We start from the raw sequence: 72,089 nt of genomic DNA on the forward strand, positions 1-72,089 counted from the left end.
AAGCGCCGGTACACAAAAAACAATCATGAAAAAATGTATATACTTACTAGGTGCTACCAAACCCAAGAAAACACCAATAATCTGATAAAGTGATGCCATTAGAAGAATCCGCTGTATCTATAGGCTGATGCAAAGGAGGATCTGATCTAGTGTTTGCTCGAGAACGCCTTATTTATATTGTTAAGCTCGTTGGGTAAAAAGGTGTGACCCAGGAAATTGATAAAAATATTATGTCATGCTAACAGGCAAAGTTTATTTTATAGTCCTCAATAAAGGCCTGTAATAGAGCGCAGTTTATGAAAGTCAGTTACTTACCTCATATTTCTGAGTTGTGGAAAAAAGTTGTAATAAGCAAGGTTTTCAGCCTTCAAGGTCGATCTTTCCAGACTCTCAGATCAGCCTTTTTTTTTCATTTTTACTACCGTGGGGGAACTGGAAAAAAATGTACAGATCTTGGTGAAACTCTGGTAAAAATACATTTATCACTACCCGATCAGTAAGTTGTCGGGTAGTGATAAGTTTGAGTCAATGGATGTTCTCTGAACACCTAAAAAAAATCCCCACACATGAATATAGCACCCAAAGCCAATTCAAGTCTATTGGAGCAAAATTTGGGGATTTTTTTCTGGCCTCCTGTTTAAGACCAATTTGCAGGCTTTTTGTAAAAAAAACGATTGAAATTATACATCCTTTCGAATCATACAGGTGCTCACCTGTATTTGTATAGCTGTCCACAGTGATCATCCTCCTTTTCCGACACACCCAGGCCCCCTCCACCCCAGAAATAGAAGTATCAAGTGTAGGCGTGGCCACTGAGAATCTCCCACCACCATCTTGAAATGAACGATATATCTCAGCAATAATACTACACAAATGGCCCCTGACATCTTATAATAGTCTAATGGGGTGGCCATATTGGACTGGATGCCGCCCCCCTGGAAAAGTTTTCTGGGTGGAGTGGCCATATTGGGATGTAGCAGGAAAAGGTAGAAATACTACAACGCTTAGTTCACCACACCTTTTTTTTCTCATCATCCAAAACCAAACAGTCATATAAATGAAAGAATCTCACTGGCAATCCTAAATTACCCTATGTAGGCATAAGCCAAACAAGAAAAGTGACATTTACACCACTAGGGGGCAGATAGTTGATATACAATATGTGAATATCTTGGAGGACATTAAAGCGGAGGTTCACCCGTACAATATACTTTTTCCCCTTAGCTTCATGCTCGTTTTGTCTAGGGGAATCGGCTAGTTGTTTTAAAATATGAGCTGTACTTACGGTTTACGAGATGCATCCTCTCCGTCGCTTCCGGGTATGGGCTGCGGGACTGGGCGTTCCTATTTTGATTGACAGTCTTCCGAGAGGCTTCCGACGGTCGCATCCATCGCGTCACGATTTTCCGAAAGAAGCCGAACGTCGGTGCGCAGGCGCAGTATAGAGCCGCACCGACGTTCGGCTTCTTTCGGCTACTAGTAACGCGATGGATGCGACCGTTGGAAGCCTCTCGGAAGACTGTCAATCAAGAAGGAACGCCCGCTCCCGAAGACCCATACCCGGAAGCCGACGGAGAAGATGCATCTCGAAAACGGTAAGTACAGCTCATATTTTAAAACAACTAGCCGATTCCCCTAGACAAAACGAGCATGAAGCTAAGGGGATTGTTTAAAAAAATTGATTAATGGGTGAACTCTCGCTTTAAACAGACAATGTAGGAATGCAAAAGTCCCATAGAAAATGTAACATGAGGGCCCGTGGGGCCCAGAAGCTCTTACAAAGTATGAGCCAGGAAATAATGGACATATGTTGGATTGCTTTAACATGGGTCTGTAATCCACAATATATTCAAGAATGTCTGTAAGAACTATTTACAGGTTGTTGATTCTGAACTCTTTAATTGAAAGAGTGACTTGGCATGGTCAAGCCTTTTCTTCAGTGCGCATGCGCCAATGACGTTGGCGCAAGTGTATATAGCAAATATCTCCCAACCCGTGCAGGGATCCTAGGGATAACTATCCCCAACAGCAATCCAGACCACCATCCCAACAATATGATTATGGGAGCTCAACTCCCAGGGACTATTATCAGCATGATAACAGAAGAAGTCCCATACCTACGCATAACAAATATGAGCCACTGGGTAACTACAGAGAGGAGAATGATTCACGTTCTTTTTTAGAGTATCGTCGGAGCGAGAGAACTCCTCCACGGTACGATCAAATGATACATACGCGAAGCCCCAACGAAAGAGAGGATGTAGAGGCGGACACAAGGTCCAAAAGAAGAAAGGTCCAGTAGGGGAGGGTATTTATAACATTAGTGGGATTGAACTAACACGCACGGAACTTTTAACTTTGGATAAAGGGCTCAAGTTTGCGCCAAAACGCAACTTAAGCAAATTTGATGTCTATGTGGATATACAAAAGTATACCAGGAAGCTAAATATTAAAAAATATATGATGAACCAACCCATTAAAGAAGCACAGGATCAAAATCTTTTGGGGAGAGTTCAACATAGCCAACTGAGGAATAAATCATTATTTAACCCTCAGGTTCACAATAATGAACACGTTGAAGTCTTTAATAAATTGGTACTTAGAGACCTGGAGAAATTGAAAATAAAAAAAGTTCCTGATCCCAAAAGTATACATAAAGGAATAAAGGAATTAGAGGAAAACAAACAGGTTATAATTAGACCTGCGGACAAAGGAGGAGCTATAGTGGTACTTTCTAAAGAATATTATTATGAAGAATTGGAAAATCAACTGCAAGATTCGAGTACTTATATTAAACTTAGAGGAAACCCTACGAATGAATACAAGGAAGAACTAATTGATCTGGTAACAAGAGGAAGGGATAAAGGAGTACTTTATAAAAGAGAATGTAAGTACTTAGTCCCTGATAATTGTAGGGTGCCTATTATATATACAATTCCGAAGATTCATAAGGACCCGCTCAGACCTCCAGGTAGACCCATTATTAACGGAATTCAGTCCATAAATGCAAGACTAGGACAATATGTAGATAAGTTCATTCAACCGTTGGTCCCACAAACAAGGGCTTACCTAAGGGACACGAAACACCTGATCCAGATTTTGGACACTGTAAAAGTTGAAACATCGGAGAACTATCTACTAGCAACTGCTGATGTGTCCTCGCTCTTTACTGTTATCAATCACATAGAAGCAATCCAGGCATCAAAATGGGCTCTAAACAAATTTGGGTCACTTGTGTCTAAACAAAATAGATTTGTGTTGAGATGTTTGGCATTTGGCCTACAACATAACTATTTTTGGCACAGACAGAAGTATTACCGACAACTTAATGGCATTGGCATGGGTGCGAAGTACGCACCTAGTGTTGCCAATGTCTTTATGGCCGAGTGGGAGGAAATTGCTATTTATGAGAACCCGCCAGACCAATTGGTTCTGTATAAAAGATTCATTGATGATTGTATTCTTATATGGAAGGGAGATGCTGAATCCTTAGTCCAATTCTTTGAGAAATTGAATCTTAACCAGAAAAATATTGTACTCACTTATACTATCAATGATAAAAAGATACAATTTCTGGATTTAGAAATTACACTTGAAGCTCAAAAGATCACTACCAAAACCTTTTTCAAACCGGTAGAGCGGAATAGCTATATACCGGTGGATAGCTGCCACCATGATCCATGGCTCATTAACATACCGAAAGGTCAGTTAGTGAGAATCCGCAGGAACTGTACCGATCCACAGACATATTTAGAGCAAGCCAATTGGATTGGCGAGAAATTTACTAAAAAAGGATATGATAGTAGCTTTATACAGATGCAAATTGTCAGGGCACTAACTCTTACCTGCCTTCCAGAACGGTGCAATCGCGGCTGTTTGTGCCACGCGCGCGTGCGTGGTGTTGGCGCGCGCGTGCGTGGTGTTGGCGCGCGCGGTCGCGTGCAGGTGCGCGCGCACGGGCGCGCAAGATCTGTAGTTCCGTCCAGCCAATCAGAGCCCTGAGCGGGCTATTTAAACCTCTCCCTTTCCTGTGGCTAGTTGCTGGTTTGTCACAGCGCTTGTTTGGAGTGTTTCCTGGATCCTGGAAAAACCTTATCTGATCTTGTTCCTGTTTACCTGACCTTGGCTATACTCTACCGGATTGCTGCCTTCTCCTACCTTGACCTCGGCTTGCCTATTGGACTATTCTGATCTCACCTGCCCTTGAACTTTTGGCTTGAACTTTGGACTACCCTGTTTTTCTGAACTTCCTTGACCACAGCCTGTTTTCTGGATTTCCCTGTTTCCTACCAATCCTGCTTCCCGGACCTCCTGGAATTCCCTGCCATATCTTCAGCCATTCCCAAGTGGACTACTGCCTGGTTGTTCCTGTTTCACGCACCGAACCTTCACCTTCCCATCGGTACCGGTGCCTCCTGGTGCGTCTGCTCCCCTGTCCCCATTTCAGGGGGCGGACCGCGCCGGGTCGCAAAGGGAGCCACCCTCAGCATCTTGGCCTTGGTAAGTGTACTTTTGTTACTACCTGATAGTACCTGATAGTACAAACCAGCCAGATGTCCGAGGCCGACAGGGTGCGCTCGCCTTTTGAGACGCTATGCCAACAAGTCTCAGCCCTCACCGAAGCGGTACAGAAACTTCAAGAAGGCTATCTGCATATAGACGGTCGCTTACAACAGATGAATGTCACCCCCGGATCCTCGACTGCCTCCGCAGCATTAGCTACAGGCCCTACTTCTTCTCAACCCTCTTCTGCTTCTCCAGTGCTGGTAACTCATCCTGAACCACGTGTGCCTACCCGGGAGCGATTCGCTAGCGACCGAAAGAAGTTTCGGGCATTTAAGAACGCTTGCTCCCTATATCTGACTCTTCAACCCAGGACTTTTTGTTCAGAAGCTGTAAAGGTTGGTTTCGTGATCTCCCTCCTTGCAGATGAACCACAAGCTTTGGCCCATAGTTTGTTGGAACAAGGGAGCCCGATATTAGACACCATGGACTCTTTCTTTGAACATTTATCTAAGTTATACGATGATCCTCTCCGTTCAGCTACCGCAGAACTTACTCTTCATCAACTAACCCAGGGGAGGAGACCCGTAGAGGACTACGTTGCCGACTTCCGTAAATGGTCTGCTGATACAGGGTGGAATGAAACTGCCCTAAAATACCAGTTTCGCCAAGGATTGTCGGAATCCCTCAAGGACGAGCTAGCCAGAGGTGACCCGCCTGCCACTCTGGAAGCCTTAATCCAATCGGCCACCCAGCTTGATCGACGCCTTCGAGAACGCCGGCAGGAACGCTTCCAGACATCCCGTCCTAATTGGGTTCCGCCTAGATTCTCACCGGCTCCTCCACCTGCTCCAGTTCCACCTGTTGCTTCGTCTTCAGATCCAGAACCAATGCAGCTCGGTCTACTCCGGGCACCTCTCACCCCTGAAGAGAGACAACGTAGACGGCAGTCCAACCTCTGCCTGTATTGTGGCGCTGCAGGACATTTTCTTCGCACCTGTCCCATAAGACCCAGTAAGTCAAGACTACCGTCTTTTTTCAATTGCCATATTTCCAACTTACCACAGACTTACGTTGTACTTTTTCTTTCTCTACAGCTCCCGCAGGGGGCGGTCCGGCTGCCAGCCATCGTTGACTCCGGGGCTTGCAGCTGCTTCCTTGATTCTGCCCTAGCCCAGAAGCTGCATGTCCCATACCGGCCAAAAAACTTTCAGTTACAGATCCATCTGGCAGACGGCTCTCTACCCCGCTCTGGATTAGTTACCATGGAAACTCTGCCCATCCACGCCATCTCCGACACCGGCCATCGAGAGTATCTGTGCCTGGATCTCATTCCTTCCCCTTTATTCCCTATTATTTTGGGCTTACCCTGGCTACAAGTGCATCAACCTTCTATAGACTGGCTCAAAAAAGACATCACATTCCCTTCTGCTTTCTGTTCTCAGCATTGTCTTCCTCCCGTTAAAGCCTCCTGCTCCACCTTGATATCTGCACCATCGGATCTTCAACACGTTCCTGCTGCATACTCGGACTTTAAGGATGTGTTCGATAAGCAACAGGCTGACCGCCTTCCCCCACATCGGCCATACGATTGCCCCGTTGATTTACTTCCCGGTTCTAAAATCCCTTTTGGTCGAATCTTCCCACTCTCAGAGACTGAATTGGTGGCTCTAAAAGCCTATATCGATGAAAATTAAAGAAATTCATCCGCCCTTCATCTTCCCCAGCCGGGGCTGGAATCTTTTTTGTTGAGAAAAAAGATGGTTCCCTCAGGCCCTGTATCGATTACAGGGAGCTAAATAAAATCACCGTCAAAAATAGGTATCCTTTGCCCCTCATTCCGGAACTTTTTCAACGCTTCCGATCAGCCCGGATTTTCTCTAAGCTCGATCTCCGTGGGGCCTACAACCTTATCCGGATCAGGCATGGGGACGAATGGAAGACCGCTTTTAGATCAAGGTTCGGGCACTTTGAATACCTAGTAATGCCATTCGGCCTCTGCAACGCCCCTGCCACTTTCCAACATCTGGTAAATGACATTTTTCGTCAATATCTGGATGACTTTCTAGTCGTCTACTTGGACGACATCCTCATTTTTTCGGTATCACTCGAACTACATCGCACCCACGTTAAGAAGGTCCTGACTATCCTCAGAGAACACAAGCTTTATCTTAAAGCGGAAAAATGCGAATTTGAGAAGACTACAATTCAGTTTTTGGGGTTCATCATTTCAACCGACGGTATATCCATGGATCCGCAAAAGGTCAAAGCAGTTCAGGATTGGCCAGCGCCAGTTGACAAAAAAGGGGTACAGCGTTTTATTGGCTTTGCCAACTTTTACCGAAGATTCATTGTTGGTTTTTCATCCATTGTGGCCCCTATCACTCGTCTAACTCACCAAGGTCTTCGCTTTCATTGGTCCCGGGAAGCTCAAGAAGCATTCAAAAAGTTAAAAATCTTGTTTTCTTCAGCCCCTATCCTTAGGCATCCAGATCCAAGCTTGCCCTTTATCCTGGAAGTCGACGCTTCGGAGACAGCCATCGGTGCTATCCTGTCACAAAGGCAAGGACCCAAATCCTTACTGCACCCCATAGCTTACGCTTCACGAAAACTAAATCTCTCGGAAAGAAATTATGATGTTGGGGACCGGGAACTATTGGCCATTAAGTTCGCTCTAGAAGAGTGGAGGTACCTCTTGGAGGGTGCTCTTCACCCCATCTTGATCTTCACAGACCATAAAAATTTGGAATACCTGCGTTCTGCCAAACGTCTGAGACCTAGGCAAGCCCGTTGGGCCTTGTTCTTTGCCCGCTTCAACTTTCACATAACCTTCAGACCAGGATCTAAGAATGGAAAAGCTGACGCCCTATCCAGAATGTTCACTGAAACCCCTGATCAGTCAGAACCCAGTACCATCTTGACGTCCCAAAATTTCTTTCTGATTTCTCAGTTGGATCTACTTTCCTCTTTAAAGACGGCTTCCACTCAAATTACCAACATACCCTCACTCTCTCTTGAAAGACGGGACGGTTTACTATGGTCTCGAGGCAAAATTTTTGTACCTGAACAAACGAGACAACTAGTACTGAGCATATTCCATGACCATAAACTAGCAGGCCATTTTGGAGCTCGGAAAACCGCGGAACTAGTTAGCCGCTCCTTCTGGTGGCCAAAGTGGAGGTCGGACTGTAAAGACTATGTAACTTCGTGCTCTCGGTGTCAGCGTTACAAAGGCCCAAACGCCAAATCCTGGGGTTTACTCAGACCTCTTCCTGTTCCTGAACGCCCCTGGGCGGACATCTCTATGGATTTTATTGTAGACTTAACACCTTCTGGAGGCTTTACTACAATCCTAGTAGTGGTCGACCGGCTGTCCAAATTTGCACATTTTGTGCCCATGATTGGCACACCCTCTGCAGCAGAAACCGCTAAAGTTTTCTTCAAAGAGATCGTGAAGCTCCACGGAACACCCAAAAGCATTGTTTCGGATAGAGGTGTGCAATTTACATCTAAATTTTGGAAGGAACTTTGTAAATCTCTGGAGATTAAAATCTGCCTTTCATCAGCTTACCACCCGCAGTCCAATGGTCAGACAGAGAGGACCAACCAAACGTTGGAACAGTATCTCCGTTGCTTCTGCTCCTCGTCGCAAGATGACTGGTCGTCTTTGCTACCATCCGCAGAATTTGCGTATAACAATTCTCTACATTCATCCACTAACCAAACTCCATTTTGGGCTAACTATGGTTACCATCCAACTTTTCTTCCAAATTCAATTCCCGAGATTCCTGTACCTGCTGTCCAAGAACATATAGTTGCTTTACAACAAAATTTTCAAAGACTTCAAAAAAACATGCAACAGGCCCAGGAAAATTACAAAAGATCCTACGATAAGGGAAAGAAGGAGTGTCCAGTTTTTAAAGTCGGGGAGAAGGTATGGCTATCAGCCACGAACCTTAGGTTACCCATTCCTTCTCGGAAATTAGGTCCCAGATTCATAGGCCCATTCGAAATTAAAAGAGTGATCAATCCTGTGGCTTTTGAACTAACATTACCAGGGTCATACAAGATCCACCCCGTATTCCACGCATCTCTGCTCAAACCCGTTATTCCAGACTCTTTTCCAGGAAGGGAGGAACTTCCACCTCCTCCAGTGGAGATTGAAGGTGAAAAAGAATTTGAGGTCGAATCTATTTTAGGTTGCCGGAAGAGAGGGAGACAACTCCAGTACCTTGTCAAGTGGAAGGGTTACCCGCCTGAAGACACCTCATGGGAACCTTCCAGAAATTTACATGCTCCTCGCCTGATCCGAATTTTTCACCGGGACCATCCAGAACTGATGGACAGTTTAGGCGTCCGGAGTCCGCCCCTAGGGAGGGGGCACTGTCAGGGCACTAACTCTTACCTGCCTTCCAGAACGGTGCAATCGCGGCTGTTTGCGCCGCGCGCGCGTGCGTGGTGTTGGCGCGCGCGTGCGTGGTGTTGGCGCGCGCGGGCGCGTGCAGGTGCGCGCGCACGGGCGCGCAAGATCTGTAGTTCCGTCCAGCCAATCAGAGCCCTGAGCGGGCTATTTAAACCTCTCCCTTTCCTGTGGCTAGTTGCTGGTTTGTCACAGCGCTTGTTTGGAGTGTTTCCTGGATCCTGGAAAAACCTTACCTGATCTTGTTCCTGTTTACCTGACCTTGGCTATACTCTACCGGATTGCTGCCTTCTCCTACCTTGACCTCGGCTTGCCTATTGGACTATTCTGATCTCACCTGCCCTTGACCTTTTGGCTTGAACTTTGGACTACCCTGTTTATCTGAACTTCCTTGACCACAGCCTGTTTTCTGGATTTCCCTGTTTCCTACCAATCCTGCTTCCCGGACCTCCTGGAATTCCCTGCCATATCTTCAGCCATTCCCAAGTGGACTACTGCCTGGTTGTTCCTGTTTCACGCACCGAACCTTCACCTTCCCATCGGTACCGGTGCCTCCTGGTGCGTCTGCTCCCCTGTCCCCATTTCAGGGGGCGGACCGCGCCGGGTCGCAAAGGGAGCCACCCTCAGCATCTTGGCCTTGGTAAGTGTACTTTTGTTACTACCTGATAGTACCTGATACAAATCCTGTGAAGCAGGAGTTTGTCTGTGATCACATCGTATTTCCTATCACTACACTGAATTGGGTGTTGTTCTTAATTGAACCACTGGTGCACATTCCAAGCACATTTGGACACTTATTGTGGATTTGTTCATTTATTGTTTTTTCTGTGTTATTTATACTCAGATCTTAAATCACTTATAAGCACGGTTGGCATTATTTAAGTTAGTAATCAGCGCAATTATTATAATTTTTACTTTTACTCTGTTTGACCCACAACACTATTTTTGCTGCGTTTACTATTTGGTGATTTGTTAATGGTATAATTTTGATTATTTAATTTAGCGCGGTAGTACCACTTTCTCAATGGGTGTAGTTAATTTTCTATTAGCTATTAAATATGTATGGTTAATCCTATAGTTAAAGACAATCTCTTGCTTTTCCCTTTATAGAATACTTGGCATTTGCAAAAATATATGTAAATTATGCCCATGGTCTGTCAATCAACATATTGCTCAGGCTTCCAAAGTTTGCCATTGAGGAGAGAAATACTATCCCCTTCCATTATCCATGGGCAATATATTCAACTGTGGCATGCAAAAGTGCCTTAGTAAAAAGATCCTTCCTCTGAGACCCATATATACCGTGTTTCCCCGAAAATAAGACCTAGCATTATTTTCCAGGAGGGCTGCAATATAAGCCCTACCCCGAAAATAAGCCCTAGTTTAAAATGCTTGTAAAATCCTATAATCCACGCTATTACAGTATTATATAATGTACAATATGTGTGTTTCTGTAATATAAATGCCGGGAAGAGATCTCTGGCGGGTCACAGAAGCGCAGAGCGGCGCTATAACAAAGGTATTTGGCACAATTATATTACAGAAACACACACATTATACATTATATAATACTGTAATAGAGTAGATTATAGGATTTTACAAGCATTTTAAACTAGGGATTCTTGTCAGGCAGGGGGCAGAGGGGGAGAGAAGGGGGAGCACATTACATGGTAAGACCTACCCCGCAAATAAGCCCTACTGTGTCTTTTATTGCCAAAATTAATATAAGACCCGGGCTTATTTTCAGGGAAACACAGTATAATGTTTCTGTGTCACCCTATTCTTCACTGACCTTAGTGTTTTGAAAACTAGCTCCTTTTTATCCTTAACATGTTTTCTTATAGTTCAATCACAAGTAATTATAAGCCAGTATTTGTTAAGCATATTTCTAAATTTTTGGTGTTGTCTCAAATACCTCACAAAAACTGTTTTTAATTTTTTTTTTTTAGGGGGATATTTTATATTAAGGCCTCACATGGGCATTGTTTTGTCCTCTAGTAGGACTCTTTAGTGTTTTGTTACTACCGTGTTTCCCCGAAAATAAGCACAGTAGGGCTTATTTTCAGGGTAGGTCTTACCATGTAATGTGATGTCTTCTCTATATTCTCTCCCCCTGCCTGTCAGGAATCCCCCAGTGTGAACTGAGTTCAAATGCTTGTAAAATCCTATATTCGACTGTATTACAGTATTATATAATGTACAATGTGTGTGTTTCTGTAATATAATTGTGCCAAATACCTTAGTTATAGCGCCGCTCTGTGCTTCTGTGACCCCGCCGAAGCTCTGTTCCCTGCAATTATATTACAGAAACACACACATTGCACATTATATAATACTGTAATAGAGTGGGTTATAGAATTTTACAAGCATTTTATACTAGGGCTTATTTTCGGGGTAGGGCTTATATTGCAGACCTCCTAGAAGATAACGCTAGGTCTTATTTTTGGGGTAGGTCTTATTTTTGGGAAAACACGGTATAACCTCTTTCTCGTAAGTGTAGTATGGCAGAGCGTTGCCCTGCCAGGGTCTAGAAAGAGGTCAAGATCACCCAGGATTCTCAGCCAGGTCGGTTTGAGGGGCTCCAGGGAGCTTGTGTCATGGAGAGAAAACTGGGTTTTCAGTTTCCTAAATGCCAAGTTAGTATATTTTGCAGGCCAATTAAATAGGTAAAGACAGTGCATTCCTATTCTCTAGGTACAGGTTTAGCGTATGATGGGGTACAAAGCATTCCCATTGCCACCCCCTTTACCTGGAGGTAATGGGTTTCATCAAACAAAAAGATATTCTGGGTCAAAATATGTTCCAAGAGTTGTAGTACAAAATAACTGTACCCCCCACCCCCACCCACATAGAGCAGTCTCACTCTCTAGGGAAGGATTCTACCACCTCTAGTCCACCTCTAGTCCCTTTTGCAAGGGATTCAACTTTCTAAAGAATTGATATCAATGGCTGCCAGCAATGTGCCTAGTGGGACATGTATGTAATTTAGTATCTTAAGTAGATCTGTCATGTGACTAACATTTTCTACTTGGACCCCTATACTATATACGACATCACCAGGTGACTCTTCCCCTTAGCCATTTAAGAGCTGTCAGATGCCGGAGCAGGCAGTTGGCGGGAGCCTTCGTCGGGCCGCAGGTTTTCTTTTTTGGATCTGGCGGTGCAGCGGTCTGGCAGGTGCCACGATTGATCTACTTTGGGGGACATTTTTTGGTGAATGAGTAGGGGTACAATGTACCCCTACTCATTCACATAGGGGGAGTTGAGATCTAGGGGACCCCTTGTCAAAGTGGGTTTTTAGATTCCGATAAGCTCCCTGCCTGCAGACCGTGACAACCGCAGCCCAGGGTTGTGGAGAAGAGGGCAGGGCCTCCCCAAAGCACACCCCCATGTTGAGGGCATGTGGCCTGGTGTGTTTCAGAAGGGGGGGAACTTGCTAGTCCCCTCCCTTTCGTGACCTGTCGAGCTGCATGCTAGGATAAGGGTCAGGTATGGCTTTTGGGGGGACCCACAATGTTTTTTATTACATTTGGGCATGCCGTGTTTTTTTTCATTTGTAATTGCTGCCATGTTTTCTTTACATTTAGTTGTCAGCTGGCAACCCGCTGACAGCTGATGAGTCATCTTTTGTTAAAGTGGAGGTTCACCCAAAAATCTTTTTTTTTAACATTAGATTGAGACTCGTTTTGTCAAGGGGAATCGGTGTTTTTTTTACAATCGAAGCCGTACTTACCGTTTTAGAGAGCGATCTTCTCCGCCGCTTCCGGGTATGGTCTTCGGGACTGGGCGTTCCTATTTGATTGACAGTCTTCCGACAGGCTTCCGACGGTCGCATACATTGAGTCACGATCTTCCGAAAGTAGCCGAACCTCGGTGCGCAGGCGCCGTATAGAGCCGCACCGACGTTCGGCTTCTTTCGGCATCGTGACGCAATGTATGCGACCGTCGGAAGCCTGTCGAAAGCCTGTCACTCAAATAGGAACGCCCAGTCCCAAAGACCATACCCGGAAGCGGCGGAGAAGATGTATCTCTAAAACGGTAAGTACTGCTTCGATTTAAAAAAAAAACACCCGATTCCCCTTCACAAAACGAGCCTCAATCTAATGTTAAAAAAAAATTTCGGGTGAACTCCCGCTTTAAGGATGTGTGGGCCAGCTTCCCCACCTGCTCCTTAGGATCCCGCTCGATACAATAAATTACCGCATGAAAATATAGTAAATACCGCATTATCAAAACTTTACTGCAGTAGTTATTTATTGCACAATTCTTAGTGAATTGAACATTTGCACAGTTGTTTCTGCATGCATTATTTTACAAAAAAAAATTCAGCGTTATTTTACAAAAAAAAAATCAGGGTTATATAACTGTGAGACCCCTTTCACACTGGGGCGTTTTCAGGCACTTTGGCATTAAGAAAAGCGCCAGAAAGAAGCCTCATCTGCAATCCCAATGTGAAAGCCCCGAGTGCTTTCAGAGCCCTTTCACACTGCCAGCACCCGAAAAACGCTGGTAACGCTCCGCTAATGCCGTGTACACAATTGGACATTCCGATGGAAAAAGTCAGACAGACTTTTTCCGTCGGATATTCCGATCATTTGTTGCCCCATCTGAGTTTTTTCATCGGAAATTCCGATGAATTCCATTGGCGTTTAGATATAGAACATGTTCTATTTTTCTCAGATGGAATTCCGTCGGGAATTCCAATGTGATTTGGCCGGGCAAAAGCCTGATCGTGTGTACGTGGCATAAGACCCCTTTCAGGCACTTGTTAACCACCTAAGCCCCAGACCATTATGCAGGTAAAGGACCTGGCCCCTTTTTGTGATTCGGCTCTGCGTCGCTTTAAATGACAATTGCGCGGTCCCAAACAAAATTGCCGTAATTTTTTTTTTCACAAATAGAGCTTTCTTTTGGTGGTATTTGTTTTTATTTTTTGCGTTATAAACAAAAGAAGAGCAACAATTTTGAAAAAAAAAAACAATATTTTTTACTTTTTGGTATAATAAATATCTCCAAAAAAGATATAAAAAATGTTTCCCTCAATTTAGGCCGATACGTATTCTTCTACATATTTTTGGTTAAAAAAAAAATAGTTTATTGATGGGTTTGCACAGAATTTATAGCGTCTACCAAATAGGGAAAAGTTTTATTGCTATATTGCTAATTTTTATTATTTTATTTTTTTTAGTAATGGTGGCGATCAACGATTTTTATTGTGACTGCGACATTATGGCGGACACATCGGACACTTTAGACACTATTTTGGGACCATTGTCATTTTTACAGCGAACAGTGCTATAAAAATGCACTGATTACTGTAAAAATTACACTGGCAGTGAAGGGGTTAACCAGGAGGGGGCGCTGTAGGGGTTAAATGTGCCCTAAGGGAGTGATTTTTACTGTGGGGGGGCGTGGCTTTGCGTGTGACGTCACTGATCGTCGTTCCCTATGACGGGGAACAGACGATCAGTAACAGGCTCACTAGTAAGCACGGGGAGAGGTTTATTTACACCTACCTCTCCCTGTTCTTCCTCTATGTGTCCCGATCGTGGGACACCGGCGGCGATCGGGTCCGCTGTTCCCCCGGGGACGGTCACGGAGAAAAGGACCGGGTCGCGAGCGACCCACAGCTGGGATCTTAAAGGGGACGTACATGTATGCCCTTGTGCCCAGCAGTGCCATTTTGTCAACGAATATCGTCGTGCGCCGGTCCTCAGGCGGTTAAAAAAGTTGGTGTTAAAAAAAAAGCCTTAATGGAAAGGGGCGCTTTAGGAGTGGTGTATTAAACACTCCTAAAGCGCTGCAAAGAAGCTGCTTGCAGGACTTTTTTTGACGCCCTGCCAGCGCAGCACCTCAGTATGAAAGCACTCGGGCTTCCACATTGGGATTGCAGATGAGGCTTCTTTCAGGCGCTTTACAGACGCTTTTTTTTAACGCTAAGACCCCTTTCACACTGGGGCGTTTTTCAGGTGCTTTAGTGTGAAAGCACTCAGTGATTTGGGGTTGCAGATGCAGCTTCTTTCAGTCGCTTATTTCAACGCTAAAGCGCCCTGTGTGAAATGGGTCTTAGTGAATTGACTCTATAGTTTTATAATTCTGATTACGCAGAACTAAAAAATGTCCTCCTCATTTGGTTTTATTACTATCTGATTACTGTTTTATAACTGTTTTAAGGGTGTGTACTGTGTATGACCCGGGTAGGGCTGAGGGATAACACAATACACCTCATAAATAATACAATGACACACATTATTTTCATTGAAGTCATATGGCCACAGCTTTTATTAAATAACAAGATAATGGCCCAGATTCTCATACATTAGCGTTGCTCCTGGGCAGCGTAATGTATGAGCTCTACGTTTCACCGCCGCAGGTCTACAGGTTTAAATCCTGATTCTCAGAACACTTACCTGTAAACTTGCGGCGGTGTAGCGTTAGATTGCTCGGCGCAAGCCCGCCCAATTCAAATGGGGCGGGCACCATTTAAATTAGGCGCGCTCCCGCGCCGAGCGTACTGCGCATGCTCCGTCGGGTAAATTACCCGACGTGCATTGCGCTAAATGACGTCGCCCCGACGTCATTTGCCTAGATGTATACGTAAATGGCGTCCAGCGCCATTCACGGACGTCTTACGCAAACGACGTAATTTGTATTCAATTCGACGCGGGAACGACGGCCATAGTTAACATTGGTTGCGCCTGCTAATTAGCAGGGGCAACCTTACGCGTCGGGTACGCTACGCAAACGACGTTAATTCGCTGCGTCGACCTCGCGTATGTTCAGGAATCGCCGTACTTACCTCATTTGCATAGACGACGGGGAAAAGCGACGATGCGACACCTAGCGGCGGGAAAAAAAATTACTTTTAAGATCTGACAGCGTAACAGCCTTACACTTGTCAGATCTAATGGGTACCTATGCGCAACTGATTCTGAGAATCAGTCGCATAGATACCCGGGGCCAGATGAGGTGTTACGACGGCGCTAATGGTGTTGCGCCGTCGTAACGCCTTTGAGAATCTGGCCCAATAACTATAACATGATTTAGGCACCAGCTCTTGAAAATCATACAAGAATTCTGATACAACCTTTAAAGCCAGATCCTTGACAGTGCCACACAATAATTTTATTTTGTTGCAAACCCATACCGGCCACCAGCCATCTACAACCAGCTCGATAGGTACCGCAGGGCCGCCATCAGGGGGGTACAAGCAGTACACCTGTAAGGGGCCCGGAGGTCCCCAGGGCCCCGGATGGCAACCCCCCTTTTTTTATTTTATTTTTTATAAAAACATTTTTTTTATTTTCTTATATATTTTATTTTTGTTTTTTATTTTTGTTTTTATTAAAGGGCCCAGAGGTCCCAGGGCCCTGGATGGCAACCCCCCTTTTTTTTATTTTTTATATAAAAACATTTTTTTTATTTTCTTATATATTTTATTTTTATTTTTGTTTTTAATAATGGACCTAGAGGGCCCCAGGGGCCCGGAGGTCCCCAGGGCCCCGAATGGCAATCCCCTTTTTTTCAAATATTTTTTTTTTAAAAACATTATATTTTTTCTTCTTTTTTTTTATTAAACACTTTCATACCGGGCCTATTTTGGCACTTCTCTCCTACATGCAAAAATCATCATTTTTTGGCTAGAAGATTACTCAGAACCCCCAAACACTATATATGTTTTTTTAGCAGACACCATAGGGAATAAAATGCCGGTCATTGCAACTTTTTATCTCGCACGGTATTTGCGCAATCATTTTTTAAACGCCTTTTTTTGGGGAAAAAACGGTTTCATGAATTAAAAAATGACAAAACAGTAAAGTTAGCCCAGTTTTTTGTATAATGTGAAAGATGAAGTTATGCCGAGTAAATAGATACCTAACATGTCACACTTTAAAAGTGAGCACACTCATGGAATGGCGCCAAACTTCAGTACTTAAAAATCTCCATAGGTGTCGCTTATTTTTTTTTTACAAGTTACAAATTTAGAGTTACATAGGAGGTCTAGTGCTGGAATTGTTGCTGGAGCTCTAACGCACATGGCGATACCTCACATGTGTGGTTTGAACGGCGTTTACATATGTGGGCGGGACTTACGTGTGTGTTCGCTTCTGAGCGCGAGCTACCGGGGATAGGGGCGTTTAATTTTTTTTTTATTATTTTTTACTCAATTTATTTTATTTTTATTTATTTTATTTTTTGTGATCACTTTTTTTCCTATTACAAGGAATGTAAACATCCCTTGTAATAGGAATGGTTCGTGACAGGTCCTCTTTATGGAGAGATGCGGGGTCAATAAGACCCCACATCTCTCCTACAGGCTGGAAACCATGAGATTGTGAAAAAAAAATTCACAGATCTAATGCTTTCAGCCGCGATTTCGGCTTTGTTTACATTCCGGTACCCGGGCGTGACGTCATAACATCGCGTCCGGGCCTCCGACGATCATAGAGATGACTGGTGACCATCTGGACACCAGTCTACTCTATGCTTTCCATCCGATGCCGGCGGATCGTTTCTCCGGGTCTCCGATGGCAAGGGAGAGCCCAGAGAAGCACCGGATGGCGGCGGGAGGGGGGGATGTCCCCTCCTGCCACCTATAAGAACGATCAAGCGGTGAAACCGCCGCTATGATAGTTCTTATGGTGCACAGAATCGCCGACAGAAGAGATGGATATCTGAATGATGCCTGTAGCTGCAGGCATCTTTCAGATCACCGAACTGAAAGTCCAGGACGTCATATGACGTCCTTGGGCGGGAAGTGGTTAAGGGCCCAGAGGTCCCCAGGGCACGGATGGCTACCCCCATTTTTTTTATATATATATATATATATATATATTTATTTTTTATTTTATTTTTATTTTTTTGTAAGTGGCCCAGAAGTCCCCAGGGCAACCCCACCTTTTTTTTCTTGTTCGTCAGCACCCAAAGCCCCTGACCTCAATCCCATAATTCCTGATGGCGGTCCCGGGTACATGCCAGTAATTTTTACACCATTATTCACCTAGAATAAACCTTAGTACTTCCTTCATGAACACCATATATATTTGTGACCATTAAGGTTAAACCACTTGTCTAAACATTATCAACGATTTACTTTTTTGACACCAAGGACCCGCCAAAGCATTCAGAAATTGACCGCTCAATTCTGAATGCCCCACCACAACTGCAGAGCTTGCTCCAGGCTCTCTCAAAACCCCTCAATTGAAGACCTTGGGCCCTACTTCATTTAAATGAACACACAGTCATGAAGATTGGCTGAAGCGATTTGCTAGAGATGGTGAAGAACTGCAATATTGCCCATTAGGTGGATACTGGTGAATTAAGTTTGATTCTGGACTTATTCAAAATAGCTCAATCAATAATTGGTTGCCACTTCAACCCGGGAACTATTTCCGACCAGACTACCATGATGTTGGAAAACAGACATACAAAAAAAAAAAAAATGAATGGGCTCCAATTAATCTGTGCATGGGAACATAACCACCATCATGTACTTCAACCTCCTCTTTAACCACTTCAGCCCTGGACCATTTTGCTGGTCAAAGACCAGGCCACTTTTTTGCGATTCGGCACTGCGTCACTTTAACTGACAATTGCGCGGTCGTGCGACGTGGCTCCCAAACAAAATTTACGTCCTTTTTTCCCCACAAATAGAGCTTTCTTTTGGTGGTATTTGATCCCCTCCGCGGTTTTAATTTTTTGCGCTATAATCAAAAATAGAGCGACAATTTTGAAAAAAATTCAATATTTTTTACTTTAGAAATAGAAAAGACACGACTGGAAAGGAAAAGTGCTGCTCACCCCTAATAATGGAAAAATGAAGGATTCCCCAATGGGGTTTTTTATATTTTTTACTTTTTGCTATAATTGATATCCCCCCAAAAAAATATACATTTTATTTTTTTTCTTCAGTATAGGCTGATACGTATTCTTCTACATATTGTTTGTAAAAACATCGCAATAAGCGTCTATTGATTGGTGTGCGCTAAAGTTATAGCATCTACAAAATAGGGGACTGTTTTATGGTATTTTTATTATTATTTTTTTACTAAAATAATGCGACATTATGGCAAACACATCGGACACATCGGACACTTCTGGATTCAGCAGTGGTATCGTTGTACACATTTTTATACCAGTATCATACTTAGCTACATGTTTTTACGACTGCTTTTGCTACCGTTTGGTATTACTCGCACCATTTTTACAGTTTATGCTACATCTATTTTATCTCCGGTGCAATATTTATTTTGTTACCTATTTGAAGACTATGGGCCAGATTCTAAGCAGAGTTACGACGGTGTATCTCAGGAAACACCGTCGTATCTCTGTTTTTGGCCCCGGGTATCTATGCGAGTGATTCCTAGAATCATTTTGGCATAGATACGACCAAGATCCGACAGGTGTAAGTCACTTACACTGTCGGATCTTAAATGTAATTCGCCGCCGGCCGCTAGGTGACGTTTACGTTCAGGTCTCATTTGACTATGCAAATGAGCCTGATACGCCTATTCCCCAACAAATTTGCGTCGCGTAGTCGTCGCTTACGTCGTTTCCGTAGGCGTAAGGTTACCCCTGCTATATGAGGGGTAACCTTACGCCAGTCCGCCGCATGCCATGTTAAGTATGGCGTCGGGTCCGCGTCGTCTTTTCCCGTCGGGTACGTCGTTTTCCTAAGTCGTTCTTGAATATGACTTTACGTCAATGACGCACATGTCGGCGTCATTGACATTTTCCGTCGTGAGCTGGAGCATGCGCACTGGGCTATTTTTCAGCCCGGCGCATGCGCAGTTCAATCGACGCGGGGGCGCGCTTAATTTAAATACAAGCCGCCCCCTTTGAATTACGCGGGGATACGCCAGGCCATTTACACTACGCCTCTGCAAACTACGGAGCAAGTGCTTGAGGAATACGGCACTTGCTCCAGTAAGTTGCGGCGGCGTAGTGTAAATGGCTTACGCTACACCGCCGCAGAAAGTACGAGAATCTGGCCCTATAAAAGTTTTAATGCTATTCCCAATGAGCGTTGCCTGTGTGTGTTTTTTGTATTCTGTATCATTTTGCATAAGTTTTTTTTTTGTAGTATATAATATTGTAGAGGATGTGGTATAAGTAAAACCATCAGACAGTGGAGGCAGATGTTTCCTTTGTTACCCAACAAGAAAGTTCAATAATGTTTACAATGTTTACAATGCTTTGCACAGTCATAATTGTATCTCCATAAATAGGACACATCATAGAATAAAAAAAAAAAAATAAAAAAAAAAAAACATGCTTGTTTATCTTACACAAATTGTTTTAAAGCTAATGCCAAACTAAAAAAAAAAAAACTATTTGTTTTCAACTTGTTACTTTTTTGTTTATAGAGCATTTAGAGAATAAAATCAATTTTAGAAAAAAAAATAAAAAACATTGGGGCAGATCCACAAAAGAATTACGCCGGCGTATCTATTGATACGCCACGTAATTTTAAATCTCCTGCGTCGTATCTTTGTTTTGTATCTACAAAACAAAGATACAACTGCATCTGGGATCGATCCGACAGGAGTACGTCTTAGTACGCCGTCGGATCCAGTGGCGTCACTAGGGTTGGTGTCACCCGGTGCGGTAAAACATGGTGTCACCCCCCTCTGTCTAGGCTGCCCAGCACCAAGCAGGCAGCGCATGGGCACGGGGAGCACTCCAAACCAGCCCCTGTAAATGATAGTATAGGGCAGTATAGTGGCAGGTTAGGGTAGTATAGAGTGGTATAGTGGCAGGTTGGTGTAGTGGGGTGGTATAGGACAGGTTAAGGTGGTATAGGGCATGTTGGGGTGATATAGGGTAGTTTGGGGTGGTATAGGGCAAGTTAGGGTGGTACAGGGCAGGTTGGGGTGGTATAGTGCAAGTTAGGGTGGCATTGGGCAGGTTGGGGTGGTATAGGGCAAGGTTATGGTGGGATTGGGCAGATTGGGGTGGTACAGGGCAAGTTAGGGTGGTACAGGGCAAGTTGGGGTGGCATGGGAAAGTTTGGGGTGGTACAGGGCAGGCTGGGGTGGTACAGGGCAGGCTGTGGTGGCACAGGGCAGGCTGGGTGGTACAGGGCAGGCTGGGGTGGTACAGGGCTTTTTGGGCGGTACAGGGCAGGCTGGGGTGGTACAGGGCAGGATGGGTGATACAGGGCAGGATGGGTGGTACAGGGCAGGCTGGGGTGGCACAGAGCAGGCTGGGGTGGTACAGGGCAGGCTGGGGTGGCACAGAGCAGGCTGGGGTGGTACAGGGCAGGCTGGGATTGCACAGGGCAGGCTGGGCATGTCAGCTAAAAAAAAAAACGGGATGGTGTCACCCCTCTAGCGGGTGTCACCCGGTGTGGACCGCACCCCCCGCACCTGCCTAGCAACGCCTCTGGTCGGATCGTAGATGTATTTTTCCACTGCCCGCTAGGTGGCATTTCCGTCGAATTCCGCATCGAGTATGCAAATTAGCTAGTTACGGCGATCCACGAACGTACGTCCGACCGGCGCATTTTTTTACGTCATTTGCGTTCGGCTTTTTCCGGCGTATAGTTACCCCTGCTATTATGAGGCGTACTCAATGTTAAGTATGGCCGTCGTTCCCGTAAGTCGTTCGCGAATAGGGATTTGCGTAGAATGACGTCACCGTCGTAAGCATTGGCTTGTTCCGGTTTAATTTCGAACATGCACACTGGGATACCCCCACGGACGGCGCATGCGCCGTTAAAAAAAAATAATGTTGTTTACGTTGGGTCACAACGTATATACATAAAACACGCCCCATCACATCGTTTTGAATTGCGCGCCCTTACGCCGCCAAAGATACACTACGCCGCCGTAACTTACGGCGCAAATTCTTTGAGGATTTGAAAAAAAAGTAAGTTACGGCGGCGTAGTGTATCTTAGATACGCTACGCCCGGCGGATATATGCGCCGATGTACGTGAATCTGCCCCTTTTTGTGCTGAAAAAAAACAATACATGTATCACTTTGTTATCCTAAGTAATGACAACGTAACAGTAAAAAAGTAAAGTCGATAGGCACAGGGCTTTTTTTTTTTTTTTTTTAAGGAACGTGGGGGGAACACAGTTCCGGCACCTCCAGAACTGAATTGATGTAATGGCAAGGGGTGCTGGGATGTTCTGGAAGCTCTATTAATGGTGGCTGCTGTTGAATCTATTGTTGCTGGAAGGGATCTATTTTTGCAGAGGAAGGGGGTCTATTATTACTGCAAGGGTCTTCTGTTGCTCCAGGGCAGTGATGGTGAACCTTGGCACCCCAGATGTTTTAGAACTACATTTCCTGTGATGCTCAACTACACTGCCGAGTGCATGAGCATCATGGGAAATGTAGTTCCAAAACATCTGGGGTGCCAAGGTTCGCCATCACTGCTAAAGGGTAACATCTGTTGTTGAGGTGGGTCTTACATTGCTGGGAGGGATCTACTGTTGAGGGAGGGGTCTGTGTTGCTGGCTACTGGAGGGTCTATGTATGCTTTTTATGCTGGCTACTGGGGAATCTATTTTTGCTGGAAGGGATCTATTTTTGCAGAGGAAGGCGGGTCTATTGTTACTGCAGGGGTCTTCTGTTGCTCCAGGGGATCATTTGTTGCTGGGGTGGTGTTAGATTTTAAATTCATTAATATTTTTATGTAATAAATGTATCTGAATCAATGCTTAGGACATGGTAGCTTTGAGGACAAACGTAGGTCAATGTAGTTACAGGACAGAACAACTGGTGTAGGTTAGGCCACATCTATTCTTGAAGCATACGTCAAGGTGGGTGGAGATGTTACTTAAATATACATAAGCGAGCGTTAAAGCTCATCGCAACCTTGTTTGGAAAGCTAGATTTGTGCTTAGTTAGCTGTTAAACCTGTATAAATGTACACGTGGTAAGCATAGTGAGTTAGGATCTCCAGGGTCACCCCTGGACGGGACCTCAGGGTCACCCCGACCCGACGGGGGAAGGGGCTCTATCCAGCAGAGAAGATGTACCATCTAATTCCTGTTTCTGAGATGCCTACCTGCCATGATGTTTGACTAAGCTGTAACAACGTAAGCATTAATCTGTTTGCTGTCATAATCGTTGGAAGAATAAAACATTGTATAATGAAATGAACCTATGTCTGAATATTTTGGAACCAAGAGAACGCCTGGAGAAGGGAGAGGTTTTGACACATCGCATGACACCTGTTAGAGGCATATGTCCACTATGTCCTCTCTGTTCTATCTCTGTCACCTCTTCTTCCCCCTGCCCCCCGGCATCTAACAGGTGGGTCTTATGTTGCTGGAATGGATCTACTGTTGAGGGAGGGGTCTGTGTTGCTGGCTGCTGGGGAATCTATTGTTGCTGGGGGGATCTATTTTTGCAGGGGGTCTAGTGCTGCTGGGGAGGTCTGTTTCTGGTGGGGGATCTATTGTTGCTGATGTAGGTCTTATGTTGCAAGAGGTCAATAGCTGCTCGGAGGGATTTACTGTTGAATGAATGAATGACTTGTATAGCGCTACACATGCAAACTGAATCGCCTCTGGGTGCTTTTTCCACCCAGTGTCTGCTTGGCTGGTGCGGTCATTTTACCCCGTAGGATCTCGACACGCTTGGGACACACAGTTATACATATATATATATACTGGGCCAATTTTTGGACAGGATCCAATTTACCTACCAGCATGTCTTTGGAGTGTAGAAGGAAACCGGAGTACCCGGGGGAAACCCACACAGGCACAGGGAGAACATGCAAACTCCAAGCAGATGGTGTCGTGGTCGGGATTCGAACCAGCGACCCTTTTGCTGCTAGGCGAAAGTGCTACTCACTACACCACTGTGCTGCTGTTGAGGGAGGGGTTTAATGTTTCTGGCTGTTGGAGGGCCTATTGATGCTGGGGTGGATCCATTTTCCCTTAGGTGTCCATTGTTGTTGGATCTATTTTACTGTTTTTATAATTATTAACACATTCCATACCAAATAGCACCACAAAATGATACTTAGTTCTGTAGTCTCTAGGGGTGGGAGGTGGCTAAGGGGTGGGGCCAAGGAGTAGGGCTTGGAGGTGGGTAGGGGGTGGAGTCAAGGGGTGTCTCGGAAGGGTGGAGTTCCTGAACCTGTTCTCTAAAAAATAAAGCCCTGTATAGGCCAGTAGCAGAAATATAAATATTGCTCTGGTCCATACCGGGTACTGTATGTATACAGCTTGTACAGATGAAGTGGTTAACTATTGTATGTAAGACAGAGGTTGTGGTTTGGTGGTCGAACAAAGCCCAAAAACATGTCATCCCACCAAAGGGGGAGATTTACTAACACTGGAGCACTCAGAATCTGGTGCAGCTGTGCGTGGTAGCTAATCAGCTTCTGACTTCAGCTTGTTCAACTAAGCTTTGACAATTAGGCTGGGTTCACACTTGTCCGACAAACGCTCCGACATTGAATATCATTGAAGTCGGATCAAAGTCGGAATGCCGTCTTGCATGCTCTGACTTTGGCATGCGACTTGTGCTTTGCCCTCCCTGCCCCAAAGCACCTTGTCCCCGTGTTGATGAGGACAAGGGCCTCTTCCCGACAACCCTGGCCGTTGGTTGTCGGGGTCTGCGGGCGGAGGGCTTATCGGAATCCGGGAGCCCCCTTTAATACGAGGGCCCCCAGATCCCGCCCCCCCCTATGTGAATGAGTATGGGGTACATCGTACCCCTACCCATTCACCTGGGGGAAAAAAGTGTCAAGAAAAAAAACACACTATACTTTTTAAAGTCATTTATTAGGCTGCTCCGGGGGTCTTCTACCGACTTTGGGGGTCTTCTTCCCACTCTCCGCTCTCTTCTCCCGCGCTCCGTTTCTTCTTCCGCTCTCCGGTGCCTTCTGCCGGGCTCCTCCGCTATCTTCTTCCAGCGTTTTTACTAGTGTTGGCCCGGTCTTCTACGTCGTCTTCTTCCCTCTTCTTTTCTTCCGATGTTGACATGATGCTCTCTCCCGCTGTAATGCCGCGTGCGCGGTGTGCAACGATTTATATAGGCATGCGGTGTCGTCACCGGGTGACGTCACGTGGTGACCCCACCCCTTATGACATCACCGTCCCAGGGCATGATGGGACTGTGACGTCACGAGGGGTGGGGTCACCGGGTGACATCACCTGGTGACAACGCCTCATGACTATATAAATTGTTGCACACCGTGCACACGGCATTACAGCGGGCAAGAGCGTTGTGTCAACATACGTGTCAAATGTTCTGAGAAGGCTGTCCGCAAGGTTTAGGAGTGGGAATGTTTGACCATTCTTCCAGAAGAGCATTTGTGAGGACAGGCAACTTTCTCATAGACACACCGTGCGTGTGTACGAGGCTTTTCACTGTGCCAGCAGGGAGATCTATGTGGCGGGGTCATATATATGTAGATACACACACATGCATGTGTGTTTGAACTTTAGGGTGCACACCCTAATGCATTAGGCTGCGCACACCTATGGGTCACACAGTGGCAGCTCCTGTTGTGATTTAACACATTTTGTATAAATGTTTTTAATACAGAACCTCTCAGACTGGCCCCTATGCAATCCTTAGTTCCTACTAGTGTCATATTATTTAATAATATATTTAAAACTCTACACACATATATATTTTTCCTATATTACATTGTTCCAATTCTGAAAGGTGGGTTACAGATCTGAAGGAGCTGATCTATAGCCTGACACCTGACTGTCATTACTTTCCAACTATAGAGATAAGGGGCCAGATCCACAAAAACGGGCGTATATTTAGGCGGGCATAGCGCATCTCATATGCGCTACGCCGCCGTTAATCTGAGTGGCTCGTAGGGTATCCACAAAGAACTTGCTCCGATATGTGCGCCGGCGTAACGTAAATCTGCCGGCGTAAGGCCGCGTAATTCAAAGTAGGCTTGGAGTGGGCGTGTTGTATGCTAATCTAGTATGACCCCACGTAATTGACGCTTTTTACGAACGGCGCATGCGCCGTCTGTGGCCGTATCCCAGTGCGCATGCGCGAAATCACGTCGCAAATAGTCAATGCTTTCGACGTGAACGTAACTTACGCAAAGCCCTATTCGCGAACGATTTACGCAAACGACGGAAAATTCGCCGATGTCCCGACGTCCATACTTAACATTGCGTACGCCTCATAGAGGCAGGGGTAACTTTATACCGGAAAAAGCCTTACGAAAACAACGTAAAAAAATGCGCTGGGCGGACGTACGTTTGAGGATCGGCGTATCTAGCTAGTTTGCATACTCAACGCGGAAATCAACGGAAGCGCCACCTAGCGGCCAGCGTAAATATGCACCTAAGATCCAGTCGGATCTAGCCCACATTCAATCGTATCTTGTTTTGTGGATACAAAACAAAGATACGACGGCGCATCGTAGAACTTACGCGGCGTATCAATAGATACGCCGCCGTAAGTTCTTTGTGGATCTGGCCCACTGACTTCACTTCATCTACAAAATATTATATTGTAATGATAGAAAAAAACCAGAAGGTTGACGTTGCGCTAAATTAATATTGAAATAAATACAAATGTAAACAGCTGCTTGCACTAAAATTGTGTACAACAACTTAGTAACCATAAAAAAGAAAAAAACAGTGCAGCGCTAGTAAGTGATATTGTGCTTCATATAAATTAATAATTGAACATAAAAGTCATTCTGGAATAGGCTGAAAATAGCCAGAATAGTAAAGAAATAAAAAATTAAAAAATGGTGTATTAAAGAAAAAAAGTCCTTAGAAGCCGTGAAGTAAAGTTCAAGTGACTTTATCCAACATTCTTTCTTGTGAGAGAGAGTGGTTATGCAAACAGTGTGAAAACTCTTGATTGATGTGAGATAAGCTGTCACCAATACACCCGTGAAGTAGGATATGATTGCCTGCTTACCAGATGAAAAGACTGTTTTGCATCAGTCTAATAGGGCCTGTGGGAAGTCTGGTCTCCCAGTACCTTAGCCGTCAGGATAATCACAATGGAGCTCAGCATACAATCCAAAGAGCCATATAACAAAAAAAAAGGAAGAAGGACCTCTCATAGCGTATAACGCTTGAAAATGAAGAGGATTTAATAAAAAATGCACTTACAATTAAGTGGTATAAGTACAGCAATGGTAAAAGAAGCGTCTCCGATCTCGTGTTCCGATGCTTCTCGCTACTCAGTCAGGAAAACACAGCCGGCGTTCAGGACGGAACGCGATGACGTCACGGCACCCTACGATCGTTTCGTCGCTAATGGACTTCAACGGGGGAGTAAGCCGAGACGTCATCGCGTTCCGTCCTGAACGCCGGCTGTGTTTTCCTGACTGAGTAGCGAGAAGCATCGGAACACGAGATCGGAGACGCTTCTTTTACCATTGCTGTACTTATACCACTTAATTGTAAGTGCATTTTTTATTAAATCCTCTTCATTTTCAAACGTTATACGCTATGAGAGGTCCTTCTTCCTTTTTTTTTGTTATATGACTCTTTGGATTGTATGCTGAGCTCCATTGTGATTATCCTGACGGCTAAGGTACTGGGAGACCAGACTTCCCACAGGCCCTATTAGACTGATGCAAAACAGTCTTTTCATCTGGTAAGCAGGCAATCATATCCTACTTCACGGGTGTATTGGTGACAGCTTATCTCACATCAATCAAGAGTTTTCACACTGTTTGCATAACCACTCTCTCTCACAAGAAAGAATGTTGGATAAAGTCACTTGAACTTTACTTCACGGCTTCTAAGGACTTTTTTTCTTTAATACACCATTTTTTAATTTTTTATTTCTTTACTATTCTGGCTATTTTCAGCCTATTCCAGAATGACTTTTATGTTCAATTATTAATTTATATGAAGCACAATATCACTTACTAGCGCTGCACTGTTTTTTTCTTTATTATATTGTAATACTACGACCCTTTAAGGCTCTCTACCTATCTTGCTCAAATAAAAGGCTTTTTATCGCTCTATTAAAAAATCCAAATCCTGCCCATACTCCGGCGCACATTGGATTTTTATTTATACTGTAGAATTGAACGCCAATAAAAAATGTATTAAAATAAAGTGATGAGCGAAAATTGACCTTTTTATTTGTAAAATAGCATGTTTAATTCAGATAGTGCAAATGTAAAATAAGACAGCAATTTATAACATTGAAATTTGGATAATATTATGGATTGGATGGCGGTTATAAAAAACTTTTTTTTATTTATTTATTTTTTTAAATCTTCACCACTGACTGAAAGTGACTAAAAAGAAAAAAAAATCTGTCTTTACTACCAATCAGCCTTTTTGTACACTATATTACGAAAAGTATTGGGACACCTGCTTTTACACGCATGTGAACTTTAACCACTTAAGGACCGAGTAACGCCGATATACGTCGGCAGAATGGCACGGCTGGGCACATCCACGTACAGGTACATTGCCCTTTAAGTGCCCAGCCGTGCACTGATTACTGTGAAAATGACAATGGCAAAAAAAAATCGCAATAAGTGTTTATTGATTGGTTTGCGCAAAAGTTATAGCGTTTACAAAATAGGGAATGACAATGGCGGTGAAGGGGTTAACCACTAAGGGGGTGCTAAGTGGTTAAGTGTGCCCTAAGGGAGTAATTCTTACTGTAGGGGGGCGGGGCTGGACCTGTGACGTCACTGATCGTCGTTCCCTATGACGATCAGTGTCACTGCCACAGAGAAGAACGGGGAAGGCGTATTTTACACTCACCTCTCCCCGTTCATCAGCTCTTGTATCCCAATCGTGGGACACCGGCGGCGATCGGGTCGTGGGTCCCGCGGGTGCGGTCACGGAGCTCCGTGACCGCGGGACCCGATCACCGCCGGTGTCCCACGATCGTGGTCACAAGAGCTGAAGAACAGGGAGAGGTGAGTGTAAACACACCTTCCCCGTTCTTCTCTGTGGCAGTGACACTGATCGTCTGTTCCCTGATATAGGGAACGACGATCAGTGATGTCACACCTACAGCCCCGCCCCCCTACAGTAAGAATCACTCCCTTAGAGCACACTTAACCCCTTAGCGCCCCCCTAGTGGTTACCCCTTTCACCGCCAGTGTCATTTTCACAGTAACAGTGCATTTTTATAGCACTTTTCGCGGTGAAAATGCCGATGGTCCCAGAAATGTGTGAAAAATGTCCGATGTGTCCGCCATAATGTCGCAGTCACGAAAAAATCGCTGATTGCCGCCATTACTAGTAAAAAAGAAAAATATTAATAAAAATGCCATAAAACTATCCCCTATTTTGTAAACGCTATGGGGTAGATCCACAGAGCAAGTACGCCGGTGTATCTACTGATACGCCGGTGTACTTTCAAATTTCCCGTGTCGTATCTTTAGTTTGAATCCTCAAAACAAGATACGACGGCTTCTGGGTTTGATCCGACAGGTGTACGTCTTCGTACGCCTTCGGATCTAAGATGCAATACTTCGGCGTCCGCTGGGTGGCGTTCACGTTGTTTTCCGCGTCGGGTATGCAAATTAGCTATTTCCGACGATCCACGAACGTACGCGCGGCCGTCGCATTCTCTTACGTCGTCTGTAGTCAGCTTTTTCCGGCGTATAGTTAAAGCTGCTTTGTTGCGGCGTATAGTTAGATTTGCCAATCAATAAACGCTTATTGAGATTTTTTTTTTTTTACCAAAAATAAGTAGAAGAATACGTATTGGCGTAAATGAGAAAAAAAAAATATGTTTTTTTTTATATATTTTTTGGGGGATATTTATTATAGCAAAAAGTAAAACATATTGTTTTTTTTTTTTTAATTGTCACTCTTCCTTTGTTTATAGCGCAAAAAAATAAAAACGGCAGAGGTGATCAAATACCACCAATTAGAAAGCTCTATTTGTGGGGGAAAAAATGATTACAATTTCATTAGGGTAAAGTGTAGCGTGACCGCGCAATTGTCATTCAAATTGTGACAGCGCTGAAAGCTGAAAAATGCCTTGGGCAGGAAGGGGGTGAAAGTGCCCGGCATTGAGGTGGTTAATGGCATCCCAGTCTTAGTCTGTAGGGTTCAGTATTGAGTTGGCCCACCCTTTGCAGCTATAACAGCTTCAACTCTTCTGGGAAGGCCGTCCACAAGGTTTAGGAGTGTGTCTATGGGAATGTCTGACCATTCTTCTAGAAGAGCATTTGTGAGGTCAGGCAACATTCCCATAGACACACTCCTAAACCTTGTGGACGGCCTTCCCAGAAGAGTTGAAGCTGTTATAGCTGCAAAGGGCGGAGCCAACTCAATATTGAACCCTACAGACCAAGATTGGGGCGGCATTAAATTTCATGTGCGTGTAAAGGCAGGCGTCCCAATACTTTTTTATTTTTTTTAGACGTTCCAGAAAAATACCTTGAAAAAGAAAATACAAATCACAGCCGGGAGGTAGACGCTTTTCTGGAGACCAGAACTTCCATTAGTGCAGGTAAAGTCAACAACTGTCTTTACTCCTTGGGAGCTACCAGATTGGCTGCCAAAATCACAGATGCTTTTTGTGGCACAGCCACGAATTGCTGTTGATTCTATTGCTGAACCTGTTAAAAATAAATACATAAAAAAAAGTTTCAGAAAATTATAAATGTTACAACAAATATTTAAAACATTTAAAACTGTAATGGCAGTTTGATCTCAAAAACACCAACACATATCAACGTTGAGCCAGATTCAGGTAGCTCGGCGTACCGTTGAGCGGGGGTAGCGCATCTCATATGCGCTACGCCGACGTAACTCTGAGAGGCAAGAGCAGTATTCACAAAGCACTTGCTCCCTAAGTTACGGCGGCGTAGCGTAAATGGGCCGGCGTAAGCCCGCCTAATTCAAATTTGGAAGGTAGTAAGCGTGTTGTATTAAAATTCACCGTGACCCCATGTAAATGAATGGCCGAACGAACGGCGCATGCTCAGAATCACGTTGCATATACTCCCTAAGAAACGATGGCTCAATGCGTACGACGTGAACGTAACCTACGCCCAGCCCCATTCACGTACGACTTACGTAAACGACGTAAAATACGACGGGTGTTCCGACGTCCATACCCTAACATGACTTACCCCTGCTTTAGGTGGGATAACTTTACGCCGGACATACGCCTTACGTAAACGGTGTAGCTTACTGCGACGGGCGCACGTACGTTCGTGAATCGGCGTATCTAGGTCAATTACATATTCAACGCCTTAAATCAATGGAAGCGCCCCTAGTGGCCAGCGTAAATATGCACCCAAGATACGACGGCGTAGGAGACTTACGTTGGTCGGATGGAGCCAGAATTCAGGCGTATCTGGTTTCAAGAATACGGCGCATAGATACGACGGCGCATCCGTGGTCTTACGCGGCGTATAAGAAGATACGTCGGCGTAAGTCCTACGTGAATCTGGCTCAAGGTCTTAAAAATTTGACTCCAAAAGTGTCAATTGACAATTTGCGCAGGAATCAGCTTGTCATCACCAATAGCAATCGCTATGCGTTTCGCCAGAGGCTTCCTCAGGTATCCATGGGACCAAGGTTTCTCTCTCTCTCTCCCCCTCCTTCTGTGTTCGCTGGATCCACTTTGCCCCCTTGTCCTAGTGTTGTGGAATGAGGTCTCTATGGCTCTCAGGCCTACTTGATATATAATACCAACAGAATCACTTGAAGGAGCCGCTGACGAAACGCGTAGTGGTTTCTATTGGTGGTGACACATGTTAAAGCCCTACTTTCTTGTTTTTCCTTATTTTTGCATGCCTACATGGATGTGGTACCACAATTACAGGTTATGTTTCTAAACGTTATCAAATTTTTTAAATCTTGTTAAAGGGTTCTTCTACCTGCCAGATGCCTGGCAAGCACCTGCCGCCCGCTGTCTGCTCAGTCCCAGGTCTGCTGTCTCAGCTGCCATCTGCTGTTCTAGTGATCTGACCTGTCTCTGGCGACACACCTGCTACCCACTGCCATGGCTGACGAAACATCTTACAGGCGCTCGTGCCTCGCCATTCTCTCGCGGCCACTTTACCAACATTAGTGGTCCCAGAGCCGGGGCTGCACGAGAGGCCTCCCTCTACACGTCAGACTCTGCCACAAGCTACGTGACAATTACGCATAATAATACGCGTGTTTAACCGCATTTTACTGCAATGCAATAGTGTAAACGGGCCCATTAGGATAAATACTGTTTGTAATACCAACCTGATACTATTTTGGTTTGGAGAAAACACATGTTCTCCTCCTCCATACACTCCATCGTATCTGAAGAGTCACACCAGGTGGAGTCGGCAGAGGTGCAGGATTGGCATTTGAATCCATTGGACCGTGGGCTGTTCCCTGGAACTAAGGTAGGAAAACACAATATGAACATAATGGCATGAGATTAAAGAGTACCTGTATTTAGGTCACAAACAAAGGGTCACCACACTTAGACCTTCTACCGTGTTTCCCCGAAAATAAGACCTACCCCGAAAATAAGACCTAGCATTATTTTCCAGGAGAGCTGCAATATAAGCCCTACCCAGAAAATAAGCCCTAGTTTAAATTTCTGGAGTATATAATGTACAATGTGTGTGTTTCTGTAATATAATTTTGCCAAATACCTTCGGTACGGCTCCCTCTCTGCAGTGCTCGGAGTGGGGAAAAGAGCTCCGGCATGTCACAGAAGTACAGATCGGCGCTATAATGAAGGTATTTGGCACGTTTACATTACAGAAACACACACATTGTACATTATATAATACTGTAATAGAGTAGATCATATGATTTTACAAGCATTTTAACTTGACTCACACTGGGGATTCCTGACAGGCAGGGAGGGAGAGGGGGAGAGAAGACATCACATTATATGGTAAGACCTACCCCGAAAATAAGCCCTACTGTGTCTTTTGTTTCCAAAATTAATATAAGACCCGGGCTTATTTTCGGGGAAACACGGTAACAATGAAGACGTTAACCCCTTCACATCTAAGGGTAAAACAAATGTTAATGCCTAAGCACAATTTTGAAACTTTGACATGTTAGTAAAACAGTGGCCTAGATTCAAGAAGCAATTGCGTCTGCGTAACCATAGTTACGCAGCGCAATTGCTTACTTGCGCCGGCGTTACGAATGCTCCTGATTCAGGAACCTCATTACGCCGACGGCAGCCTAAGATATGACTAGCATAAGGCTCTTATGCCAGTCATGTCGTAGGCTGCATTCTTACGTTGGCCGCTAGGGGGCGTTCCCGTTGTAGTTAGCGTATAGTATGCAAATTGCATACTAACGCCGATTCACAACCCTACGCGAGCCCTGCGTACGCAGTTTACGTCGTTTGCGTACGTCGGGTTTCGCGTAAGGCTGCTCCTGCTAATAGCAGGGGCAGCCAATGTTACGTATACCCGTCGTTCCTGCGTCGCAAGGTTTAAATTTTACGTCGTTTGCGTAAGTGAATCGTGAATGGCGCTGGACGCCATTCACGTTCACTTTGAAGCAAATGACGTCCTTGCCCGACGGAGCATGCGCCCTACGCTCGGCGCAGGTAAGGGCCTAATTTAAAATGATTCCCGCCCCCTACGGGATCATTTACATTAGGCGCCCTTACGCTGGGCAATTTTGAGGAGCGCCCACGCAAATTACGTGGCTACTGCTTCATGAATGAAGCGTAGCGCAAATAATTTGCGTAGGCGCAGGGTAAAAAGGGTACACTGCGCCTCCGTAAGGAGCATGCAGCTGTACCTGAATCTACCCCAATATATATTATCACAACTACTTTGTGCATCCAGGTGAATTATACCGCGACAATTTGGGCTTACATTTGGAGGTAAATGGTAATGGATATCTCCGGATTTTTTATTTTTTTTTTACTATCAAAGGAAAACAGGCCCAAAATAGTAAAACAAACAGTGGCGGTTCGTTCATAGAGGGCGCTGGAGCGCCGCCCCCTCTGGCTCTCGCCCGCCACTGAGTCTAATAACGTACATTCATGCATTGCATGAATGTATGTTATTGTTGCCAGCTGCCGCTGGTCTATTCAGAGATGGCCGGATGTTGAGCGCCGGCCACCTGAATAACGGCAGCTGGTTGGCTGTGCGGAAGTGTCTATCAGAGCCAGCGGCCATTTTAGCCAATCAGGTTCCCCGATTCTGGATATCGGTAACCTGATTGGCTGAAGCGTCACCAAGGCGGGAGAAGACATCGAGGGACGTGGAAGGAGTAAGGTAAGTGCATTTTACAGGGCACACCGGCGACAATGGGCACAGTGGTGACAAAGGGCACAGTGGCATCAATGGGCACAGTGGCATCAACGGGCACAGTGGTGACAAAGGGCACAGTGGTGACAATGGGCACAGTGGCAACAATTAAAGGGCAGAGTGACATGCACAGTGGCAACAATGGGCACAGTGGCCACAATTAAAGGGCACAGTGGTGACAATTGGCACAGTGGCGACAATTGAGGGGCACAGTGGCTGCGTTTGATGGCATGGCACAGTGGTGACAATTGATGGCACAGTGGCTGTGTTTGATGGCATGGTACTGTGACTGCGTTTGATGGCATGGCACAGTGACTGCGTTTGATGGCATGGCACAGTGACTGCGTTTGATGGCATGGCACAGTGGTGCGAATTGATGGCATAGTGACTGCATTTGATGGCATGGCACAGTGGTGATAATTGATGGCACAGTGGCTGCGTTTGATGGCATGGCGCAGTGGTGACAATTGATGGCACAGTGGCTGCATTTGATGGCATGGCACAGTGGTGACAATTGATGGCACAGTGGCTGTGTTTGATGGCATGGCACAGTGACTGCGTTTGATGGCATGGCACAGTGACCTTGTTTTATGGCATGGCACAGTGGTGCGAATTGATGGCATAGTGACTGCATTTGATGGCATGGCACAGTGGTGATAATTGATGGCACAGTGGCTGCGTTTGATGGCATGGCACAGTGGTGACAATTGATGGCACAGTGGCTGCATTTGATGGCATGGCACAGTGGTGACAATTGATGGCACAGTGACTGCATTTGATGGCATGATGGAACAGTGGTGACAATTGATGGCACAGTGGCTGCATTTGATGGCATGGCACAGTGGTGACAATTGATGGCACAGCGGCTGCATTTGATGGGCACAGTGAGGCTGCAATTTTTTTTTTTTTTTTGTGTGCGCCCCCCAAAAATGTTGAGCACCAGCCGCCACTGAAAACAAATATTACTATATATATATATATATAAAAAAGGAGCTGTATATTTCTTGTTACTACCATAACCTACCACCAAAGAACAACCCCAAATCAATTCTCCTGCTCTGGACGATCATAGCAATACCAGCCGCAGTATCTTACAAAAGTGAGTACACCCCTCACATTTTTGTAAATATTTGATTCTATCTTTTCATGGGACAACACTAAAGAAATTACACTAGACGTGTGGATTTTCGTACGAATTTGTTAGTATTCGTACATTCGGATCAATTCGAACATCCGAATAGCTGAAAGAACCAAAATACGGAGTTTAAAAAAAATACACAGCATTCAGAATCGCCGTTTTGGGCGATCTGAATACTTTGAAGTGCAAAGCAGGGATCGGGGGTTTTTTAGACCTCCGATCCCTCCATAAAGAGTACCTGTCACCACTTATTACTGTCACAAGGGATTCCTCGTAACAGCAATAAAAGTGATCAATTTATTTTTTTTAAAACACAATTTTATATTATAAAAAATAAATAAGAAAAAAAAAAATTTAAAGCGCCCCTGTCCCCGCGAGCTCGCGCAGCAAAGAAAACGCGTACGGAAGTCGCGCCCGCATATGTAAACTGTGTTCAAATCGCACATGTGAGGTATCGCCGTGATCGTCAGAGTGAGAGCAATAATTCTAGCACTAGGCCTCCTCTGTAACTCTAACCTGGTAACCGTGAATTTTTTTTTTTTTAAGCGCCGTGTGGAGATTTTTAGGTACCGAAGTTTGTTGCCATTCCACGAGTGCGTGCAATTATAAAGTCTGACATGTTTGGTATCTATTTACTCGGCGTTATATCATCTTTCACATTATACAAAAAGCTAACTTTACTTTAAAAAAAAAATTAAATTCATGAAAGTAAATTTTTCCCAAAAAGTTGCATTTACAACAGCGCTGCACAAATACCCAGTGACAGAAAATATTGCAACAATCGCCATTTTATTCTCTAGTTTCTCTGCTAAAAAATATATATATAATGTTTGGGGTTCAAAGTAATTTTCTAGCAAAAAATACAGATTTTAACTTGTAAACACCAAGGGGCAGATCCTCAAAGAAATTATGCGGCGTATCTCTTATAACGTCGCGTAATTTAAAATTTTGCGCGTCGTATCTTTGTTTTGGTATCCACAAAACAAGATACGACGGCATCTGTGTTAGATCCGACAGGCGTACGTCTTCGTACGCTGTCGGATCTTAGATGCAATTTTTCGGCGTCCGCTAGGTGGCGTTCCCGTCGTAATCCGCGTTGAGTATGCAAATTAGCTATTTCCGACGATCCACAAACGTACGAGCGGCCGTCGCATTTTGTTTACGTCGTTTTCCCTTTGGCTTTTTCCGGCGTTTAGTTAAAGCTGCTATATGGTGGCGTACTCAATGTTAAGTATGGCCGTCGTTCCCGCGTCTAATTTTGAAAATTTTACGTCGTTTGCGTAAGTCGTCCGTGAATGGGGCTGGACGGCATTTACGTTCAAGTTGAAAACAATGACGTCCTTGCGACGTCATTTGGAGCAATGCACCCTGGGAGTTTTTACGGACGGCGCATTCGCAGTTCGTTTGGCGCGGGGACGCGCTTCATTTAAACGAAACACGCCCCCTACTCGCCGATTTGAATTAGGCGCCGTTACGCCGCGAGAGATACACTACGCCGCCGTAACTTACGGCGCAAATTCTTTCAGGATTCAAACCAAAAAAAAAGTAAGTTACGGCGTCGTAGCGTATCTCAGATACGCTGCGCCGGGGCAGATCTTTGTGGATCTGCCCCTAAGCCTGCACCATTAGACTCCCCGAACTGGATGGACAGGAGTATAAATCCTTTGGCTGGTAAATCAGCCACCTATGTGCAGGGCCGGATTTGCTCTCCCTGCCGCCCCAAGGCCAGGTTCTGCCAACCGAACCAGCACCCCCCCCCCCCAAATCAACTGAGAATGGTAACCGGATGTCAGGGGCAGCACGGTTAGTTCAAATATTTTTTGTTTCTTTTTTTTTTTACTTTTTTATTACTTTTTTATTTTTATTTATTTGTAGCTTGTCGTTTACTTTTTTTTATTTTTGTATACTTATCTTTTTTTTATATTATTTTTCTTATTCTTTACTTTTTAATTACTTTTTTATTTTATTAATTTAATTATTATTTCTTTTTTCACTTAACTTTATTGCTATCACACAAGAGAAAACAATTCCCTGTGTAATAGCAATCAGAGGTAACAGGTTCTCTTTATTGACCATGTCACCTCCAAAACAGGAGTCCTAGCACTGTGCTAGAACTCCTGTCACAGCTGAGTTGGGAAGAGCACAGCTCACCCCTCTCACTGTGTATATCCGGGGGGAGGGACGGGAGACAGACTTGGCGGCTGGGGAGAGGACGGAGTCCCGAAGACAGAGCCAGCAGAGATAGGTATGGGGGGGGGGGACGGACGGACGACAGCACACATTTTACAAGTGATTTCAGCGACATCGCAGCAATCACTTGTTAACAAGCGAGCGGAATTTCCCCACACTACAATTAGTCCTGCTAGAAAGCAACTTAACTGTATGTTCCAGCCATCGGGGGACTCCATGCCGCCCCTCTGTGCCCTGCCGCCCAGAGGCCTGGCCTCGGTGGCCTTGTGGGAAATCCAGGCCTGCCTATGTGTATTTTATATTTATATGAAGGGAGCAGATAGAGTGACTTACGGGAAGGAAGAGGCGGGACGCACAGATCAGTTCCACAACACGATCTACCCAACTTCACTCTCGCATTGTCAAGCATGCTGAAACTTCCCCCAATGTTACACTTGTCCAGCCGCATACATGACATCATGTATGATTTTGAATCAATGGTACCTACAATAATAATAATAAAAAAAAAAACAATCATATCATTCTCTGCAATGAAAATAGACAAAGTTTTAATGTGAAACAAAAATGGCAACCCCCCCCCCCCCCCATTTATATCACGCTTTTGGAGTAAGGTGCACATTGAGGGGCTTTGCACAGAACAAACAAAACAAAAGTTTCCCAAACTTAAAATACTTACCAAATAAAAAATAACACTGGGGTAGATTCAATAAGCAATTGCGTCTGCCTAACCATAGTTACGCAGCGCAATTGCTTACTTGCGCCGGCGTATCGAATGCTCCTGATTCAGGAACCTCGATACGCCGACTGCAGCCTAAGATATGCCTGGCATAAGCCTCCTTATGCCGTCATATCGTAGGCTGCATTCTTACGCAGGCCGCTAGGTGGCGTTCCGGTAGTGGTCAGCGTTGAGTATGCAAATTGCATACTAACGCCGATTCACAACCGTACGCGCGCCCTGCGTACGCAGTTTACGTCGTTTGTGTACGTCAGTTTTTGCATAAGGCTGCCCCTGCTATTAGCAGGGGCAGCCAATGCTACGTATACCCGTCGTTCCCGCGTCGCGAAATTTGAAATTGACGTCGTTTGCGTAAGTGAATCGTGAATGGCGCTGGACGCCATTCACGTTCACTTTGAAGCAAATGACGTCCTTGCGACGTCATTTGCCGCAATGCCCGACGGAGCATGCGCCCTACGCTCGGCGCGGGTAAGGGCCTAATTTAAATGATTCCCACCCCCTACAGCAGGGATATGCAATTAGCGGACCTCCAGCTGTTGCAAAACTACAAGTTCCATCATGCCTCTGCCTCTGGGTGTCATGCTTGTGGCTGTCAGAGTCTTGCTATGCCTCATGGGACTTGTAGTTCAGCAACAGCTGGAGGTCCGCTAATTGCATATCCCTGCCCTACGGGATCATTTACATTAGGCGCCCTTACGCCGGGCAATTTTGAGGAGCGCCCACGCAAATTACGTGGCTACTGCTTCATGAATGAAGCGTCGCGCAGATAATTTGCGTAGGCGCAGGGTAAAAAGGGTACACTGCGCCTCCGTAAGGAGCGCGCAGCTGTACCTGAATCTACCCCAGTATATATTATCACAACTACTTTGTGCATCCAGGTGAATTATACCGCAACAATTTGGGCTTACATTTGGTGGTAAATGGTAATGGATATCTCCGGATTTTTTATTTATTTTTTACTATCAAAGGAAAACAGGCCCAAAATAGTAAAACAAACAGTGGTGGTTCGTCCATAGAGGGCGCTGGAGCGCCGCCCTCTCTGGCTCTCGCCCGCCACTGAGTCTAATAACGTACATTCATGCGTTGCATGAATGTATGTTATTGTTTCCAGCTGCCGCTGGTCTATTCAGAGATGGCCGGATGTTGCGACGTCATTTACCGCAATGCACGTCGGGAAAGTTTCCCGACGGAGCATGCGCACTACGCTCGGCGCGGGATCGTGCTTAATTTAAATGATCCACGCCCCCCTATGGGATCATTTAAATTGCGCGCGCTTACGCCGGGCAGTTTTCCGGTGCGCACGCGCAATTTACGGAGCTACTGCTCCGTGAATTGAGCGTAGCGCAGGTACTTTACGGAGGCGCAGCGGCAAAACGGTGCGCTGCGCCTCCATAATAAATGCGCAAATGTACCTGAATCTACCCCACTGTCTAACAATATGTGTTAAAAACAGAAGTTTAAGTTAAACAACATTTGTAAAAAATACACAATATTACCAAAAGTATTGGGACGCTGGCCTTTACACGCACATGAACTTCAACGGCACCCTAGTGTTAGTCCGTGGGGTCAGGGCCGTTTGAAGGAATTTGGGGGCCCCAAGCACAATGGGGGCCCCCAAGCACCCCCCCCCCGCTCGCAAAGCCTACGTTGGCGCTACACTAATTTTTTACACCCATGTTCCCCCCCCCCCCCCCTCCCTAATCCCTATGTTTTTCTATTCTCACCTCCCCTTCTTCCCTGTAGGCTGCCGCTGTAGCATGGCGGAGCTCCTCTTCCTCCTGTCAGTCCGGTGTTCTATCATTATGGGTCCCCTATCAGATAGTACCCGGGCCGGGCCGGGTACCGCACAGTACAGGAGATTTAGTTTCCTGTGAGCACTCAGTGTGCACTTCATGTCAGTCCGGTCGGGAACAGGAAATTGAATCTCCTGTACCACATGCGGTACCCGGCCTGGACTGTCAGGACTCCAGGAAGAAGGAAAAGGAGCTCGGCCACACTACAGCCTGGGAAGGGGAAGTTGGGGGCCCCAGGCCAGTTCGGGGGCCCCAAGCAATTGTTTGTTTTGCCTGTCCTGTAGCGACGGGCCTGCATAGGGTTCAGTATTGGGTTGGCCCACCCTTTGCAGCTATAACAGCTTCAACTCTTCTGGGAAGGCCGTCCACAAGGTTTAGGAGGGTGTCTATCTATGGGAATGTTTGACCATTCTTTTATTCTTTAAAGGGGTTGTAAAGGTAAAAAATGTTTTCCCTAAATAGCTCCCTTTACCTTAGTGCAGTCCTACTTCCATAGGCCTGCGCACAGGGTGTGCCAGGTGTGCCTGGGCACACCCTAATCACCCTGTGCAATGCAGATTGCCCCTGCTTAACCCCATGGCAGCTGAGGCTACAGAGAAAGGGACTTCGAAATCTCTGTCCTCAGTCCCTTTCTCTGCTAATTTACCAATGCCCCTCAATGGGGCTCCTAACACATTGTAAAAAAAATCTATATATATATTTTTTTATTAATTATTATTTTATTTTTTATTTTTTCACAATTTTTAAAAATACTGGTAATTGTTTCATAAAATAAAATATTATGAACAAAATTATTTAAAAAAAAATATAAAAAAAATAACAAAATAAAATAATAAAATCCCAAAATATTATTTTATTGTTTAAATAATTTTGTTTATAATATTTTTTTTATGAAAAAATTATAAAAAAAAAAATAACAAAATAATTAAAAAAAAAACTACTGACACCAATCTCATCCCTACTAACACTAGCCACTGCTCGACTGCGCATGTGTGTTTGGACTTTGGGGTGCACACCCTAATGCAATAGGCTGTGCACACCTATGCCTCCTTCACTTACCTCATCCTTCGATTTTGCTTTTAAATGTCCTTATTTCTTCTGAGAAATCCTCACTTCCTGTTCTTCTGTCTGTAACTCCACACAGTAATGCAGGGCTTTCTCCCTGGTGTGGAGTGTCGTGCTCGCCCCCTCCCTTGGACTACGGGAGAGTCAGGACGCTCTCTACGTTGCAGATAGAGAAAGGAGCTGTGTGTTAGGCCCCGTACACACGAGAGGATCTATCCGCTGGAATTTATCCGCGGACCGGTTTCAGCGGATAGATCCCCTGGTGTGTACGATCCAGCGGATATTTATCCACGGATATTTTTCGCCCCGATGGATTTCCAAAATTTCTTAACATGCTAAGAAATCGATCCGCTGGAATCCAGTCCAACGGATTGATCCACTGGTCTGTACAGACTCACCGGATCAATCCGTCCGAATCCTTCCCTCGCATGCGTCGTAATGATTCGACGCATGCGTGGAAGTCCTTATATCACAGCGTCGCGCACGTCGCCGCGTCATCATCGCGGCGACGGCGCGACACGTCACCGCGGAGGGAATTCCGCAGGGATTTTGATCTCATGGTTAGTACAACCATGAGATCAAAATCCGCCAGAGGATTTATCCGCGGAAACGGACCTCCGGACCGTTTCCGCGGATCGATCCTCTCATGTGTACTAGGCCTTAGAGGGCGTCCTGACTCTCCTGTAGTCCAAGTGAGGGGAGCGAGCACGACACTCCACACCAGGGAGAAAGCCTTGCATTACTGTGTGGAGTTACAGACAGAAGAACAGGAAGTGAGGATTTCTCAGAAGAAATAAGGACATTTAAAAGTAAAATGGAAGGATGAGGTAAGTGAAGGAGGACTGCACTAAGGGAAAGGAAGATATTTAGGGAAAAAAATGGTACCTTTGCAACCCCTTTAAATTTGTATTCGTTACCTTCACTAACAGCCAAATTTGAAAGGAAATTCCAATACCTATAATTTAATAGTTAAGTTATTATTAGTTAGTTATTGTGCCATATTTTTGAATTTTTGGGTTTCCGAATTTTCGAGTTTACGAATATTTGGAAAAATTTGTTAAAACGGGTTCTTGTTTTCCAAATTAACAAATTTGTCAAAATTTGTTAAAAAACAAATTCATAATGAAACAAATTGCACATGTCTACTCTCCGACATAAATGACACATACTGTAGCATTTTTTATTGAATAACTTACCCTTAGACCAGCTCTCTGTGTATACGGCTCCGCACACTGAGCCAGAAGAACAAGTTACATTTGGGCCAGAACACGAGTCTGATGGAGAAATGCACCGCGTACAAGAGAGCGAGGAGCCTTAAGAGAGAGAAAACACAGCAAGGATTCAACCACAGCAGTAATATTTTACTGTACAGTATAGAGAACCTCATTTATCATCCATTTTCCAACTCTCATCTTCCAGTGCAGCTCTTCTATACATCTTAGAAAACATATGTGACCGGCAGAGTTGGGTGAACACCCGAATTTGCGGGGCGCTCTGCGGAATTTTCGCCTGCCGAGTGCCCCACAATGCACTGTGCGCCGCACAGTTCATTCTAAGCCCTAGCTGGGCAAAGCTTTGGGGCACACGAATAGTTGATTGTTAAAGCGGGGGTTCACCCTATAAACAAAAAACATTTTTTTTCTTCTAGCATAAAATTCGGCATAGTAGCGCGAGCTACAGTATGCCTGTCTTGATTTTTTTAGCCCGGTACTCACAGTGCAATCGTACATTGAAGATACCGACTCCCCGCGGGGAATGGGCGTTCCTATCCAGACGGAGGATGATTGACGGCCGGCTCTGGCACATCACGCTTCTCCGGAAATAGCCGAAATAGGCTTGGCTCTTCACGGCGCATAGTCTGTGCGCAGGCGCCGTATAGCGCCGTGAAGAGCCGAGACCTACTCCGGCAGTCTTCGGGGAGCATGACGTGCCAGAGCTGGCCGTCAATCATCCTCCGTCTGGATAGGAACGCCCATTCCCCGCGGGGAGTCGGAATCTTCAATGTACGATTGCACTGTGAGTACCGGGCTAAAAAAATCAAGACAGGCATACTGTAGCTCGCGCTACTATGCCTAATTTTATGCTAAAATGTTGCTATGGAGGGTGAACCACCGCTTTAAGGAGCGGGCCAGGAAGCGTCCTTAAAAAAGGATAAGTCAACACTTATGTCAATGGGCTTCCCCAGTGACAGCTGAATGAAAGACAAAAACCATTGCCGGCAATAGAAAAATATAAAAGCAACGGTGTGGGGTCCCCCTCATTCCATATCAGACCCTTATCCGAGCATGCCAGGAAAGAAGGGGGGGCGAGCGAGTGCCCCCAAAATCATCTGGTCCACATGTTGATGGGAACAAGGGCCTCTTCCCCACAACTAGGGATGAGCCGAACACCCCCCTGTTCGGTTTGCACCAGAACTTGCGAACACACCAAATGTTCGTGTGAACTTTAGAACCCTATTAAAGTCTATGGGACTCAAACGTTTGAAATCTAAAGTGCTAATTTTAAAGGCTAATATGCAAGTTATTGTCCTAAAAAGTATTTGGGGACCCGGGTCCTGTCCCAGGGGACATGTATCAATGCAAAAAAAAAGTTTTAAAAACTGCCGTTTTTTCGGGAGCAGTGATTTTAATAATGCTAAAAGTGAAACAATAAAAGTGAAATATTCCTTGAAATTTCGTACCTAGGGGGGGGGGTGTAAAGTTAGCATGTGAAATATTGCATGTTTCCCGTACTTAGAACTGTCCCTGCACAAAGTGTCATTTCTGAAAGAAAAAAAGACATTTAAAACCGGACTTGCGGCTATAATGAATTGTCGGCTCCCGGCAATTCAGAGAGAATTCATTCATAAAAAAAAAAAAGTGTGGGGGTCCCCCCAAATTCAATTACCAGGCCCTTTAGGTCTGGTATGGATGTTAAGGGGAACCCCGCCGTCAATTTAAAATAAAAAAATGACGTGGGGCCCCCCCCCCAAATATCCATTCCAGACCCTGGCCAGTGCCATCCCCAGGCTTTTTGGGGCTCTGAGGCTGGAGCTAAATGTAATATTTTGCATGCTAAGTTCCCAGGCCCTGAGTCTTGGAGAGCTTTGAAGGACCAATGTCCGGGTACTTCTCGGTGTAAACTCTGACCTTCTAAAAATGTCTAAATCACTGTAGATAGTTTTACTTTATGTTAGTACTGATTCCTGATATTTATTGTTAGAACTTCACATATTATTTCACTGCTTAAGGACCGCCGCACGACGATATACGTCGACAGAATGGCACGGGCAGGCAAATGGGCGTACCTGTACGTCCCTTTAAATTTGCCGTCCATCGCGTGCGTGCGTGCGCCCGCCGCGTGCCTCCTGAGTGCGACCGTGGGTCCCGGAAACTCGATGTTCCCGGGCGGCCCATGATTGCAGTCGATAAGGGCAGAAAAGAGAATGCCTTTGTAAACAAGGCATTCCCCTTTTCTGCCTAGTGACACTGTCACTGATGAGTGTTCCCCTGTGATCGGGAACGGTCATCACGTGTAGTCACGCCTCCTAACAGTAGGAATCACTCCCTAGGAAACACTTAACCCATGCAGCGCCACCTAGTAGTTAACCCCTTCCCTGCCATGCCATTTTTACAGTTATCAGTGCATTTTTATAACACTGATCGCTGTAAAAATGACAATGGCCCCAAAATAGTGTCAGAAGTGTCCAATGTGTCCGCCATAATGTCGCAGTCATGATAAAAATCGCTGATCGCCGCCATAACTAGTAAAAAAAAGTTATTAATAAAAATGACATAAAACTATCCCCTCTTTTTTAGAAGCTATAACTTTTGCGCAAACCAATCAATAAACGCTTATTGCGATTTTTTTTACCAAAACTATATAGAAGAATACGTATCGGCCTAAACTGAGGAAAAAAAATGTTTTTTTTATATATTTTTGGGGGAATATTTATTATAGCGAAAAGTAGAAAATATTGCATTATTTTCAAAATTTTTGCTCTATTTTTGTTTATAGCGCAAAAAATAAAAACCGCAGAGGTGATCAAATACCACCAAAAGAAAGCTCTATTTGTGGGGAAAAGAGGACGCCAATTTTGTTTGGGAGCCACGTCGCACGACCGCGCAATTGTCAGTTAAAGCGACGCAGTGCCGAATCGCAAAAAGTGGCCCGTTCTTTGACCACCAAAATGGTCCGGGGCTGAAGTGGTTAAAATAAAAACGTGCGTTCTTTTCAGGACATGTGTGAATTATTAATTAAGATTAAGAAGCTCTTACCAGATGCCACCAAAGCTGATACCACCCCGAGAATTCGGAGAAGTGATGTCATTATGAGAACCTTCTGTTTTTGGTGCCGGGCAGAAGTGACTGAGTATTCTGGGAAGCTGTTTAATTTTGTAAAACTTATTTGCATTGACATTTTGGATCTGATCATGCATAAATATTCTGTACCACTAACAAAAACAACAGACTGGGTTTCATTTCCTTCCATTTCTTTAATTTGGTTTTCTATAAATGCCAATTCTAAAGGGTCAATTAAACTTTTTTTTTTTGTCATTCAAGTTTAAGTTTATTTTCAGAAAAAAAAATCAGTACAATGTAATGAACATCAATGAAAATTATTACAGTGTGGCACACAGTCAAAAACAACATGGTACATTTAGTTCATTTCCTGCCCTTCCATTCCACATTGAAACAAAGTACCATTAAAACGTAAAAGAAATTGTGAATAACAAAAAATAATAAATATATTGAAGAAAACAAAATCCAACCCAATTGTCCTCCCCAACCTCCAGAGATACTATAATCTGTATAATCCAATCCAGACCCATGAAATTTTAATAAATATAATAGATTGTTTGTTTAGATCTATAAGGAGGAAAGATACCTAGGGTAAACTCCACCCCCCCCCCCCCCGACACCCCTAATGGGATCACTCTGTGTCCTAAGAGGCAGAATAACCCCTATCATCCCCCCTCCCTTTTAATAGATAAAAAGAATAACCCGATAACAAGAGGACAACTTCAAAACCATCCTCTATATAACATACCTAAGAGGGTTTAAGAAACCATTACAATTAGGTTCAATCAAACCATTTTAAAATAAAATGTAACACATGGGAAGAATAATAAAGAATATATATTATTCTTGTCAAAATAAAGGAAAAAAACAATATATGTATGCAAAACGTGTTCCTTATTCATATAATAAAAAAAAAAAGAAACAACATAAACAAAATAATAAGAGAGAAAGAGAAATAATGAAAGAGGAAAAAAAAAAAGACAGCATAATAAAAGAAAGAAAGATAGAGAAAGAGAAAGGAGTTGGAGAAGAGATAAAAGAAGGACAAAGAGCATACCTGTCAAAAGTGCACATCAGTCCAAAGCGAAAGCTAATACTAAATCCACAAGGTATATGAGATTCCCATAAATTTCAACCAAGACTCCCATATTTCATATTTCATTGTAAATGGGCCATATTTACAAATTTGCAGCCAAAAAGCATGACCCTTTGTACTTTAGATCATACTTCACATTATTTTCAGGTAATAATAATTAATTGATCTTTTGTCATATGCAAAAAACACATTTGCAGGTACTCACAGTGAGGGGAAAAAAAGCATTTGATCCCCTGCTGATTTTGTAACTTTGACCGCTGACAAAGAAATGATCAGTCTATAATTTTATTGGTGGGTTTATTTTAACAGTGAGAGACGGAATAACAACAAAAATATCCAGAAAAGTTCTAAATTGATTTTCATTTTAATGAGAGAAATAAATATTTGATCCCCTATCAATCAGCGAGTTTTATGGCCCCAGGTGTCTCCTATACAGGTAATGAGCTGAGATTAAATTAGAGCACTTTCTTAGGCCGGGTTCACACCGGTCCGACAAACGCTCCGACATTGGGAGCTCATGTCGTATGATGGGTGAAAATCAATGTTTCCCTATGAGAGCCGTCTTAACTGGTCCCACACAAGTCGGTCCGACTTTGAAAATGTTCCCTGTACTACTTTGGTCGGACTTCAGCCCATTGCCATTGAATATCACTGAAGTCGGATCAAAGTAGGACCCTTGTTCTTACCATCCGACTTTTGACATCTGACATGATGAATACAACAGCAGTAGAAGGAATTTATCTCACTCTGGGATTGTTTTGATTGGTCAAAGAACAAGTCAGACTATCACAAAGTCGGATCAAAGTAGTATCCTGTTCATGAAAGCCGGATGGATGTAGGACCGATGTAGGACCAATGTAGGACCGATGTCGCAGAGCAAAGTAGGATTTACTACTGTCATGTAAGATTAAGATAAAGAAGCTCTTACCAGATGCCACCAAAGCTGATACCACCCCGAGAATTTGGAGAAGTGATGCCATTATGAGAACCTTCTGTTTTTGGTGCCGGGCAGAAGTGACTGAGTATTCTGGGAAGCTGTTTAGTTTTGTAAAACTTATTTGCATTGACATTTTGGATCTGATCATGCATAAATATTCTGTACCACTAAAAAAAACAGACTGGCCCGGATTCAAATAGGAGTTACGACGGTGTATCTCCGGATACGCCGTCGTAACTCTGAGTTGCGGGGTCGTAACTATGCGACTGATTCATAGAATCAGGTTACGCATAGATTTCCCTAAGATCCGGCCGGCGTAAGTGTCTTACACCGTCGTATCTTAGGTTGCATATTTGCGCTGGCCGCTAGGTGGCGCTTCCGTAGATTTACGCGAGGAATATGCAAATTAGGTAGATACGCAGATTCAGAAACGTACGTCAGCCCGGCGCATTTTTTTACGTCGTTTACGTTATGCTTTTTCCGGCGTAAAGTTACCCCTGCTATATGAGGCGTATCCTATGTTAAGTATGGACGTCGGGCCAGCGTCAAATTTTTCGTCGATTACGTCCTTTGCGTAAGTCGTTCGCAAATAGGGCTGTACGTAAGTTACGTTCACATCTAAAGCAATGACGATTTGCGGCGTAATTTCGAGCATGCGCACCGGGATTCTTTCATGAACAGCGCATGCGCCATTCGTAAAAAACGTCAAATACGTGGGGTCACAATTAATTTAAATAAAACACGCCCACATCATCCACATTTGAATTCCGCGGGCTTACGCCGGACCACATACGTTACGCCGCCGTAACTAAGGGCGCAAGGGCTCAGAGGTGGGTAGGGGGTGGAACCAAGGGATGTTGCTCAGAGGTGGGTAAGGGGTGGAACCAAGGGATGTTGCTCAGAGGAGGGTAGGGGTGGAACCAAGGGATGTTGCTCAGAGGTGGGTAGGGGGTGGAACCAAGGGATGTTGCTCAGAGGTGGGTAGGGGGTGGAACCGAGGGATGTTGGTCAGAGGTGGGTAAGGGGTGGAACCAAGGGATGTTGCTCAGAGGTGGGTAGGGGGTGAAACCAAGGGATGTTGCTCAGAGGTGGTTTTCCTCCAACCGAATGCTGGTTGGTAAAGCGTTCCATAGTCTAGGACCCTGAAAAGCAAACCTTCTTTCTCCTTTGGACTTGTATTTGGTTTTTGGTACCCTGACCAGATTTTGGTCGGTGGATCGCAGAACGCGATTCGAATTGTGAGGTTCTATCTTGTCGCAAAGATATTGCGGAGCCTTCCCATGGATGCACTTATGTGTCAGACAGAGTGCTTTAAATGCAATTCTGTCTTTTACTGGCAGCCAGTGAAGGGTTCTCAACGAAGGTGAGATTGATTCCCATTTTTTTTTCCCAGTCACCAGTCTGGCGGCCGTATTCTGAACGACTTGCAGACGGGAGATTTGGTACTTTGGGAGTCCGAGGTACAGGGCGTTAGCATAGTCCAGTCTGGAATTCACGATTGTTCCCACCACGACTGCTACGTCTTCTTTGGGGATAAATAGAATAAGTCTGCGTAGTAGGCGCAACAGATGGTGCGCTCCGCTGACTACTGACCCTATTTGTGCGTCCATTGTCATGAAGGTGTCGAAGATGACCCCGAGACTTTTGACTTTGGAGCTAGGGGTGATGATTTGGCCCAGAATGGGCGGGGGTGTCCAGGTTGTTGCCAGTTGACTCTTTCGGCTGGCGTGAAACATAAGGAGTTCTGTTTTTGAACTGTTGAGTTTAAGATAACTCTTTGTCATCCAGTTTTCTATCAAAGAGAGACTTTTCTCTAAACTGGGATGATGATCCTTTTTGTTGCAGATGCGAAAATACAGTTGCGTATCGTCTGCATAAGAGTGATAGAGTAGTTCTTGGCTACTGATAATATCAAAGAGAGGGCGAAGATAGATGTTGAAAAGCACCGGTGACAGGGGGGATCCTTGGGGGACTCCACATGACACCGTGCGCTTTTCCGACGTGAAAGAACCCAATTTAACTGTTTGTGATCGGTTTTCAAGAAAGGAAGGAAACCATGGTAAATCACCTTCTGCGACTTCTGCTACCTTGGCTAGTCGCATCAGTAACAGTTTGTGGTCTACCGTGTCAAAGGCTGCGCTTAGGTCCAGCAGAACCAGGAGACAAGATTCTCCTTCGTCTGCGGCCTCGAGGGCATCGTCCCATATTTTGAGTAAGGCCGTTTCTGTCCCGTGTCCGGGACGGAAGCCTGATTGTAATGGATCCAGTAGATTGTGGGTATCTAGATGCTGTTGCAGCTGTTGTACCACTACTTTCTCCATTATCTTGGAGAGAACATTTAGGCCTGTTATGGGACGGCGGTGAGTTGGGTCCTTGGGATCCAGGTTAGGTTTTTTCAAGATGGGCTGGATTGTGCCCTCTTTCAACAGGGATGGCACTGTGCCTTCCTTAAATGACTGGTTTATAAGCTGTGTGATGGGTGGTGCCAGGATGTCGGCACATTCCTTCAGCAGTTTGGTGGGGATGATATCATTGGGCGATGTGCTGTTCCGCAAAGCACCAATGATATTTTTTGTGGTATCGATGGAGATCGGTTCCAGAGTGAACTTTGTTGATTGTAGAGCGTTTCTGTGGGTGTTTTGTGGTTGATTGACGGTGGGGTTGAGGGGGGTATTATTTTGCAAGATGCTTTCCCGGATTCTTTCAATTTTGTTGATGAAGAAATCCGATAGTTCATTACAGAACTCTTGGGTGTCTGAGTTGGGGACTTCAAGACATCCTGGATTCATGGTCTGGGTGACCATCTTGAAGAGTTCGCGGGGGCGGTTTAGGGCGCTGTTAATCGCCATAGAAAAATTATGTTTCTTGGCTTTGAAGATTTCTTTATGATATCGTGTTGTTATTGCCTTGTAGATGATGTGGTTATCCTCTGAAGGGCTTCTTTTCCAGGCGGCTTCCGCCCTTCTGCGCTCTTGCTTCAGAAGCGACAGGTGGTTGTTGAACCAGCCAGACTTTCTTTTTCGGATGCAGGCTTTGCGTTTCGGTGCTACTAAATCGGCTGACTGTAGCAGGGCTGCGTTTATGGCATCCAGTGTATCTGTGGCTGTTTGATGTGGATGGATTGTTTTGATTCTGTTTCCCAAGGTAGATTTAAAGAGTTCCGAATGGAGCTTCTTCTGAGATCTAGCCCAGTGTATTGTCACCGGCTTGGGTGCTTTTATCACTGGGGGAATTTTGGAGATTATGAAATTGATTGCATGGTGGTCTGTCCATGGCAATGGTTCATTTTCTAAAATGCTTATTTTCAGATTTTGTCTGAAAATTAGGTCGAGTGTGTGACCTGAAGCATGTACTACTTTGGTCGGACTTCAGCCCATTGCCATTGAATATCACTGAAGTCGGATCAAAGTAGGACCCTTGTTCTTACCATCCGACTTTTGACATCTGACATGATGAATACAACAGCAGTAGAAGGAATTTATCTCACTCTGGGATTGTTTTGATTGGTCAAAGAACAAGTCAGACTATCACAAAGTCGGATCAAAGTAGTATCCTGTTCATGAAAGCCGGATGGATGTAGGACCGATGTAGGACCAATGTAGGACCGATGTCGCAGAGCAAAGTAGGATTTACTACTGTCATGTAAGATTAAGATAAAGAAGCTCTTACCAGATGCCACCAAAGCTGATACCACCCCGAGAATTTGGAGAAGTGATGCCATTATGAGAACCTTCTGTTTTTGGTGCCGGGCAGAAGTGACTGAGTATTCTGGGAAGCTGTTTAGTTTTGTAAAACTTATTTGCATTGACATTTTGGATCTGATCATGCATAAATATTCTGTACCACTAAAAAAAACAGACTGGCCCGGATTCAAATAGGAGTTACGACGGTGTATCTCCGGATACGCCGTCGTAACTCTGAGTTGCGGGGTCGTAACTATGCGACTGATTCATAGAATCAGGTTACGCATAGATTTCCCTAAGATCCGGCCGGCGTAAGTGTCTTACACCGTCGTATCTTAGGTTGCATATTTGCGCTGGCCGCTAGGTGGCGCTTCCGTAGATTTACGCGAGGAATATGCAAATTAGGTAGATACGCAGATTCAGAAACGTACGTCAGCCCGGCGCATTTTTTTACGTCGTTTACGTTATGCTTTTTCCGGCGTAAAGTTACCCCTGCTATATGAGGCGTATCCTATGTTAAGTATGGACGTCGGGCCAGCGTCAAATTTTTCGTCGATTACGTCCTTTGCGTAAGTCGTTCGCAAATAGGGCTGTACGTAAGTTACGTTCACATCTAAAGCAATGACGATTTGCGGCGTAATTTCGAGCATGCGCACCGGGATTCTTTCATGAACAGCGCATGCGCCATTCGTAAAAAACGTCAAATACGTGGGGTCACAATTAATTTAAATAAAACACGCCCACATCATCCACATTTGAATTCCGCGGGCTTACGCCGGACCACATACGTTACGCCGCCGTAACTAAGGGCGCAAGGGCTCAGAGGTGGGTAGGGGGTGGAACCAAGGGATGTTGCTCAGAGGTGGGTAAGGGGTGGAACCAAGGGATGTTGCTCAGAGGAGGGTAGGGGTGGAACCAAGGGATGTTGCTCAGAGGTGGGTAGGGGGTGGAACCAAGGGATGTTGCTCAGAGGTGGGTAGGGGGTGGAACCGAGGGATGTTGGTCAGAGGTGGGTAAGGGGTGGAACCAAGGGATGTTGCTCAGAGGTGGGTAGGGGGTGAAACCAAGGGATGTTGCTCAGAGGTGGTTTTCCTCCAACCGAATGCTGGTTGGTAAAGCGTTCCATAGTCTAGGACCCTGAAAAGCAAACCTTCTTTCTCCTTTGGACTTGTATTTGGTTTTTGGTACCCTGACCAGATTTTGGTCGGTGGATCGCAGAACGCGATTCGAATTGTGAGGTTCTATCTTGTCGCAAAGATATTGCGGAGCCTTCCCATGGATGCACTTATGTGTCAGACAGAGTGCTTTAAATGCAATTCTGTCTTTTACTGGCAGCCAGTGAAGGGTTCTCAACGAAGGTGAGATTGATTCCCATTTTTTTTTCCCAGTCACCAGTCTGGCGGCCGTATTCTGAACGACTTGCAGACGGGAGATTTGGTACTTTGGGAGTCCGAGGTACAGGGCGTTAGCATAGTCCAGTCTGGAATTCACGATTGTTCCCACCACGACTGCTACGTCTTCTTTGGGGATAAATAGAATAAGTCTGCGTAGTAGGCGCAACAGATGGTGCGCTCCGCTGACTACTGACCCTATTTGTGCGTCCATTGTCATGAAGGTGTCGAAGATGACCCCGAGACTTTTGACTTTGGAGCTAGGGGTGATGATTTGGCCCAGAATGGGCGGGGGTGTCCAGGTTGTTGCCAGTTGACTCTTTCGGCTGGCGTGAAACATAAGGAGTTCTGTTTTTGAACTGTTGAGTTTAAGATAACTCTTTGTCATCCAGTTTTCTATCAAATAGAGACTTTTCTCTAAACTGGGATGATGATCCTTTTTGTTGCAGATGCGAAAATACAGTTGCGTATCGTCTGCATAAGAGTGATAGAGTAGTTCTTGGCTACTGATAATATCAAAGAGAGGGCGAAGATAGATGTTGAAAAGCACCGGTGACAGGGGGGATCCTTGGGGGACTCCACATGACACCGTGCGCTTTTCCGACGTGAAAGAACCCAATTTAACTGTTTGTGATCGGTTTTCAAGAAAGGAAGGAAACCATGGTAAATCACCTTCTGCGACTTCTGCTACCTTGGCTAGTCGCATCAGTAACAGTTTGTGGTCTACCGTGTCAAAGGCTGCGCTTAGGTCCAGCAGAACCAGGAGACAAGATTCTCCTTCGTCTGCGGCCTCGAGGGCATCGTCCCATCGTCCCATCGTCCCACCGTCGGAAGCATTGGCTTGTTCCGGGTTAATTTTGAGCATGCGCACTGGGATACCCCCACGGATGGCGCATGCGCAGTTAAAAAAAAAACGTTGTTTACATCGGGTCACAATGTATTTACATAAAACACGCCCCCATCACAGCCATTTGAATTCCGCGCCATTACACCGCCAAAGATACACTACGCCGCCCTAACTTACGGCGCAAATTCTTTGAGGATTAAAAAAAAGTTACGTTGGCGTAGTGTATCTTAGATACGCTATGCCCGGCGCATAAATGCGCCGCTGTACGAGGATCTGCCCCCTGTACTTTTTGTCAGTGTAGGCCATTATGAGAACCTTCTGTTTTTGGTGTCGGGCAGAAGTGACTGAGTATTCTGGGAAGCTGTTTAATTTTGTAAAACTTATTTGCATTGACATTTTGGATCTGATCATGCATAAATATTCTGTACCACAAAACAAAACAAAAAAAAAACAACAGACTGGGTTTCATTTCCTTCCATTTCTTGAATTCGTTTTTTTTGTTTTTTAACTGCCAATTCTAAAGGGTCAATTAAACTTTAATGAAGTTTTCATCCAATTTCTAATTCCTAAGATCGTAAATGGGCCATATTTATAAATTTGCAGCCAAAATGCATGACCCTTTGTACTTTCATACTTCACATTATTTTCAGGTAATAATAATTAATTGGTCTTTTGTCATATGCAAAAACACATTTGCAGGTACTCATACAGTGAGGGGAAAAAAAGTATTTGGTCCCCTGCTGATTTTGTAACTTTGCCCGCTGACAAAGAAATGATCAGTCTATAATTTTATTGGTGGGTTTATTTTAACAGTGAGAGACGGAATAACAACAAAAATATCCAGAAAAACACATTTCAAAAAAGTTATAAATTGATTTGCATACAGGTAACAAGCTGAGATTAGGAGCACTTTCTTAACCACTTTTATACAGGGCATTTTCACCCCCTTCCTGCCCAGACCAATTTTTCATTTTCAGCGCTGTTGCACTTTGAATGACAATTAATTGTGCGGTCATGCTACAAAGTGCAGCAGCGCTGAAAACCAAAGTTCTTACCCATGTAACATTGCGGACTGCCGCGAACATCGCCAGCCATTGGATCCCGCTGCTATCAATTAAATTCAATGATGCGGGTACCGGGGGGGGGGGGGGGGGCCGAGTCAGGCATTCTGGGCCAGATTCACAGCCGAGATACGACGGAGTATCTCAGATATTCCGTCGTATCTCTCAGAGTATCTATGCGACTGATTCATAGAATCAGTTACGCATAGATATCCCCTAGTTTCGACAGGTGTAATTGTTTTACACTGTCGGATCTTAGGATGCAGTCTTGCGGCCGCCGCTGGGGGGAGTTCGCGTCGTAAACCAGCGTCGGGTATGCAAATTAGGAGTTACGGCGATCCATGACGGTTTTTCACGTTCGCTACGTCGCCGCTAGTCTAGTTTCCCGTCGCAAAGTTAGTCGTCGTTTTGGGTGCCTTAACTTTACACAGCACACGTATGTGCTGTATAAAGTATGGCCGTCGTTCCCGCGTCGAAATAAAAAAATTCACGTCGTTTGCGTAAGACGTCCGGGAATACGGAAGTACACTACGCACGTCGCCGTTCGAAAAAATGACGTCACTTCGCGCAAAGCACGGCGGGAATTTCGAAACGGAGCATGCGCAGTAGGTCCGGCGCGGGAGCGCGCCTAATTTAAATGGCACACGCAAGTGCTCTGTGAATCAGGCACTTGCGATGAAAACTTGCGGCGGTGTAACGTATCTACGATACGTTACGCTGCCGCACTTCTACCTGAATCTGGCCCAATGTGCCTATGAACGCAAATGCTGGACCTGGGAGCATGCCCTCGCGATAACCCCCCTGGGAGAACGGGCAGCTAGTGCCGCCAGGGGACCCCAGAAGAGGAGGATCGTGGCCAGTCTGTGCAAAACAAACTGCACAGTGGAGGTAAGTATGACATGTTTGTTATAAAAAATAAATAAAAAAAACAAGGGATTAGTAACCCTTTAACTCTATGTGTAATCAGTGATACCTACAAATACATTCTTTACAAATTATATACGTCCTACACACAAGTGGTTAAAGTTCAAATCACGCAATAAAAACTTCTTATCTTAATAGCAGCTGTAAAGTTATTAGTGCTTTCACTATACTACAAATACAGACTGCAATACTTAATACCAGGGCAACCATCACAGATTTTTGGGCCCCTTACACAGCCCCCCCTGGAGCAGAGAGGAGGGGAGGGGGGGGGGGGGGTGCTGACGAACAAAACAAATTCAAGTCTTCTCTTAAGGTGGAGTTCCACCCAAAATTGGAACTTCCGCTTAACCCACTCCTCGCCCCACTCCTGGCATGTAATTTTTTTGGGGGGTTAGTGGGGGCTTCAGGAGGAGTGGGACTTCCTGTCCCACTTCCTCCTTCCGCCGAGGGGCATCGTAGGCGAATAGCTAAATCGCCTACAGGGAGGGGCTGCAGTAGGCGATCGCCTGGGACACATGACAGGTCCCATGCGATCGCCTGTCCAATGAGAGAGCGCTGCGCCGCTCGCTCATGCGCAGTGGGTGCCCGGCCGTGAAGCCGAAAGCTGTCACGGCCGGGTGCCCACACTTAGGATGAAGACGCCGGCCAGGGAGGGGGGAAGAGGAGCGGAGCCCCGGTTGGCGCGTCGCTGGAACGTGGAGCAGGTAAGTGTGTGTTTATTAAAAGCCAGCAGTTACACTTTTTGTAGCTGCTGACTTTTAATAAACACAAAAAATGCCTGGAACACCCCTTTAAATCGGAGGTCCGCCGTAAAAAAATATATTAAAAGCCAGCAGCTACAAATACTGCAGCTGCTGACTTTTAATATTAGAGCACTTACCTGTCCTGGAGTCCAGCGATGTCGGCAGCAGAGGACGAGCGATCATCCTTGGTGAGGGAACCAGGAAGTGAAGCTCTCCGGCTTCACTGCCCGATTCCCTACGGCGCGTGCGCGGGTCGTGCAGTACCGTCCTCACTGGTCCCCGTTGTGTTCTGGGAGCCGAGTGTATCCCTGTGTCCCAGAACAATGCGGGTGGGGGGCGGGAAGTGATGTACTCCCCGCACAGTCCCAGCAGAGAGGACTCCCGGAAGTGGGTCCAAATACCTGTCTTGGACAAGCACTGCACCCCCCTCCTCCCTGAAAGGTGTCAAATGTGACACCGGAGGGGGTTCTGATGAGCGGAAGTTCCACTATAGGGTGGAGCCCCGCTTTAAGTATCTTCTCTTCTCTCTCTTGCCACGAGATGATAAGCGGGACGGGGGGGGGGGGTTTGGGCTGATGAACAAAACAAAGTCAAGTCTTCTCTTATCTCTTCTGCCAAGAGTTGCTAAAGGCAGACAAAAAAAACAGGGGGGGCAGGCCTCTGCCGCGAGTTGCTAAAGGTGGGGGGGTCAGACGAAAAAAAAACAGGGGGGGTCCTTCAGCGAGTTTCTAAAGGTGGGGGGGGTCAGACGAAAAAAAATCAGGGGGTGCCCTGCGAGTTTCTAAAGGTGGGGGGGTCAGACGAAAAAGTAAACATGGGGGGCCCCTGCAGCGAGTTTCTAAAGGTGGGGGGGGGTCAGACAGAAAAAATAAACAGGGGGCGCCGGGCCCCTGGGGACCATCGGGCCCCTTACAGGTGTAATGCCTGTACCCCCCTGCTTAATACAGCGCAGCGCTACTAATCATACCTATATGAACGTCCAGTGTAATTTACAAATAAATGTATCCACAAAAAAGAAAAAAGAAACTCAAACTAAAAACAAATACAAATGAAAATAAATGATATAGTCCTTCAGTATCTCAGTCTTTCATAATGTGAGATCCACCACAGTGCTTTTCAGTCTTCCGATCAAACGGATCAAAGTACAACTCACCTCCCAATAAACAGTTTAAAGTATGTTCACTATCTCTCCTCCTGTTCTCATCAAGGTGATTTCCTCCTTTCTCTCCTGGGACTGATTGCCCCCCCCCCCCCCCCCCCCCCCGGCACTGGATTATCACAGCTATTCACTCACTCACCCGCTGCTGTCATTAGCATAATCCTCTTCTTACACTCCTGGGATAAATCACTTCTCATAGACGACGTATCATTCCGACTACATGAAATACGAAGCAACTACATAGAGTTCTCTCATTTTGATAGCTTTTATTAAAAATGCCTCCTAAAATAGCAATTACAAGAAAGAGGATATAATATTCTCATCAGACAGCTCACCATTAGCGTTGGCTCTGTAACTCTGTGGGCTGAGCTCCTCCCTCCTAGACGCGTATCGTCCATCTGATTGGCTTCTTCAGAAGGATGGGAAAAGCCCTATAGCCCAAGCCTTTTTATAATACCGTGTTACTACAGCAACCATCCAAGCTACTCCTCATCAGTCCAAAGACCATATGTCCACGCCCATAAGTCTTATAAAGTAAAAGAAAAACAATCCAGCACACTCAGCCGGTCCCCCTTCTACCAACCTAGAGAAACAGAAGGCTCTCATAATGGCATCACTTTTCCAGATTCTCAGTGTGCTCTCGGCTTTGGTAGCATCTGGTAAGAGCTTCCTAATCTTAAGTAATGATTCACAAAAGTGCTGTGTAGTTCTAAAACTAAATTACATAAATCAGTACTAACATGAAGTAAAGCTATCTAGTAATTTAGACAATTTTAGAAGGTCGGAATTTACACCAGGAAGTACCCGGACATTGCTCCTTCAAAGCTCTCCAAGACTCAGGTCCTGGGAATTAAGTATGTAAAATATGACATTTAGCTGCGAAATCAAAGCCCCAACACCCAGGGTGACACAGGCTAGGGTTGGCACTACCATCTTGTCTAAGTATCGTCTTGAATAAGAATTAGGGGCCCTTAAGCCTCTCTGCTCCTTCCCTCTTTCCCCTCTCCTCTTCCCCCTCTCCTCTCCTCTTTCCCCTCTCCTCTCCTCTTTCCCCTCTCCTCTTCTCTCCTCTTTCCCCTCTCCTCTTTCCTCTCTCCTCTTCCCCCCCCCCTCTCCTCTTTCCCCTCCCCTCTCCTCTTTCCTCTCTCCTCTCCTCTTTCCCCTCTCCTCTCCTCTTTCCCCTCTCCTCTCCTCTCTTCTCCCCCCTCTCCTCTTTCCCCTCTCCTCTACTCTCTTCTCCCCCTCTCCTCTTTCCCCTCTCCTCTCCCCCCTCTCCTCTTTCCCCTCGCCTCTCCTCTCCTCCCCTCTCCTCTCCTCCCCCCTCTCCTCTCTCCCCTCTTTTTCTTTTCTCCTCTCCTCTATCCCCCCTCCCCTCTCCTCTTCTCTACTCTCTAAAATGACTTGTGGTTGCAATTGCCAGCACCTGGCTATTGAAAAGATTATGAAAAAAATTTCATGGGGCCCCCCTAGTCCATACCGGGCCCTTCGCTTCAAGTATGGATTTTAAGGGGATCCAAAAAACAATTTGGGCCCCCCCCCCCCCCATAATCCATACCAGACCCTTATCCGGGCATGCAGCCTGGCATGTCAGTAAGGGGGGGTATGAATGAGCCCCCCCTCCTGAACCATACCAGGCCACATGCCCTCAACATGGTGGGTGGGTGCTTTGGGATGGGGGGCTCTGTTGATCGTCACAAGGGCCTCATCCCCACAACCATGGCCGGTGATTGTGAAGGTCTGTGGGCAGGGGGATCATTGGAATCTGGAAGCCCCCCCCCCATGTAAATGAGGTAGTACCCCCACCCATTCACCAAAAAAGTATACAAAAATAAGAACAAGAGACAGGTTTTTGACAAATCCTTTATTAAAAAAGAAAAAAGTGTCCCTCAATGTAAATCCATTGTCAGTAGCCCTGCCGGACCCAAAAAAGGTCATGCCATAGATAGGAGTACTATGTACTCAATACTTATTCATATAGGAGGGGGATCTGGGGGTCCCCTTCCAGATTCAGATAAGCCCCCTGCCCGCAGACCCCCACAACAACCAGCCACAGTTGATGGGATAGGGCCCTTGTCCCCATCAACATGGGGGCTAGGTGTTTTGGGGTGGGTGCCTGGTATGCACCGGTGGGAGGGACCCCACACCGATCTTTTTTTGTTTTCTATTTTAACCGGCATCAGCTGTCAACGGGCAAACCCATTGATAGTTGAGGATTCATCGGTTGTTAAAGGGGTTGTCAACCTTTATGTTTTTTCATCTTAATGCATCCGGGAGCGGGGCCGAGTCCTGTAGTCGCCAGCTATGGACGCCAGGTACAGGACTCGGGAGCTCGCCCGCAAGGTAACCCTCCTGAGAGAGCGTTTCCCGGGGGCGTTATCAGAAGCGGGGATGAGCCGAGACAGCCTGCGAGGGACTCCAGAAGATGTGGATCGGGGCCACTCTGTGCAAAATGAGCTGCATAGTGGAGGTAAGTATAACATGCTTGACGAACACCCGGTAAACACCCTGCAAATTTGGGTGTTGGGCAGACGGCTGAACAGGCAAATGTTCTGCCCAAACTCATGCTCGGGCCGAACCATTCACCCAACACTAGTTGTCACCTGCTCACAGAAAGTCAAAGGCATTGTTTGGGCTGACACATTGAATCTGCACTGGAAGATGAGAGTTGGAAAATGGCTTATAAATGAGGTTCTTAATTTGGTAAAATATTACAGGGCTGCTATGGTTGATACTCATCCTGTGCTGTTTTCTCTCTCTTTAGGCTACGCGCTCTCTTGTACACAGTGTTCTACTAAAACACAAAACTCATGTACCGGTCCCAGTGAGCCTTGTATTCCTGGATCGCCATGTGGACTTTTTTACCACCAAACCGGGCTTCTGGGTAAGATATATAAAAAAAATGCTATGTGTAATTTATGTCAGAGTTTCACAAGCCTCAGTCCACATCAAAGGCCCCAGAGATGTGTGTTTTTATGTTTTTTTTTGCACAATGTGTGAATAATATACTCAAGGTTAGGGATAGGCCGAACACCCCCCCGGTTCAGTTATCACCAAAACGTCTCAAACAGGCAAAAAGTTCTAGTGAACATGCAAACCCGATTAAAGTCTATGGGACACAAACAGGAAAAATCAAAAGTCCTCATTTGAAATGCTTATATGCAAGTTTTTGCCAATAAAAAAGTGTATGGGGACCTGGCGTGGTCCAGATACCAAAAATCCATACCAGACACTTATCTGAGCATGCAACCAGGCAAGTCAGGTGAGCGAGCCCCCCCCCCCCCCCGAACCATACCAGGCCACATGCCCTCAACATCCCTTATGACAGTAAAAATTGGTGACAGGTACTCTTTATGGAGGGATTGGGGGGTCTAAAAGACCGCAAATCCCTCCTTTGCACTTCAAAGTATTCAGATTGCCAAAAACGGCGATTCTGAATACTGCATTTTTTTTTAATTGCGCCATTCGCAGCCGAGTAAAACGGAAGTAACGTTGTGACGTCACTTCCGTGTTTACACTAAGGAGACTGGAACAAAGCAGTTTCCGGCTTCCTTCCAGTCTTATGCCTCATACACACAAGCGGTTTTCCCGTCGGGATTCATCTCAAGCTTGCCTTGCATACACACGGTCACACTGCCGAGAACGCGGTGATGTAAAAGACTACGACGAGCCAAGAAAATGAAGTTCAATGCTTCAGAGCATGCGTTGAATTGTTTCCGAGCATGCGTGTTTTTTACCCGTCGGAAAAGCATACAGATGAACGGTTTTCCCGCTAGGATTTTTCCCTGGCGGGAAAAAAGAGATCCTGCTCTCTCTTTTTTTCCGGCAGTTTTCCTGTCGGAAAAAGGCAGATGGAGCATACACACGGTCGGGATTCCCGACGAAAAGCTCTCATCGCAGTCGTGTGTATGGGGCATTACTCTAGCTGGGGGCATTACTCTAGCAGGCGGCAGGGTTGCCAACCGCCAGTAAATTTACTGACAATTTGTAAAATCTGAGATTTTTTTTTTAACTACCAGTAAATATCAGGGGCTGATAATTTCATGCTGTGTTGATTTTTTAAGTGTAAATCAAGAAAATGACTTTGTTTTGGGTATTGTCAGTGTTTCCATATCATGTTTATACTGTTCAAATATTCACGGTGTTAGTTTTCAATAGGAGTTCTGTAATTTCTCAGGTTGCCAGTAAAAAATGTGCTCCGTCAGTAAAAAATGCCGCGGGAGGTTGGCAACCCTGGCCGTAGGAAGTGCCAGATCGTGGCTTGGGTCTCCCAGCGGAACAGGAGGCCCGGGAATAGCGTCGGAAGGTGGTGGGGGAGGGGGGACGGGATAACAGCCGAGTGGCAGTAATAGGTGGTGACAGGTGGTGATAGCAGCCTTGTGACATTAATAGGTGGTGACAGGTACTCTTTATGGAGGGATCAGGGGTCTAAAAGACCGCAAATCCCTCCTTTGCACTTCAAAGTATTAAGGTCGCCAGAAACGGCTATTCTGAATACTGCTTTTTTTTAATGGCGCCAATTGCAGCTGTTATGGGTATAAATTGGAGTGGGCTGCAATGGAGGGACACCCCAGACGACGCGTTATGACACGAAACGCGTCGGGAGGATGTCGGGAGGACTCCATTGCCGCCTCATTTAATACTTTTATATGCGCTGTACCTTCTCTTCAAATGTAAGTGCAACCGCTTATTAAATTTTAAGATTTTTTTACGGAATTACGCTATGTGCCTCCTTTCTCCTTCCTCACATCCTTCTACTGTTTCCGGCGGCCGCCGGAAAATTGCATCTTAGATCCAACGGCGTACTAAGGCGTACGCCTGTCGGATCTAACACAAATGCCGTCGTATCTTGTTTGGTGGATACCAAAACAAACATACGACGCGCAAAATTTGAAATTACACGGCGTATCAACAGATACGCCAGCGTAATTTCTTTGAGGATCTGCCCCCAGAAGTGTCCACCTGAAGTGGACACTTCCGCGTTTACACTAAGGAGACTGGAACAAAGCTGTTTCCTGCTTCCTTCCAGTCTCACTCTAGCTGGCACTGGCAGAAGTGCCGTGCCAGATCGTAGCTTGGGTCTCCCAGTGGAACAGGAGGCCCGGGAATAGCGGCAGAAGGCAGCAGGAGAGGGGGGGACGGGATAACAGTCAAGTGGCTTTTAGCCGCATGGGTTGTTATCCCTGAAGAGACAACCGCCCGCTCTAAAAAACGGTACCGGGATGATGCCTGCAGCTGCATATCACCCCGGTATAACCTCTGAAAGATGAGGCCGCATATATGCGTACGCTCTGCGGGAAGGAGTTATAGAGGGTTGTGTCAGGTCACACCATTTCTTAATTTTCATTCACCCCAATTTTCTTTGCAGAGAATAATACATTTATTTTATTTGTAGATGTCGTTCTCAAAAAATCATATAAGAGGATATGTGTGTCGCCGAACATGTGTAACATGAAAGGAAGTATCGGCCTTCCTGAAAATGTAAGAACGAAGATTGGTGTATCGTGTTGTTCAACTGACCATTGCACCCCGACTTTTCCTTCTTGTAAGTAATCTGTTGTCTTTATATAAACAGCCAAAATACATGTATGTGGCCAGGGCCGATCCTAGGCAGGGTGCACAGAGTGCACTGCACCAAGGTGCCTGCAGAGGTGGGGGCGCCGAACATCTAACAGACTCTCTAACAGAAGCCCTCTCTGTGTCCATCACAGAGGCTCCCCCTCCAGGTCCCAATACAGTACTCTGCTTCTCTTCCTGTATGTTGTTTATTGTTAAGAGATCATGTAAGGATCCCAGGGTATGAAGAAGGGGAGCATCTCTGTGGTTGAGTCATTGCCATAGACACATTTGTAAAGAGGAGGAGTTAGTAAAATGATGACACCCATGTAGGGGCGCCAGAAATATTTCTGCACCCAGGCACCTGTGACCCTAGGATTGGCCCTGTATGTGGCTGATTTACCTGCTGCATGATTTGTGTTCTTGCCCATCTAGTTCTGCAATTTACACAGCTCTTCTATTTGTAATAAAGATTTATATTTTCTTAAAGAAATTACTGTCTCATGTTGTGCTCATAAAATCCGCCTTTTTTTTTTTATGGAGTTGTTTTCAACTCATTCAATCTTTTTCTATTATCTGAATCAAATTTTTGTTATCTTGGTCTCATCAGACCACAGGACATATTTCCAGTAATTCATGTCCTTAGTCTGCTTGTCTTTAGCAAACTGTCTGTGGGCTTTCTTGTGCATCATCTTTAGAAGAGGCTTCCTTCTGGGGCGACAGCCATGCAGACCAATTTGATGCAGTGTGTGGCGTATGGTCTGAGCACTGACAGGCTGACCCCCCCACCCCTTCAACCTCTGCAGCGATGCTGGCAGCACTCATACATTTATTTCCCAAAGACAACCTCTGCATATGACGCTGAACACGTGACCTCAACTTCTTTGGTCGACCATGGCGAGGCCTGTTCTGAGGGGAACCTGTCCTGTTAAAGCGGAGGTCCGCCGAAAAAAAAATATTAAAGGCCAGCAGCTACAAATACTGCAGCTGCTAACTTTTAATATCAGGACACTTACCTGTCTTGGAGTCCAGCGCTGTCGGCAGCAGAGGACGAGCGATCGCTCGTCACTCTGCTGCCCACGCCGCCATCCTCGGTAAGGGAACCAGGAAGTGAAGCATTGCGGTTTCACTGCCCGGTTCCCTACGGCACATGCGCAAGTGCTCACTGGTCCCTGCTGTGTTCTGGGAGCCGTGTGTTTCCCTGAACACCACGGGGGGGGGGGGGACGGGATGTGACGTCCTGCCCGCAGTCTACCAGTATGGCCGGAAGTGGGTGCAAATACCTGTCTTTAGACAGGTATCTGCACCCCCCTGAAAGGTATCAAATGTGACACCGGAGTGGGGAGGGTTCCGGTGAGCGGAAGTTCCACTTTAGGGTGGATCTCCGCTTTAAGCCCCTGTATGGTCTTGGCTACCGTGCCGCAGCTCAGTTTTAGGGTCTTGGCAATCTTCTTATAGCCTAGGCTATATTTATGTATTTTTTTCAGATCCTCAGAGAGTTCTTTGCCATGAGGTGCCATGTTGAACTTCCAGTGACCAGTATGAGAGAATGAGAGCGATAACACCAAATTTAACACACCTGTTCCCCATTCACATCTGAGACTTTGTAATACTAAAGAGTCACATGATACTATATCAAATGATTTCTATATAACGATATAGAAAACATATACCAATATATATATATATATATATGTTCATTGTATATTTCAACAATGTTAATAAATGATATCACATCTAATTTACATCTCTTTTAATAATCAGTTAATAAATCTACAAAATACTTTCCAATGAAGCTTGTTATATGCACCTTGGCACACTGTGGGAATGAGAGAGAGACAGAATGAGCACCTATAACAAAAGTGCCCATATAGTCTATAATATTACTAGCCATGGAGACCGGTACTTGTGGAATTTATCTCCAGTCATGTTTGATCTGAAATTTTGTGACAGTGGTCGTTGATAGTTGAGGTGAGGGAGCATAGTATCAGTGGAAGTGGGTCCTTACAAGCCCGTGGAAGGGTTACACGTGCTGCTATGCATAATGAGATGTGAGTTACAATGCGAAAAATTGTAGTAGGCCAGATAGGAGGGTCTAGACCAGTGATGGCGAACCTTGGCACCCCAGATGTTTTGAAACGAAATTTCCCATGTTACTCATGCATTCTGCAGTGTAGTTAAGCATCATGGGAAAAAGCTGGGGTGCCAAGGTTCGCCATCACTGGTCTAGACTAGGGGTCTCCAAACTGCGGCCCAAGGGCCAGATGTGGCCCTTTGCCAGCCTTTATCTGGCCCTTGGGGTACTATTCCTCCCACTGACACCATCAATGGGCACTTTATCTTCCACTAATACCAATGATGAGATACCATTCATCCTACTAATAGGGGGAATACTTCTCCTTCTCTTATTGACCACCAACCCTGAGGACATATTTTTCTTCACTGATGCTGGGCCCCGTGACATTTTCTGCCTCTGCTGGCCACATTTCAGCCTCCCTAAAGGACAATAAACTGGCCCTTTTGTTGGAAACATTTGGAGACCCCTGGTCTAGACCAAATAGAGCCATTTGCGGGGTCAGGATTTGTGGGAGCATGTGTAAAATTTAACTGGATTAAGAGAGAAACCTATTCATTTGACACATCTGATTACATCCCATAAATAGACATGCCCAAGTGACCTATTGAACATAGGTCAAAGAGTTAGGTGAGCGGCCAATGGGGGTGATCTGTGTAGCACATGGTGTATTTATGTTTTACGGAAGACGTAAGACGTTGAGGATAGTCACTTATTGGTACAACACGTGGATCTTTCTCTTTCTTTTGCTTTTAACTTTTTTAAATTTTACTTATATTTTTCATAAAATCAGTAGACTTTGCTTTGGACTTTCATGATATATGGTTGGTTGTAATACAGCGCTAAATCATTGAATTTTCACTAGGATACAAGAGAAAATCTCCTCAAATTTTTGTTCCCTTTCAAGTAAGTGACACTCACCCACAAACTAATCTCCTTGCTAAAAGCACCTGTGGGCAGCTGACAAACAGCATGAAAGTACTAAAGACATCATACCTTCATCATACCATTTCATTAACGTAGGCCTTCCTCATACCATTTCATTAACGTAGACCTTCATCATACCATTTCATTAACATAGGCCTTCATCATACCATTTCATTAACGTAGACCTTCATCATACCATTTCATTAACATAGGCCTTCATCATATCATTTCATTAACATAGGCCTTCATCCTACCATTTCATTAACATAGGCCTTCATCATACCATTTCATTAACATAGGCCTTCATCATACCATTTCATTAACATAGGCCTTCATCATATCATTTCATTAACATAGGCCTTCATCATACCATTTCATTAACATAGGCCTTCATCATACCATTTTTTTAACATAGGCCTTCATCATACCATTTCATTAACATAGGCCTTCATCATACCATTTCATTAACATAGGCCTTCATCCTACCATGTCATTAACATAGGCCTTCATCATACCATGTCATTAACATAGACCTTTATTGTACCATGTCATTAACATAGGCCTTCATCATACCATATCTTTAACATAGGCCTTCATCCTACCATTTCTTTAACATAGGCCTTCATCATACCATATCTTTAACATAGGCCTTCATCATACCATATCTTGAACATAGGCCTTCATCCTACCATTTCATTAACATAGGCCTTCATCATACCATATCTTGAACATAGGCCTTCATCATACCATTTCATTAACATAGGCCTTCATCATACCATTTCATTAACATAGGCCTTCATCATACCATTTCATTAACATAGGCCTTCATCATACCATTTCATTAACATAGGCCTTCATCATACCATTTCATTAACATAGGCCTTCATCCTACCATGTCATTAACATAGGCCTTCATCATACCATGTCATTAGCATAGACCTTTATTGTACCATGTCATTAACATAGGCCTTCATCATACCATATCTTTAACATAGGCCTTCATCCTACCATTTCTTTAACATAGGCCTTCATCATACCATATCTTTAACATAGGCCTTCATCATACCATATCTTGAACATAGGCCTTCATCCTACCATTTCTTTAACATAGGCCTTCATCCTACCATGTCATTAACATAGGCCTTCATTGTACCATTTCATTAACATAGGCCTTCATCCTACCATGTCATTAACATAGGCCTTCGTCATACCATTTCTTTAGCATAGGCCTTCATCATACCATTTCATTAACATAGGCCTTCATCATACCATTTCATTAACATCTTCATCTTCAAGGACCAAGTGTGGTTACCCTTTGTTTATTATTAAAAAACAGATGCTCTTGAATTTCATGACATTTTTATACCTTAGTACCAAAGGACGTCTCGGGATACAATGGTGTGACGTGCCCATCCTGCGTATCGGTTGATTCCAACCAGTGTGACTGTTCAGAAACGATGAAGTGTATGGGGGATGAGAACATATGTCTTCGCCTGACCACAAAAATATCAGGTCAGTATTACAGACAGAGCCAGCGTTACTTATAAAAAGTTATTTTTTAAAATCATTATGGGCTCATTTACACTATTGCATTGCATTAACCACTTCAGCCCCGGAGAATTTGGCTGTCAAATGACCGGGCCACTTTTTTTCACAATAAGGCACTGCGTTGCTTTAACTGACAATTGCGCGATTGTGCGGCTTAGCTCCCAAACAAAATTGAGGTCCTTTTCCCACAAATAGAGCTTTCTTTTGGTGAGATTTGATATTTTATGCGCTATAAACAAAAATAGAGCGACAATTTTGAAAAAAATATTGTTTACTTTTTGCTATAATAAATATCCCCCCAAAATATATATAAACATTTTTTTTTCCTCAGTTTAGGCGGATACATATTTTTCTACATATTTTTGGTAAAAAAAATCACATTAAGTTTTTATTGATTGGTTTGCAAAAGTTATTGGGCCGGATTCAGGTAGATCGGCGCATCTTTCTGCCGGTGTAGCGCATCTCATATGTGCTACGCCGACGTAACACAGAGAGGCAAGCAGAGTATTCACAAAGCACTTGCTCCCTACGTTGCACCAGCGTAACGTAAACTATTCGGCGTAAGCCCGTCTAATTCAAAGTAGGAAGGAAGTGGGCGTGATCCATTTAAATGAACCGTGACCCCATGCAATTGATGGGCCGAACGAACGGCGCATGCGCCGTACCGTGGATGCATCGCAGTGCGTATGCTCAGAATCACGTCTAAAATACTCCATAAGATACGTCGAGTTACTGCCTACGACGTGACGCATCCTACGCCCAGCCCTATTCATGTAGTCCTACGTAAACGACATAAAATACGACGGCTGTTCCGTTGGTCCATACCTTTGCATGGGATGCGCCTCCTTTAGGTGGAATAACTTTATGCCGGACGTACGCCTTACATAAACGGCGTATATTACTGCGACGGGCGCAAGTACGTTCGTGAATCGGCGTATCTCCCTCATTTGCATATTCAACGCGTAAATCAATGTGAGCGCCCCTTGCGGACAGCGTAAATATGCACGCAAGATACGACGGCGTAGGAAACTTACGTCGGTCGGGGGAAGCCTAATTTCAGGCGTATCTAGTTCTATGGGTATGGCGCAGAGATACGACGGCGCACATTTACACTTACGCGGCGTATCTGTAGATACGTCGGCGTAAGTGTTTCAAGAATCCGGGCCATAGCGTCTACAAAATAGGGGATAGTTTTATGGCATTTTTATTATATTTTTTTTTTACTAGTTATGGCGGCGATCAGCGATTTTTATCGTGACTGCGACATTATGGCGGACACATCGGACGCTTTTGACGCTAATTTGGGACCATTCACATTTATACAGCGATCAGTGCTATAAAAATGCACTGATTTACTATATGTGACTGGCAGGGACGGGGTTAACCAGCAGGGGACGGGGAAGGGGTTAAGTGTGTCCTAGGGAGTGATTCTAACTGTTAGGGGGCGTGGCTTACTGTGACACATCACTGATCGCTGCTCCAGATGAGAGAAAACAGACGATCAGTGTTGTGTCACTAGGCAGAACAGGGAGATGTCTTGTTTACAAAGGCATCCCCCCGTTCTGCCGTTCCGTGACCCGATCGCGGGACACAGGTGGATGTCGAGTCACAAGGCAAATTACTTGCCTTGCCCCGGGCACTGACAACCCACGCTACGCCACTGCCCATAATCAGTAGGCAAGAGGCTAGCATTCAGTCCCCTCCAAAAGCCTCTGTCCCGGGTGAGTCTATCACACAGTAGGCAGGACTGACAACACCAGTTGGGACTTTACTACAGTAAAAGGCCTGTGTTGTCAGCCCAGACAGGTGTTTAGGAGCACACTGGATTTTGGAGGATCAGCAGGTATTTTTAAATGGTATCCAGGTGTCCCTAGTAGGGTGACCACATTTCCAAACTACCATACAGGGACACCCCCCCTTCCCAAAAATCAGCTTGTGCTGTAACGAATCACAGCACATTGATTGGACACAAGAGGCGGGATTTATAATTTCTCCAATCACAAGCAGGGGGCGGGGATTGTGCTCCTCCAGGCATTCCCGGCCAGGACAAGTACTGTCAGTAAATAAAGCGGTGATGTGGCGGCCTTTTTGGGGGCATCAGATTGGCCCGGGGGTGGCTGTACCAGTCCCTGCAGCTGGTTCCTGGCCTGTGGTCCACAGTCATTCATCCTACATACCTGACAGCCATAGAGATCTGGTACTGCCTACTACACTGGCCACTCCATGTCCTCATGACACAGTGTGTCCTCATACTCCCTTTCACCGTTTCTGGGGGTGCTGGACAAGAGGTGCAAGAGAAGACCCCCACAAAATGTTGTATGTGATACTGACCTACTAACTATCCTCCTTGACATAACACCTGTGGCAGCAGCCAAATATCATGGAAACACAAAAGACTGAGGTAAGCCTTCATCATAACAATTTATTAACATCTTCATTGTTGGAAGGACCAAGTGTGGTTACCAGGGCTCAAGTCCTGCGGGAACGCGCGGGAACGGAGTCCCTGCACTTTTTTCACAGCAGGAACACCGTTCCCTTTGCAGGACTAGAGCAGCCGAGCCGCCCGAGCCGATCCTTCACTAATCGGTGATGCCCAGCTCCAGTCACTGTCAGGGGCAGGCGAACATTAGTAATCCTTTATGTCGCAATGTCTCCTGGGAGGTTTTGTCATTTTTCCCAGGAGAGATTTCTTTCTAAATCCCGCGATAACTCGCAGCAGACCTCCGCAATGTCTCCTGGGAACAATGACAAAAGCTCCCAGGAGACATTGCGGCATCGAGGAAGTGACGGAATACCCGCACACTACCCGATGACTCCATATACAGGAAGCGGCCAGTAACATAAAGGATTTCTAAGCTACAGTGGATCGAAAAAAAACAAAAAAAACATGGTTTAGTAATTATGCATATATCATTTTTATTTTTGTTGGTGGGGGAGTGGATCTTGGGTGGGAGTTCCCACACTTTTTTCCCCAGGACTTGACCCCTGGTGGTTACCCTTTGTTTCTTACTAAAATTTAGATGCTCTTGAATTTAATGCCATTTATTTCTTTTTACCTTAGTAACAAGGGACAGCGACAATGAATTGATGTGCCCGCCTTCCGTGTCTACTGCTTTCAAACAGTGTGACCCTTCAGATCCGATAGACTGTATGGGGGATGAAAACCTGTTTCAAAACATAAAAGTATCGGGTCAGTATAACTGATATAGCCAGTGTTATTTATAAAAAGTATATGTTTTTTTTATCGTTATGGGACCATTTACACTACTTCATTGCAGTAAAATGTGGTAAAACATGTGTGTTATTAACCACTTAAGCCCCGGACCTTTAGGCAGCTAAATGCCCAGGCCAGATTTTGCGATTCAGCACTGCGTCGCTGTAACAGACAATTGCGCGGTCGTGCGACGTGGCTCCCAAACAAAATTGGCGTCCTTTTTTCCCCACAAATAGAGCTTTCTTTTGGTGGTATTTGATCACCTCTGCGGTTTTTATTTTTTGCGCTATAAACAAAAATAGAGCGACAATTTTGAAAAAAATTCAATATTTTTTACATTTTGCTGTAATAAATATCCCCCAAAAATATATAACATTTTTTTTCCTCAGTTTAGGCCGATACGTATTCTTCTACCTATTTTTGGTAAAAAAAAATCGCAATAAGCGTTTATCGATTGGTTTGCGCAAAATTTATAGCGTTTACAAAATAGGGGATATTTTTATTGCATTTTTATTAATTACTTTTATTTTACTACTAATGGCGGCGATCAGCGATTTTTTTCGTGACTGCGACATTATGGCGGACACTTCGGACAATTTTGACACATTTTTGGGACCATTGTCATTTTCACAGCAAAAAATGCATTTAAATTGCATTCTTTATTGTGAAAATTACAGTTGCAGTTTGGGAGTTAACCACAGGGGGCGCTGAACGTGTTAGGCTTCACCTAGTGTGTGTTTACAACAGTAGGGGGGTGTGGCTGTAGGTCTGATGTCATCGATTGTGTCTCCCTATAAAGGGGATGACACGATCGATGCGCCGCCACAGTGAAGCACGGGGAAGCCGTGTTTACATACGGCTCTCCCCGTTCTTCAGCTCCGGGGAGCGATCGCGACGGAGCGGTTATAAACGAATAGCCGCGCCGTCGTCCCGGATCGCTCCCCGCGGGAATCCGCCCGCCGCATGCAGCGGGGGGGGGGGTCCCGATCGGACCCCCCTCCCGCTAGAAGGCAAGGATGTATATATACGCCCATCTGCCTGTCCGTGCCATTTTGCGGACGTAAATAGTCGTGCGGCGGGCGTTAAGTGGTTAATATACTAAAATATAATGGACGGGCCAGCCCTGGTTATTACTGCTCTCCAGGACTCCATTAGGCTTTTTTAGCTAGATTCAGGTAGAGTTAGGTCGGCGTATCAGTAGATACGCCGACCTAACTCGGAATCTGCGCCGACCTAAGTTTAAGTGTATTCTCAAACAGAGATACACTTAAACCTATCTAAGATAGGGCAGCCTGCGCCGTCCTATCTTAGGGTGCAATATTTAGGCTGGCCGCTAGGTGGCGCTTCCATTGTGGTCAGCGTTGTATATGTAAATCACTAGATACGCCTATTCAAGAACGTACGCCCGGCCGACGCAGTACAGATATGCAGTTTCCGTGAGGCTTTATCAGGCCTAAAGTTATTCCAACAAATAGTTGGAATAGTAATGTTAAAGTATGGTCGCCGTTCCCGCTTCGAAATTCGAAGATTTTACGTCGTTTGCGTAAGTCGTCCGTGAATAGGGATTTGCGTCATTTACGTCCACGTCGAAATCAATAGGCCCCGTGCGGCGTACGTTGCCGCAATGCACACTGGAA

The 72,089-nt window shown here is 45.2% G+C and overlaps 2 protein-coding genes across 2 annotated transcripts in view; both read right to left on the bottom strand.

Annotated features, from left to right (window-relative positions):
• Window positions 1–153, bottom strand: part of LOC120915987 (phospholipase A2 inhibitor 25 kDa subunit-like) — a 17,965-nt gene extending 17,812 nt beyond the window's left edge. The window contains exon 1 of the mRNA XM_040326829.1: window positions 48–153. Coding sequence (XP_040182763.1) covers window positions 48–99 — 52 coding nt within the window. The 5' untranslated portion in view covers window positions 100–153. The remainder of the gene's footprint in view (window positions 1–47) is intronic.
• A 30,042-nt stretch (window positions 154–30,195) lies between these two features.
• Window positions 30,196–45,369, bottom strand: LOC120915989 (phospholipase A2 inhibitor and Ly6/PLAUR domain-containing protein-like). The gene is made up of 5 exons (XM_040326830.1): window positions 45,272–45,369; window positions 42,212–42,328; window positions 37,755–37,904; window positions 32,061–32,201; window positions 30,196–30,433 (listed from the first exon to the last, which is right to left on the bottom strand). Exons 1-5 carry the CDS (start codon window positions 45,321–45,323, stop codon window positions 30,231–30,233), a joined length of 663 nt encoding a protein of 220 aa, XP_040182764.1. The 5' UTR covers window positions 45,324–45,369; the 3' UTR covers window positions 30,196–30,230.
• Between the last annotated feature and the right edge of the window lie 26,720 nt (window positions 45,370–72,089).

This window comes from Rana temporaria, chromosome 10 (assembly GCF_905171775.1).
Source record: "Rana temporaria chromosome 10, aRanTem1.1, whole genome shotgun sequence".
NCBI lineage: Eukaryota > Metazoa > Chordata > Amphibia > Anura > Ranidae > Rana > Rana temporaria.

What these genes read in the sequence shown, in the direction of transcription:
- LOC120915989 (XM_040326830.1), bottom strand. Translation starts at nt 45,323, where the DNA reads ATGACATCACTTCTCCGAATTCTCGGGGTGGTATCAGCTTTGGTGGCA. An exon ending in ATCAGCTTTGGTGGCATCTG is followed by an intron (nt 42,329 to 45,271) that starts GTAAGAGCTTCT and finishes CTCTCTCTTAAG; the next exon opens with GCTCCTCGCTCTCTTGTACG. An exon ending in CACAGAGAGCTGGTCTAAGG is followed by an intron (nt 37,905 to 42,211) that starts GTAAGTTATTCA and finishes TTATTATTGTAG; the next exon opens with GTACCATTGATTCAAAATCA.